The sequence below is a fragment of the Jaculus jaculus genome, chromosome 2 (assembly GCF_020740685.1).
Source record: "Jaculus jaculus isolate mJacJac1 chromosome 2, mJacJac1.mat.Y.cur, whole genome shotgun sequence".
Lineage (NCBI taxonomy): Eukaryota > Metazoa > Chordata > Mammalia > Rodentia > Dipodidae > Jaculus > Jaculus jaculus.
The window spans coordinates 84763527-84835615 of record NC_059103.1 but is presented as its reverse complement, the minus strand read 5'-3'; positions in this window follow the sequence as shown (position 1 = coordinate 84835615).

Genomic DNA, 72089 nt, shown 5'->3' with positions numbered 1-72089 from the left:
AGATCTTCTTTTTTTGTATCCTCGCCAGCATTTATGATCATTTGTTTTCATGATGGTAGCCAATCTGACAGGAGTGAAATGGAATCTCAACATAGTTTTAATCTGCATTTCCCTGATGACTAGGGATGTAGAACATTTTTTAGATGCTTATATCCCATCTGTGTTTCTTCTTTTGAGAACTCAGATTTAACATATAATTATCCTGATATGGAAGGTGCAATTAGCCTATATACCAGGCTTATTTTGTGAGTACTGACCTGGTGTAATCCCAGTTAGCTTTTGGGATGATTTTGGTCTCAGTTATGCTGGGCTCCTATTTAGGTCCCTCTTTGGTGCACTGTGAGTTCAAGTAGGCTGGCTGGGTCATTGGACCGCTGCTCTGGTCACCAGTGCTGGGTGCTGTGAGCTCGCTTCCCCAGGTCTCTGGTGCTTGCTGGTACTTTTGCTGGTGGGGGGGGAGGGGAGGCTGTGCATGGTGGCTCTTTTTCTCCTGCTGGTCCATGTGATCCTGTACCTAGTGATCTGCTCCTCCTTTGGTCACTGTGTTCCTCCCTTCACATCTCTTGAGTTTGCAAGGAGCTCCGATGGGAGTGGAAAATCCCCTCCCTGGCTTTTTCTGCAGCTCAAGCTGAGCCTGGCAGCTGTGGTCTCGTGGACCTGGTGCCACCACTGCTGGAGCTGCTGACCTGGTGCCAGTGTTGCTGGAGCCGCTTCTACCTGCCTATGTGCGCTCTAGATGCTCTGGATCTCTCCTACTTCTCTGCTGCCATTGGCAATTTCTTATACATCTCACTTTTTAGTACACAAGTGTATTTTGCTGTTTTTTTTCCCCTCCCTTGGGCTGCTTTGGTGTGGTTCCTATGCTGCCATCTTAACCAGAAGTCTGTTATCTTAATTTTTAAGTGTTATAGTTATGTTTGCTTTTATCTAAAATTTTTATTTCTATTTTTATTCCAGTCCCTCCCTTTTTTTTTCCTTTTCCATGATTTTCTGATTAAATCATATAAAACAGTTCTTCATTTTCATACTTCCCTCATTTGATATTAAATTTTGTAGAGTGGCTTTATTCTGCCCTCTTCTCTTTTCCGTGTCTCCTCCCCCATATTTTTTTGCTTTATGAGATAAGCTTTCCAATAGAGCACAGTTAAATAAATAAGACAATACAGGATATATAAGATGGGTTTAGTAAAGTGATAGAAACCTTGAAAAAATGTTAAAATTGGAGGCTGAGGAGATGGCTCAGCAGATAAGAACACTTGCTTAAGCATGAGGGCCTTAGATGACATAAGGCCATCCAAATTTGATTTCTGAGCACTTATGTTATAAAGCTGAGCATGAGCACACACACATCTGGACTCCCAGTCTATTGGGGCAGAGACTGGAAAATTGCTGGGATTGCTGAATGAAAAACACGGTAGATCCATATTGAAGAAATGACTCTGTCTCAAGGAAATGCACGGATGAGTAACAGAGCAAAAGTGTAGAGAAGGACTTTGTGAACAAAATGGACTGGAAAGAAAGAAATGCAATTATATAACATATGACAAACTGGATTTCTGTCTTAATTAGTTTCTTCTTACTGTGACAAAATACCCAACCAGAACCAACTTAAGGAAGGAAGGGTTTATTTATTATTCAGTATCTGGGACTTATGAAGGAATTATCTTGATTCCAAAGAGCTTAGGTAGCCCCACCCTTCCAGTTCTGCCACATACAGCACTCTTGGGCTGGCTCCACTTTGAGCCTGAAACTTTCTTGACAGCTGTCATAATCCTGGAATCTCCAAATCCTGGGGTATCCCATGGCACTTTAGGATTTATTTTGAACTTTAATTCTTTTTCAGTACAAAAATTGACATAATGCCTTGTGTATTCTACCAGGTCACAGTGCAATAAAACAGAAGTCAATAACATTAGAAGTTACAAAAAAATACAAAAACTCATAGAACCAAATGAAAATACAACATAACAGAACCTGTGTTATATAATGAAAATCATTTTTATATGGACATTTATAGATATAAAAATGCTTACACTAAAAAATGGTATATCTCAAAAAGAGTTGGTTCTTTGAAAAGATAAACAAGATTGACAAACCTTTAGCCAAACTAACCAGAGGTAGATTACCCAAACTAATAAATAATAAATAAAATAAATAATAATCAAATTAGAGATGAAAAGGGAAGCATAACAATAGATTATTAGGGCATTCTTTGAGAGCCTGTATTCCAATAAATTAGGAAAATCTAAAAGAATGGATAAATTTCTAGACACTGATGACCTACCAAAATTCAACCAAGAGAATATAAACAACTTACACAGATTTATAATGCACAATTATATATAAGCTGCAATAAAATCCTTCCAAGTAAAAATAAAAAATGCCCAATTTCAGGTGGCTTCACTGAACATTTCAAGTTATTTAAAGAACTAAAACCAATGCTCTTCAAAGTTCCATACATTCCATAAAATGGAAAGTAACTTAATACAACCAATTCATTGTATAATGTCAGAATTCTTTTCATACCAAAACCAGGTAAACACAGCACACACACACAGGCAATTTGCCAAATGAGTATAGATTCAACAATTCTCAATGAAATCTTGAAAACCAAATTCAACAACACACTTAGATTTTATACTATGAAGGACAAGGTTTCTTTCCAGGGATACAAAGATGGCTTGATAAAGCAATCTCAACAAATGTAACACAGTACATAAACAGACTCAGGGACAAATATCATATGACATCTCAGTAGATACAGAGAAGACATTTTACTCTAATAGCTTAGGTGGCACTATTGCACTAGTGAACACATCTTGCTTGGCTGACTATGTAGCTTGCATATTAAGACTCTTGATAACTTTTCTAACCTAGCATAACATTTTCTGAATGATGGTGGCAGCTATACAGTAAGGAGGTACCTTTGAGTTTAGTTACAGTTTAGTTTCTCAGTGTCCTGCAACTGTAGCATGTGGTGTCTTTAGAAATAGGGTCGTGTGATTTAGTTCAGGTGGGTAAAAAAAGAGCATTAATGATAGCTTTTATTGTTTTGAGGGCCTCATGGACATCTTTGACGAATAACTCACTGGGGGAAAGACCCATACCTGGAACTGAGATTTTCATACAACAACCTAGAGCTTCAGTGTAAAGCTTTCTCCACTCCACCAGGGTGAATGACTTTAAGTCTTATTTTTAATTAACTAATAAAGAAGTAGGTTTCTATAGGACATAAATTTTAACATCATTATTTTAGGGTATCTCTCCCCCTTCATTTATTCTTTTCCCTCATTTCCCCTGACCCCAATTGGATCTTCCTACCCTCTGTATTCTGCCCTGATACCTACCTGTTTACTATCCCTTACTTTATTTCCTCCACATTTTCTGTTTTTTTGTTTTTTGTTTTCTTTTTGATTGGTGTGGGGACTACTCAGTGGGAGGTGATTCATGCCTTGTACCCAAAACTGAATCAAAATCCTATGGCTTAGAAGGTTTGGGGACCTACAGGGATAGTGGATACTTTGAGCTCATATAATTGCCTTCTAAATGTATAGGCTTATAACCATTGATTAATGCTGTTCTCACTTTTAGTTACAGAAGTTTTTATTTTTAACAGATGGTGGTGAATATCAGGAAGACCCCAAGAAACATTAAAATTAGGAAAAGAAGAGATAAGCCAGTACTCAGAACTGGATGGGCCCAGGGAATATTTCAAAGAAGGTGGTAGAAATCTGAGATGATATTAAATGATTTGTGGGATCATCATCAACACCTAGTAAGGTGGTCTGTGTGGAGAATAGATGTCCTCTGTAGCCTGATGGATGCTGGTTAATCATGATTCTGGATTGTGTCAGAGGGTGAAGTGTAGTAGGAAATGACCATTATTATCGGATTCAATAGAAATGTTAATTATAACCCTAGTTGTTTGGATTAAGTAAATTATACTGCTTCACATTTGAAACATTAAAGTAATCTATCTGAAAATAGTAAGTAAATAAAATCAGTTTTTGAAATCTTTGTCGGGAATGTCATTTGAAACAGTCCCACTGGTGATCATTTTTGATGGATTTATAATTTCTGGTGAGATTGTATTGTCTCAATTCTTTGTGTTTCTTGTATTATAATGTAACAACTTTTGCATCTTGAATTTATTTGATGATTGGGTTTCCTACTTATCTGCAGTGTTCTTAGATGTGGTGATCCACCTTTATATACTTTCAGGATATGAGTTTAAGGTGCCAGGTGTAGCTCTTGCACCCAAAACCAACTGCAGAGGCAATCCTAGGTATTGAGTTTGCTTGCCAAGCAAGTATTCTAGTGGACTGGATTGAACAATTTAATGGAAAATTCTAAACTTCAACTGAGCAATATATATATATATATATATATATATATATATATATATATATATATATATATATTCAATAAAAACCAGCACAGAGTATGCAATTGTGGAGATTAAAACAAACAGATAGTCTTATACAGCCCAAATCCCTAAGAGTGTGTGTTGCTTTAAGCCCTTAGTCCTGTCAGCTGGGAGGTAGAGATTTCTGTTCTGAATTGGGTTCCAGGTCAGCCTGGATCTGAATGAGACCCTGCCCCTGATAATGACAGAAGCAAAAGACAAAAGCACTATAAATGTGAAAGCATTAAAGGCAACAAAATTCAACTTCCAAATACAGCTTATTTGAAAATGGTAAAGCCAACCAAGAATATCTATCCCATAACCTGCCCTAACATGGAAAGAGAGATTAGCTCTTCCAATGCAGGCCTATATACCTGTTTGTTTGTTTGTTTGTTTGTTTTCTGTCAGTTGGCCTCATTACCTTTTGGGATGGCTTCCAATCTCAACAATGCTGAGTGCCCATCTGATCTCTCCACATTGTGCTGTGGAGCTGGAATTCTGGTCAGCTGTGCTGGATGCACTGCCACCCAGTGCTAAATGTTGGAGGTTCTTAGTTCTCATGGTTGGGGGATGGGAGAGTGCAGGAAGCCTGTATTTGCTCATGCAGTCCTGCCTGTATCCCTTTCAGTAGCTCCTTAGTTGATCTAACCTGTCTTTCCTTCAGATTTCTTGTCTTTAGAGGGAGGCTGATGAGGTTAGAAATTCTACTTTTGGGTCTCTGCTGCTGTCAAGAGGTGATTCTGATGGGTGGCGCTGGGCATGTGCACAGATCATGCTGGTCTTATAGGAGGGCCACAAGCACTTCAGTGGGATTCTGGCCATTTCCCCCTTTCTGGTGGACATTGGTCTCTCCTGCTTCTCCATTGTGTCTAAGAATAGCCTATACGCCTTCACTTTTCAGAAGAAGAGTGTATTTTGCTGTGGTTTTGCTTAAATCCCCCTTCCCCCAGGTTTGTCATGGTTCCTATGCTGCCATCTTACCCATAAGTCCTGACTTATTTTTCAATCTGAAAAGGTCAGATGTATCTCCTTAGAGAAAGGAACTACCTATGCCGCCACTTCTCAGGGCCTCCAATTTTCAGAGGCTAGAAATCTGCCTTTCTATCACTGCAGTACTTTTCAGGTTCTTTGATAGATAAGGAGGCACACTTTCACCTTCTTTTCAAGAGGAAAGACTTACAATATCTATTTTCTTTGAGGATTTCCTCATTATTCTCTTAGTACTCATGCTTCATGTGCTCAATGCAGAATATGGACTTCTACTTAAGGGACCTAAGAATCATATAACTTACTATGATAGCATGGATTCTGCAAAGGCAGACTAAGTAATATGTCAGTGCAAGTAGTTTATTTGAAGTGAGCAGAAGGTATAATTAGGGAAGTGGGGAAGTGAGAAAAAGAAACAAAAATGTCTAGAGAACTGTTATGGTATTTAAACAGATACTATGATGGGAGAGTGAACTTAAATCCCACAGTAAGAGTCTGAAACATTCTATAAAATTCATATATTAGAATCTTCCCACAATTGTGGAAAAATGTGTAATATTTATAAACCAAGTTGGTTAGGGAATGTGCCTTTATATCAATAAAGAATAAGAAAAATGGTAATTTCTTGGCAATTCCACATGTGAGACCTGTGCACAGCATTTGGTAGAAATGTGGAAAAAGCCTTCATACACACTAAAACAGGGCCTACCAGTTGAAAGTTCTATGGCTAATATTGTAATAGGAATACTAAACAAATATGGCTAGGGCACTGCCAGTGTTTAGATCTGAAGTTACCCCCAAAGGTTCATATGTGAAAGATTTGACCCCCAATGGGCAATGTTCAAGTGTAGGCCTTGGGGAAATGACTGGATCATGAGGACTTTGACACCATTAATGAACTAATGCATTGACAGAGTCATAATCTGATGGGTTCCTGGGAAGTGATGTAAATTTAGGAGGCAGGATTTTGTTGGAAAGAGTGGGCCCTTTGGTGTGTCCATGCGGACTATATCTTGTCTGTGACCCTTTCTTCTCTCTCTTCTTCCTGGCTGCTATAAAGTAAGCAGCACTGATTTACCATCCTCTTTTTTGCTATCATGTTCTGACACACTATAATCCTAGAAACTATGGACACTAGTGCCTGTGGCCAAATACTTCTGAAATCAAGAGCCAAAGTAAGTCTTTTCTCCTTTCAGTTAACATTCTCAGGTATTTTTACAAATGGAAAGCTAATAAGGGCTATCACCAATCCTTACATAGTCAGATTCTGTTTCCTCCATTCCATCATATCCTTTCACATATTTCTTAATGTTTTATCACTTCCAGTAGTCAACACCTGCATCACCTTGTCACTGGGATATTCTCACACTACTAGAACTTATATTACTTTTATATAGGAGCATAGATTTCACAAAAATTTATAGCATAAGGGGCATTGTTTTTTTTTTTAACCAATGGCTGACAAATGCATAGATATAACTATGTAAGCTGAATGCCCCACAAGAGCTTTCTTGTGGGATGGAAAAATGTTTCTCTCCATGACTCTTTTCTGACATCCTATCTGTTAGATTTTGATATGAAGTAACTCCTAAAAGGTTAATGTATTCAAAGTTTGTTTCCCAATGTATACAATGTTCAAGGATAGGACTTTTAAGAAGTTATTGATCATAAGAGCCAGATTATTAACCATTGATAGATTCAAATTTTGGAATATTAGAACATGACAAAACTCTGGAATGTGGGGCCCTCTTGGGGGAAGTAGGTCATTAGGTGTGTGCTCAGGAACAATACACCTTCCCCTCCCCCATGTCTTACCAATTTCTGCTTCCTGGCATCCATACCCTTCCATGATATTCTGCCTCACCATGGCCAAAATCCAAGACTGCTGACAAGACTGAAAACAGACTGTGAGCCCATATAAATCTTTGTTTTATATTTCTTTTGGCATTATTTTGTCTCAATGATGAAAAGCCTAAATGACACAATGTCTTTGCCTCACCTTCCCAGTTCTGCTTTTCATAGCTACTAGTAGTTTTTTCCTGGGAAAATCTCCCTAATAATTTTTCATAGAGATTCTTGTGTTAGGGTCTGCAGAATGCCAGGCATTAAACATAAACCTTTGCCTTGGGAGGTTGGAAGCTCTGGTTACCATGCCTCATCAGGATATTGTACTTTTGGGGCTTAGAAGCTCCCAAAGAAGCAGTTACTATCCAGAATCCCAGAAACTCTCACTCCTTCAGCTGTGAAGCACTGCTATTATCACCTCATGATAATCAGGTCAATGTTTATTTGTGTATGGTAAATCTGTTTTGATATGCTATTCTCATGGCATAAAACACTCTAAATGACCAGACCACAGTTTAACCTTAACTCCTAAATTTAGTGGATGCCTTACCATGTCTCTGCTGGAGTCATCTCTTCTCTGAAAACAAAGATCTCAGTGAAGCTTAAAGTTGTTAGAAAGGAAACATCTTCCTGGTTGTGGAAACTCTGCTGTGTGACCCATCTATTATCCCTGAATCTCAGGGCCCAGAAGAGCTATCTTGCCTTTGATGTTAATTGTGGTAATTGTCCTTGCCTCCAGGCATATGCTGCCAAATTGACTTCTGCTGTGGAAAAACTATGATGTCCCTTGACCACTGGAATATCTCTTCCATTGAAATTGTTAATTTTTTTTGATTCTGACATTCTTTAAATGGTCTCATGTTTATTTATTTTAAATGGAAGATTTTGCTCTCCAAAAGAAAGCCCTGAATATTTTTCAAATTGAATTTCTATAAACAAGCAAATTAAAATGTTCTCAGAATACCACTTTCTCTTCTAAATCTAGTATAAAGTACTTGAGATTTGTCACCTATTCATTTGTGCAAATGAAAACCAAGAAAACCTAGACCAAATAAAAGTTGACATATAAAGTTTTCAACTCGTTGTTTTCTTTCTTAAAACTCACCAAAATAGTAAGTTTTAATTGTGAGTAGTTTTCCATTGTTTTTTTTTAAGATGTCACTTCTTTTTAGTCTCTTTCGTGTCACTTTTAATCACTGATAATTTCTATTACAAGCCAAAAAATGGTGCTTCTACTTCTTTCTTTATCATTTTATCATTTGTCTATCATGAAAACGTCCCTTCATCTGAAATGAGTGTTCTGTCACTTTCATCTGTCTATGTCCTCTGCAAAACATGTGTCTACTGAGAATAACAAATAAAATGAATAAGTGAGATTCATATAGGCACGAATTTATGTAAACCTTCTTGCTTGTCTGTAAACTTTTGCTTTAGTGATACAGAACAAAATTTGAGAAGCCTGTCTAAAGAGAAGTAATCAGAGATAGCTAGCTGAAGTATGTTCTCACTGGAAGACTCATATGGACATACCTATGAGGTTCATAGGATAAAGGACCAGTAGAAAATGTCCATCACACTCAGTGATGCCAAGACTAGATCATAACCTTACCAATACATGTTTGTACCACTTCTATTTAATTTATTTTTCCTCTGGCCATATGGAAAAGAATACAAAAAGTTAGAATGAGAAGAGAGAATGTATATGAATTAAAACTTATCCCAACTGGTCCAAAACATAACATTTTTGTGGATTATAATATATAATTTTCTTTTGGTAAATAATTAGGACTCATGGTAAAATGCTTAAACTATTTTTATATTTAAAAATGGATGAGTTATTTGGGGAAACAATTCACCCTTTACCATCCTATTTAACTGCCTGTCATTCATGTAGTGGTCTTTATTAATTCTTTTGTATTTTGATCTAGTCAAATCATTTTGAAGCAATGTTCTATTCCCATAAAATGTTCCTGTCAAGCATCAATTAAGGAATTAGTCTGTCAGAGCATTTTACAGCCAAGTTCTAATAAAATTTGGACACCTTTTCTTTTTCTTTTTTTTTTTTCAAATTTATTTATTTATTTATTTGAGAGCGACAGACACAAAGAGAAAGACAGATAGAGGGAGAGAGAGAGAATGGGCACACCAGGGCTTCCAGCCTCTGCAAACGAACTCCAGACCCGTGCGCCCCCTTGTGCATCTGGCTAACGTGGGACCTGGGGAACCGAGCCTCGAACCGGGGTCCTTAGGCTTCACAGGCAAGCGCTTAACCGCTAAGCCATCTCTCCAGCCCTGGACACCTTTTCATACATCTTAAGAAGGCTGTTTTTTTTTTTTTCCTATTGTTATTTTATTTTTGTCCCACATACTTCTTTCCTACTCTTCAGGCTGAGAGCCCTAAGCTATACATGCATTATAATGACATCAGTTTACATTGCTTTCTCTTGGAGTCACAATATTACATTGTATGGCATGGCAAATTTAATTATTGACATGAAATTGTTATTGGGAAGTAGATGTACTATAAAGGGTAAATATCTAAACTGAAAGCCCTATTAAAGAAAAGCTTTGCAGAGGTATGGGTGGGGCAAAGGGAGTAGCTTTTTAATTGTGACCTGTATACCAGTTTATTAACAGTTGCTCATACAAATCCTACCACATAACTGTGAATCCATATGAGGCAATTTCTCATTTGATTGGTTCAGGGGCATGGCTCTTGATTAATTCAGTGCATGCTATAGGTCAGTATATAGTTTTAGATCTATTCACTGTTTTGTGTGTGTGTTTTATTTTATTTTTATTTTTTGATGATAGATGCTTAGTACACAAAATGCAGGAATTTCTTGTGAATTCCTAACAGAAAATTCCAAGTAATACAAAATATGTGAGACCACTAGTATTTTAAATAAAATTTATTGGGATATTCTCACAGCTATTTCTTCTAATCATTTTAATCAATACATCCTTTGTATAATAATTGAACTCGATATTAGTGATACAGGAATTTGGGATTCCTTGTGCACCAATGCACCCATAATTTGGAGTGTTCCTGTATCCTTGACCTATGAATTCAAAGAGTGAAATCCACAGACCAGAGGATAGGGTTCAGAAAGATTTTATTATAGCTTAAAGCTCTAGGAGGATAAAGAGAAGGGGGCTCAAGCCTAGAACATAAGAGAAGGAAGCAAAGTGAAGCTCCTTCCCAGGGAGACAAGAGGTGTTTTAAGAAGCCCCATAGGAAAGAGGGCAGAATTCTTGCCCAGAGAGGCAGGAGGAGGTTTGAGAAGCCCACCCAGAGACTTAGACCTAGATTTTTTTTTTTTTTAATAGGGAGCAGCTACATGAGAAAGACCATGTTGGCACGTTGCTATGGATGAAGACCAGATTCTACAGATTTACCAGTAATCTTAGGTAAGGATCAGAGTTTCTGTCCTCTAGGAAAAGTGCAAGTTAATCTAGAGATCTTTCCTGGAGGGTGTAACATCCAGGTTTCTGCAAGCTTAGTGACAGTTCCTGCTTTTAGTCAAGGAATAAAAATCCATTCACTTTTGGGGTTCTGTTACCCTGACTAGTCAATTTCTATCTCTTATCATTAGGATTTTCTTCTTAAACTTTAGATTTTGTGTGAAAGTTAAGCAGCAGCAAAGTTCTAAGGTGTGCCTTATTGTTTTAGTAGCTGTGCTAATTTGCAAGCCCCTTGTCTTAACAGTAAACAAGAATTCCCTTTTCTCCACAGTTCATGAGACCTTTGTTGGTTTTGTTTTTCTCTTTTTGGTGACAATCAGACTAGAGTGTAATGATATTTCATTGTGTTTTGATTTTCATTTCCACAGTAAGGTCTACTCATGATTTCTGTTAAAAACACACAGCAACTATGAGATATTTCCTCAATTTTATTTTCTAGAACTCTGGTTTAAGCTTTGCTTGTAGCTCAGCCTGGGGGTTTTGCAGTTTGAGCAGTGCTCACATCCACACGTAGTTATTGTATCCAAGTGTCTGCTATTAGCTGCTCTTACATATGTTCTTAGTGCATCCAGATTCTATGTGCATTTCTACACACTTCCTATTTTTAACCCTCATGTTGACAATGATATTCCCTAGCACATTTTACTTACCATTTCATCTGTATTTGCCCAACAAGGCTTAATTTTATAATAATTGCTCACTCACTTCTTCAAATTGCATACCCCTTTCTATGCCAATTCCCAAGTTGTGCTCAAGTTATCTAGACCTCCAGTTCTACTATTATTACTTATTTCATATCATTGCTTCCTAAAACCCTTATTTGTAATTTAAATATCAGTGCATTCTCATCACCATATCCTTAAGTTTGTCTTAAAAACATTTTAAAATTTGTGATTCACCAATATTTTTTTTCTTATTTATTTTTATTATGAACACACTTAGTATGGACACATCATGTGTTGGTACCATCTTTTCCATCCTCCCTGCCCCCATTCCACTGGGGACTTTCTTTAGTGGGATTGCTGGTATTCCCCATAGGATTGTGAGTTATGCATTGTGAAAGTAGCAGTCAGGTATTAGGGAAGGCAATGCCTCTGGGTATGATATCCCAACCTGTGGCTCTTACAATATTTCTACTCCCTCTTTTGCAAAATTCCATGAGCCTTGGTGGCTGCTTTGGTACATGTTGAGTATCCTCAGGATCTGTTTCCATCACTCTGGAGCTGATTTGTCAGATTTACCATGGAAACAGCACTCTTGCTCATCTTGCTAATTCCTCTATGGTTTCATCTGGGCCTTGACTGCAATGCCAGGGGTGCATTATCTCTTCGGCTCTTGCTACCTTCTGATAAAGAAAAACTGATTTTCCAACAGAGAGTGAAGTCAGCATAGGTTAAATGGGATCAGCATTATTTCTTTATTATTTCAGCCAAAGACTAGTGGGAGCTGGACATTGGAGAGCATAATTTTTATCTCTATAGGATCCTTACCTGGTTCACAGTTCCAGATATGGGTTCATTTCCACTGAGCTGATCTTTTAGCCAATCAGACAGCTATTGGTTACCCACCAAGGCTGCATGACACTATTGCACTTGTGTCTACTTCTTGTCAAGGTTTTGCATCTGAATAGCTTAGGCTCCTGGTTGCTCAGACCATTGTTGGCCACTTTTCCCCAATAGCTCATGTAGCACTTTCCAGCACTAGATGGGCTGTTACTTTTACATTCCCTAGCTTGAACTTTTATATTATACTTATATTAGAGAACCTTCTTAAGTAATCTCCATAGATAAGTATCAGGGTTCTCTACTACTGAATTTTGCATGTTATGTTGTCTCATCTCCTCCCATTTTATAGAATGGAATTTTGACAGATGGGTGTGTATCCTCCATTTCTATAACTTTGTTCTTACTGCCTTTAAATCCTGTCAAAATTGTCTAGGGTCTAGAGTTACATATGTCTGATATTTATGAAATTATTCTGCTTATAGGCATGATATTTATTAACATATAACATTAGTTAATAAACTCTATTTTTCAGAACAGTGTCAGGTTCACAACAAAATGGAGTGGAAAGTACAGAGACCTAGCATATGATATACATAGTCTCTACATACATAAAGCCTCCCCTTGTCAGCAATTCCTATCACGTCCCACACCAGAGTCTGATGGATTTGTGTATGTGTTTTGCTTATATATATATATATATAAAGTATCCTCGTTCGCATGTGTATAGGGTGTAGGGTGCATGTATATGACAGTGGGAGCATGTGGTGACTAGAGATTAACATCAGGTGTTTCCCTTGGTTGCTCTCCACCTTATGTACCTAGGCAGAATCACTGTAACCTAGAACTTGCCAATTCTGCTAGTCTAGCTAGCCAGATTTCCCTGGGGATACACTGTCTCCACCTCACAAACTTTAGGATGTGCTGGGATTACAAATGGGCTGCAATATCTGGACAACATTTATGTGGGTACAAGTCTTCAAAACTCCAGCCATCACACTTGCAAACTATGCACTTTATCCAGTGATTCCTCTCTCCAACCCTCATGCATTTTTAAAACTATAAATTTAAACTTGAAGTCCAAACATCTCATCAAAATATATCTAAATATTGAGCCAGGTTTGGTGGTACTCAACTTTAATCCCACACTCGGAAGGCAGAGGTAGGAGGATCACAGTGCATTCAAGGCTACCCTGCGACTACAAAGTAATCAGATCAGCCTGAGCTACAGTGAGACCCTGCCTCAAAAAACTGATATATATGTATATACATATATGTACCAAAAATTAGTTATGTCCAACAACTGATAAGATTCTTATATCAAGGGAGTTTTGACTCATTATTACAACTCATTTTTTAAAAATATTTTATTTTTATTTATTTATTTATTTGACAGAGAAAGAGGGAGAGAGTGAGAGAGAGAATGAGCACACCAGGGCCTCCAGCCACTGTGGATGAACTCCAGATGCGTGCCCCCTCTTGTGCATCTGGCTAACGTGGGTCCTGGGGAATCGAACCTGGGTCCTTTGACTTTGCAGGCAAATGCCTTAACTGCTAAGCCATCCCTTCAGCCCTACAACACAATTTTTAAAATTTCTTTCCTACTTACTATTTTTATGGACACTATCTGACTTTCTCATTGTTTGGACAAAGCACATGACCAAAACCAACTCATGGGAGGAAGTATTTATTTTGGCTTACAGTCTCAAGGGGAAGCTTCATGATGGCAGTGGAAAATATGCAATGAGCAAAAGGTGGACATCATCTCTGCCACAGCAGTTGGGAAATAGCAACAGGAGAATGTGCCAAATTTTAGCAAGGAGGAGCTGGCTATACTGTCCCTAAACTCACCCTCAACACACCTCCTCTAGGAAGGCCTCACTTCCCAAATTGCCATTAGCTGACAACTAAGATTTCAGAACATATGAGTTAAGGGAGAGCTGGATTCTTCTGTGACAGTGTGGGTAAGTGACCAGCTGACAATCTGAGATATTTCTCTTCCATTGTTTTCAGAAGGATTCTGTTGTTAAGTAAAAGTGGGCCGGGCCTTTCCAGATACAACACTGTCATTTGCTGTCCACACTGCCAGGGAGAGAAAAGCCTCTCTGATGTCTGGCCATGAGGACTTATTCAATCAGCCAGCTGGCTCCTGCCTTGATATTGTCCCACTTCTGTCCAGTAGGCATAGCTCTTCATGAGTTCCATAGTCTGGGTTTACTCCTACCCTTGTGCCCACAGTGCATGTATTTCCAGAGATGACAGTGCCAGTGATGTGTGTTAGCTATGTTGAACCATAGCTATTGGAACAAAAAGGCCCACATCACAGTACAATTTTATTTCTTTCTGCTGAGATAAGTGAGCCAGAGCAGCACTGGCCCTGCTTTCTCATGTATCTCAAATGCTTCCTTCCACTATGTGATGGTCTCTAGTTTGAGCAAAGCTGCAGCTCCATGAAATAGATCTGTGGGAATGCCCGGGGATGGACTGTATGTAATGATTTAAAAGTGGGCTGAAGTGACACACCCATCACCATTCTGCACTGCACATCAGTACCTGGCACTGGGGAGTGCAGGGAGCATATGCCCTGGTTCCAGCCTGCCCTTGGGACACCTCTACTGCTATGCAAGAAAAAGAAAATGGATTTGGGGGGGAAATTAGATACCTTGATGACAATATTTAAATTTTGCTATAAAGAAGTCCAATAATTAGCTTGGTATTGGTTTCATTGTCCAGCAAACAAAGTTAAAAAGGAAGGGTGGGTGTCAAGGTCCTCCAATGGTGGTTCTCACTAATGCTGCATGAGCTTACTTTACTCGCATCCTATAGTCATGATACAGTTGATAGGCTTAGGCTTAGAAACATCTTCGACAGCAAAATAAAATGTTATTAATAGTGGCATCTAATCACTGGCAAAACTACAATGTACCATAACACTGTCTATTAAGTTCTTGATTCTGAATCTTGAAAAGTTACTTTCTTATTATTCTATTTCTGTACCATAAATTCAGGCTCAGAATGAGATTATTACCAATGAAACCAGGCCATTTCCTCAGCTTTGATTTCACTTCCTAAAGCATAGTCCTGCTTCTGAGGCTTATATACAATCACAGCAACTAATCTGTATTACAGCTATCAAGGTCTCTCTAATGCTATGCACAACTTCTGATGTATTAGTAATGAAAGGAAGTCCAGGAGAAATAAGACTATCACAGGTTAGACTTGGAACCAGAGCTGATGCCTCATATTGTCATCACCTGTCCTCTTTCACTATTCCTAGCCCCACGCATTCCAGCAACAGCTTTTCTATTGAGTGAATTTGTCAACAAGAATGAGTAGACTCCACATCTTGAGGTATTATCCAGAGAACAAATGCTGAATGCTGCAGTATTGTCTTTGGAGTTGAGAACAGAAAGGATAATGAGGTGCTCATTATTTTTCTTCATCTCAGATTCCATTGTGAAGAAATTCATAGGAGTCATTTCTAAGAAGAAAGCATTAGACTTTTCCATCATTGTCACTCTTCTTTATTAATAGTAACTGAAAATGACTCTGAAATAGAAATTCTTGTTGTTCCTCTTTTTGCTCAGAGTAGTTTCTCAAAAAAATTTAAAGCTCCTGGGAGAATATTTTAAGACTGTCTTACAGCACAATATTTTTCTGAATTATTTTAAACCAACTTGAGTATGTCACAGAACAAATATTCTATGTAAATGTTTGTCCTAGTTACTAATAATTATTAATATTATTTATTTTTAATTTGTTTATAAAATTATAAGACACAACATTAGAAAGAGATTTTATAGATAAGTATTCTGTATCTTAATACCCAAACTTGTAAAAAAAAAAAAAATACAATGTTTAGATGTGAATATCTTCCACACAGAAAAAAAAAGAACATAACAACAGGAAAATGTGACAAAGCAAATTTTTTTAAAATGATATTAAGAAAAAATACATAATTTAAAGACAGTAATTAGTAAATCTTTGTATACCTTATTAAAGTGAACACATATGTATATGTATATGCACAAGCAATGTTATAGCATTCAGCATTTAAAAGCAGGAAACACAGTCACTTGCAATGACACAGCTGAACTAGAAAGCAGAAGCTCCAGTTTTATTTGCTGATGTTGGTGTGGGCTAGGTAGAAAGTGGCTCTAGAAATTTAAATATTCAATTTTACCACTCATATAACACCATTTGTCATTCTCATATTTCTTCCATTCCTTTCAAAAATCTTTATAAATTCTTATAATCCACATTATAACAAAACTCATGCGTTATAAGACTGGTGGCCTTGACACCGTACCTTCTTGGACTCTAAGTAACTCACAGATCCAGGCCTGCTGATGGCTTCCACAAAGGGCAGTATCTGTGTTCTATGGACCTTTCTTTGTTTGCAGAAGTGGGTGTGATCCTTTGAGCAGGGCAAACTAGAAGTGTCAAGTAGTAAATGCTCCTTGGAGCAGATCTAAACTTGTAATGGAGAGACTGAATAAAAGTAACTTCCAGTAGGCATGGCATTGCATGCCTGGAATGCCAGCGTTCAGGAAGTGACTGGGACTTCAGAATGGGCCTGGGCTACATATAAATTGCAGTTCCACACCAGCCTGGGCTACATAGGAAATAAAGCAACAGGTTTATTTGTATGGAGGTCCAGAAAAGTGGTGCTAGCAGACACAAAGTGAATGATAATCTATGACAAGAAATGTACCCCAGAAACTGGGACAGTTCAATGTAATCAACCTACCACAAGATAGTAGCCTGGTCCTGCCAGACATGGACATTTTAGGGCTTAGCATTAGCCTGGCTCCAATGTTGGCAGGACTGGCCATCAGCAGTAACAGGAAATAGATCAGGTCACAGAAATGAAATCACATTTGGCTCCATCCCTAATGCCTGGGTCAACTCATGCATTGGCTCATGAATAAGGGCAGCAAGTATCTGCAGAAGATGTCAGATATCCTTGGAAGCGCTTCTCCTGTGTTCTTGCTGAATGACTACTTTGTTATCGTTGCCCTAGAGGCACTAACATGGGATATGAATGTCTTCACACTAGAAAATCATTCTCTCTGTTCACATTTCATTTGCCACATGTGTACTATTCTGGTTTTGTTCTTTCAAATTCATAATTATCCAGATAACTGGCTATTCTTTACCATTTCTTTTCAGAAATACCCCTGAGAGGGTTTGTAACACAGGGCTCCAAGAGGGGAGGATGGGAGGAAGCAGCAGGGCAGCAGAAGCAGCCTGGAGGAGCCCAGTCTTCTCCTAATCAAGGACTGGGCTCCATCCCCATTAGCATCTACCAGCAGAATCTATGTTTAAAAAATAAAAACAAAAAAAACTGACATGGCTAAAAGGGAATAGTTAACCCCAAACCATGACAGTTTTGAAGTTTTCTGTACAAATAGCCTATTATTTCATTACAATGTATAGATATAAATTTTGTACACTTCGGCACTTCGGAAATACATAGTCAGGCTGGGAGGATGGATCAGTGGATAAAGTGATGACTGTACAAGCATGGGGACCTGAGTTTGAATCCCCAGCACCTGAAAAAATGCCAGGCATGGTGATCCCCATGTGGAATTCAGTACTGGTGAGGCAGAGACAGAAGGACCCCTGGGACTTGTTGGGCCAGATAGTCTAGGCATTGAGTGAGTCTCAGGTTCAGTGAAAGACTGGTCTTAAAAAGTAAGATGAAAGTAGGGTGTAGTGGCTCAACCTTTACTTCCAACACTCGGGAAGCAGACGTAGAAGGATTGCTATGAGTTTGAGACCAGCCTGAGACTACATAGTGAATTCCACATCAGCCTGAGCTACAGTGAGACCCTACCTAAAAAAAAAAGTAAGATAGAGTGTGATTCAGGAAGTCACCCAACATCCTCTTCTTCACATCCATATGTACATATATGCTCATTCACTCACCTGGACAAACACATACACTCATGCGTCTATGCATATATACATTATACACGTATGTATACCGCATGCATACCTACACATGCAAGAAAAAAAAATCAAAACACAACAAAATATGATCCTTTCTCCCTTAAGAGAGAGCATTTGCCTCAGTTGAACAAATACGATGTTGTTATACTGTCATGGTTTTGATCACTACTGTTCATTAGCAACCTTCTGTAGAGATGGTATTGTTTTATGACTGCCCAGTCCAATAGGTAACCACTGGCTACATATAACTGTGAAGCACATGAATGTGAATATTTATGATTTAGTAGTACATTTAAGTCTAAAATTTGGGGTGAGATGTGATTAGTGCACATTATGTTGCAGAGTGTAACAATAAATGAATGGTTTGAAACATTCTGATGGTATATTCTATAAATTTGAAATTTATTCCCATATGTATTTTGAAATTAATATGAAAACATTATATTTAAACAATTAAAAATAAAATTCTATTAAAATAAATAAATTTTTCAAACACCTAAATGAAATTTCTAATGGCCCCAATCCTACCCATAGATATAAACTGCCAAGTACAGACCCTGACATGTGATTTTAGACATGATTTTCAACTTATCAATGCTGTAAAAAGCATATGCATTCAGTAGAAGCTGTACTATAATTTTTTATCTTTTTTCATATTAGCAATATACACAGTGATATACACAATGAGATTCTTTCTTCATGTTGGGCAGTGTCCACAAGCTGTAGGCTCCAGTTATCCATACAGTTATGAGGGTAAACAACCAACACACTACATTATGCTATCTTGTTAAGCAAGGATACGAGTAGCTGTGTCGAATGTTTTTTTAAATCATAACATTTTCAACTTATAATAGGTTTATTTGGACTCATTATAAGCCAAGGAGCCTCCATAATTTATAGAATAAAAAATATATATGACACACACTGTGTGTGTGTGTGAACTATGAGCTATAACAAAATTGGGGATCTTGGGAAACAGGCTAGTAAGAAGAAAAAAAGAAGGCAACTCTATAAAATGAAATTATAGCAGATAAAATGAATATATCCTATCTCTAGAGCTAAAGTATGCCAGAGGTGTGATTCATTAATGCCTTAGGTCAGAATGATGTCCAACACAAGACCTCTCAGTTCGTACCCACCTCAGTATAATTACAAATGCAGTAATACAAAAATATAAAATTACTTACAACATTATAATTTTTTGTAACTCAGATGATTCTCATATGTGAACTTTGGAGATGACATCATGCCATAATTCCCCACAATATAAATGTATGTATGCTTTCTCTATTTAAACACATGCACTGTTTCTGTTTTACAGTAGTGTGCAGCTTCCAGGTTGTATCTTCCAAGGACAGACAAATTGGCACCATGAAATATTACATGTCCTTGTGGTTATTAGGCAAGTAGAATGCAGTAATCTTGGCATTCAATTCTACTCATAAGGCGGAGGCATTCTTGTTTAATTACTTAGGATATGTTCCCACCTCTGCCTGGCCTCATACATCACCTGTTATGCTGCAAATGCACACTAGATGCATGTACCACTTTGGGTCTGGCTTTACGTGGGTACCAGGAAATCAAACTAGGACAGCAGGCCATTTTCTAACTCTTCACCTGCCACTGATTACAATTTGCCCTCTGCTTCCAACTGCATTTAAAAAAAGGCCCAAACCTTTACATTTTTCTGTCAATTAATTCTCATAATAAAAGTAAAGATAGTTCTTTATACATGAATTTTAGCATGGCTTCTACAGTGTCTTAAAAGAAAACAGAAACAAAAAGATAAAAATGTAAACTTATGTGTAGAAGAAGATTGTTCAATGAAAAGTGGACAGGTGAATAATTAGCAAGGCAAATGGTTACTCTGCTTAGTTTCTAGGGAATTTGTGAAAATTTTCTAAGACTGTAATTTCAAAGGGAATAATCTATGAAAACGTGCTAATAAATTTGGTATATATTGAGAAATGTGTCATAAGGACAACAGTGGAAGTTTGTCTCCTCAACAAGAATTTTTTGAAGATACAACTCAGATGGATTCTACTGTAAAAGCTAGTTATGTGGTAGCGTATTTAATAGTGAAAAATCAAAACCATATGCTGATGGTGAATATATTAAACAGTGTATAGAGACCATGGTAGACATAACTTGCCCTGATAAAAGGGGAGGATCTTTCTAAAATAGGTTGGACTATACCCAGGAAAATTGACAAAACCAGAAAATCTATTTAGAGAAATTTATTTTTATTTTTATTTATTTGAGAGGGAGAAAGACAGAATGGACATGACAGGGCCTACAGCTGCTACAAATGAACTCTAGGCACATGTGCCACCTTGTGCATCTGGCTCATGAGGATGCTGGAGAATTTAACCTGGGTTCTTTGGCTTTGCCAGCAAGTGCCATAACCACTAAGCAATCTCTCCAGCCCAAGAAAATTAAATTTTTAGTGTTAGACTTTGGCAGAGGATAGTATCCGATCATTTTTACAGAGGTATTTATGATGAACATAATGTCAGTGAAAAATGGTTTCATTGGTATGATTAAAAGACACAACAAATTGACATATTTATATAAAGCAGTAAAAATATAACAAAGTCATTTTCTTTGCTCACTGTCAACATATCAGGCATAGTTACGGATGGTGCCTGTGGTGGTTTGATTCAGGTGTCTCCAATAAACTTAGGTGTTCTGAATGCTGGTTGCCAGTTCATGGAGATTTAGGAATTAACACCTCCTGGAGGTGGTGTATTGTTGGAGGTGGTCTTATGGGTATTATAGTCAGTTTCCCCATGCCAGTGTTTGGCACACTCTCCTCTTGCTATGGTCCACCTTATGTTGGCCAGGGGATGATGTCCACCCTCTGCTCATGCCATCATTTTCCTCTCCCCTCAGGTCTGTAAGCCAAAATAAACCTCTGTTTCCCACAAGCTGCTCTTGGTCAGGTGATTTCTACCCACAATGTGAACCTGGCTGCAACAATGCCCTGTGGGTGACAGGTAAAAGAAAGTGATTCGTAGCATTAATAAAATGATGCAATTGCTGCTTAAAACTCATGTTCAATGAAGTATCACTGCACATTACCTCATGAAATGTAGTGCAAGCATGTTAAAATGGACATAAAGTGCTAAGGGATTAATTATTGCCAATTCCAGGAAGGAATTTAAAGTTTTCATACTGACAATGGTGACATCATTCACTTTTCAGAAGATGGCTAAGTCAAGGACAAATGGTGAAGAGATTTTATGGTTTTCAATATGATATCAAGTTATTTATGGTATAAAAATGAAATTTGTGGGTAATGGAAGGATGGCTTAGCTGTTAAGGAGATTGCCCACAAAGCCAAAGGACCTGGGTTCAATTCCGCAGGAGTATACCAAAGGACCCAAGTTTGATTCCCCAGGACCAACTATGCCAAATGCACAAGGTAGCACATGCATTTGGAGTTTGTTTGCAGTCACTGGAGGTACTGGCATGGCCATTCTCTATGTCTCCCCCCACACACACCTCTCTCTCTCTCTCTCAAATAAACAAATAAAAAATTAAGAAATGAAATTTGTGGGCTGGAAAATGGATGGCTTAGTGGTAAGGTACTTTCGTGTGAAACCTAAAGGCCCAGGTTCAACTCCCCAGAACCACATAAGCCAGATGCAAAAAGTGTTGCATGTGCACAAGGTCACCCAAGCACACAAGGTGATACACTGATTGCAGTAGCTCCAGATCTTGATGCACCAATTCTCTCTCTCTCTCTCTCTCATAAAAAAGGCTGCTTAAAAATTTAAAAATACAACTTATGCAAAAACTTTAAAATTATAACTGTCCCACAGATATAGAAATTTAGTGAATTTAAAGACTCATGTAAATAGGTTAAACATGCAATGCATTTTCAAGGTGAAAACTAATTCATCAATACAATGTTTCAACTCATAACACATTCCAGATGAAACTGAAGTTACAGCAAGCTTAAATTAAAGCAGATAATGTTATGCATGTTAACACATTGATTAAACACATTCTTGTGAACAGTGAGATATATGTACCTGTGCTTTTTTTTAGATGTGATACATGAATTTTGAAACCAGTTCCAAGATTGCTGAGAAAATAATATTTTGCATATGAGACTCTATTTTCAGTTGATAACTTATTTGCCAATTTTCAAGTGAAATGCATGTAATCTACTTCCATCTGACATTCCACTTAAAGAAAGAAATAATTGATCATGTCTCTTTAGTAGACTTTTATAAGTCCTATCTTTCCAAATAAAAATATGTCTTGCTTCCAAACCATGCCTTATTCTTGTCATTGCTTTCTGGAAGCACCTACACTTGTGAGCAACTATTTCCAAAAGTGAAGCACACTGATTGAAATATTAGAACCAAAATATCTGGTGAGCACCTGCGGAATTCAGAGAATTGCATCAACTTCCATCAAACCAGACACTGATATATTAGTTTCTCAAGTCCAATGTCAAATATACCATTAGTTTTATGCTACCTTCTTTTACTTTTATAATAAATATACCAAAAATCATTGAAGTTAATTACTTACATATGTTCGTTTTCTTTATTATTGGTTATCTACTTGAGACTTGTTCAGCAATGTTCAAAGATTCTCTGAATGTGATGCCACAAAATTAAAATTATTATATGGAGATTTGTTTCCCTTATTGGTTCAGTACTAGTGGAAATCACAAAAATTATACACTGACCTTTTCTTCTCATCAGCTTTCTTTAGTGTTTATGTATTTAATGCGTGTCCCTAGACAATTCTTCATCCAATGTGGCCCAGAGAAGCCAAAAGTTTGGGTGCTTTTGCCTTGGGTTTTTCTTAATCGAGTCCAGTTGAAAATCAGAATCAACCATCACACTGCTGGTGAGCTTGGCACTACTGGTCACTGCACACTGTTGGTTTCTGGCTAGAAGGGTCAGGTTTAGTGGGAGTCACCTCTCTCAGACCTTTGTTGCCTGAGAAATGATGCCCTGTAGGAATGCAACACTAGAAATTGGAGTTGTATAGGGGTGAGATGCAGAGAGAGCTGTAACCCACAGGAGCCCAACAACAAAGAAACCATGCTCTTTGCCCAGTCTGAGCATTGGTGTGTGTATGTGTGTAGGTAGTAGTGATGGCAAAACCTGAGGATCATGAGCTAACAGACTGCTCATGCTCATGCAGAATGTCCTTCATGTAAGTCCTTGTATTAACTATAAAGCTGGAGTGAGGAAACCCAAACTGCAGTTTACTGAAAACAGAAAGAAGTGTCTTCCTTTTGCACTACCTTTCCTGCTCCCTCTCACAAAACAAGCTCAATGTCATGCCAGCAACAGAGAGAAATGGAGGTGCCCATTGTACACATCTGTTGACATATCACAATATACTACATGAATATGCACTGTCATTACAGGTTAATCAAGCATTTATAAATGTGTAAGCTACCCTAAAATCATCATTACAAATTGTATAGCTGTGTGAGTTGCCATATATCATCTCATATATATTTAGTAATTCGATTAATAATATTTTTAAAAGGTGCTTAGAAGGTATGTTTGTTATTCTTACATGGATAATCACATATGACTTTGGAACTGAGAGAGAAAACATTATAAAGTAGCATACAGGTGTGTTGTAACTTTATCATCTATAACCTCAGATTTGAAGCATGTCTAATATCCAAATTGTATAGTTACTTATTCTATTTTCATTCATTTTTAAGTCATGAGTCCTCTTCAATAGTAAGAAAAGTAATCATTCTTTTTACTTTTTATTTGAAGTAATATTTCCATCTCACTTCTGAATAAAATCACATTTTAGTTGTCATACTTTTGTACTTCTTGAACACAAAACTGAATTGAAATTAAACATTTATATTTCTTATTACCACAAGGTAAACATGGAAACTTAAGGAATCTGTACTATCAATGTCACTCCATTCTTTCTATCTCCTCTTAGATGGATATAATAAATTATGCAGCTGTATATAGACTACTTCTAATATCTTCTTACCTGACAACTTGATTAGTTAGCATTACTTAAAATTTTGTTGAAACAAAGAACAGTAAATCGTTAGTTTTTCAAGATAATTTTTAACTTAGCCATCAAATCAGTTATTTTATAGAAACTTTAAATGTATACTAAAACGAATTTACAACAGAAAACAAGAAGCACTGCTTTTGTTATTTCCTTCCTTTGAAACATTAGAATTGTATCATGTCTGTTCATGAACTCTAAACAAAGACATATAGTTATGCTAAATTTAAATTTTTACAAACCTCTAAAACTGGACATACCAGATGAGTAAAAAGACCCTTGAATTTTTGTAAATGTAAAACTTGATAAATTTATTTTTAAATGACCAAAATAATAATTATGTACTTAAAATGAATAGAACAGAAAACTTATTGTTATTATAGCTATGCTACTTAAAGGTCTTATTCACATTGAAGCCATGCTAATTTTCTACAATGCAAGTCATTAAATCTCAGAATAAAGCTTGAACCAGTTATATCCTGAAATAGTACATAATTAAATGTTTTAACACCCACGGAATTATACATGTTTTTTCATTCAGAACATTGATTTTGTAGCTACCAGAGTTAAATGTTTCTTTTAGAAATTGATGAAGGTATTCTAGTCCCATTTCCAGTTTGGAGAGACCAGAAGAAAGTCAACTTGACTTGATAGCAGATTAAAAATATATATATCTAGTTGGAAAAACACAGAGGAAATGATTTAACAAAATTGAACAGAGTGAGTGCCTTAGGGATCTAACATATTAAAAATCCAGTGTATTTATAACTAATATACCAAAAAATGAAAAAATATTTGAAAATCCATAGCATATATTTTCCTAAAATTGAAATTCTTTAAAGCGCCAACTTACAAACCCAAGTTTTTCCTCAAAATCTAAACAGCATGGGAATATCATATTAAAATTCAATACAGTATAGTAGGGTAATACACGGGGAATGGGACCAATACATAATTTCACCATACAGCAAAGTTTCTAATTATAAAAATAAACAAAGCACGCCCATTTTTTAAAATCAATTTTGAAAACCAGATCCAAAGTTTTGAAGAAAAAACCAAGAAATATTACAATGTTATCAATGAGGACCAAATTCCCTGTGAAAATAATGAAACAATATATTTAGAATGTTAAAAATGAGCTGGGCATGGTGACACATGCCTTTAATCCCAGCACTCACGAGGCAGTGGTAGGAGGATCGCCATGAGTTCGAGGCCACCCTGAGACTACACAGTGAATTCCAGGTCAGCCTGAGCTAGAATGATACCCTACCTTGAAAAAAAAAAAAAAAGAATATTAAAAATGACCTCTGGTTGAATGGTCCATGGGTCCCCAACTCCTAGATCCCATGCTCAGGAGGGTGTGCACACAGAGTGAGTAGGCCAGAGCTTCCATTTCCTTCCCTTCTTCTCAGTTCCCTGGTGCCAGTTTAACAGCTGCTGGCTTGGGGCTGCCTGATGGAAGCAAGCTTGCTATGGAAGCAGGCCCCTTGCTCTGCCTTCTTGAGTAAATGGCCCCTTGGTCCCCAACTCTCCAAACCCCTGCTTCAGGTGCTGAGTAAGCCAGAACTCCTGGTTTATTCCCCACCTCCCAGTTCCCCGGTCCTGGTAATCCTTCGGCTGGTTTGGGGCAGCCTGGTCCCTCCATGTGTACTTCAAAAGAAGCCTTTTGTTCTCGTTTCCTGACTGATTGGCCCCTGAGTACTCAGATCACTACTTCACTGCTCTGAATGGTGTGAACTGAGTGAGTAGGGCAGAGATCCCTGTTTGTTTCCCACCTTCCAGTTCCTTGGTCTTGACTTGGGGCAGCCTGCTTCCTGTGTATGTGCTGTGGAAGCATGCCTTTTGCTCAGATTTCCTGATTGACTGGATCCTGAGTCCCAAAATTCCTATTTCCTGAACCAGAGAGAACACTGGCCACTGTAGGAGATGGCCTCTTGCCCTGGTTCTCCAACTTCCAAGCTCCTGGTTCTACAGCCCCTGATTCCTTTGTGCTGAAGAGTCCTTGCAAGTGGAGTGATTAGGCCAGAGCTCACAATTACCCCCCTCCTAGTTCCCCAGGAACCTTTGATGCACTTGCAATCTCCACAATCTGTCCATATGTAGTTATAACCCAATCATATACCAATCACATTTAAAGTAGAACACTCACTGAAGATCCTACAAGGAAAAAAATACTACTTCTTTCCCTCACAATAAAATAAAACACCCTAGATGGATAGACCACAATGCCAAAAAAAGAAAGAAAAAAAGAGAGAGAGAGAGAGAGAAAGGAAGGAAGGAAGGGAGGGAGGGAGGGAGGGAGGGAGGGAGGAAGGAAGGAAGGAAGGAAGGAAGGGAGGAAGAAAGAAGACAAAAGTCAGAACACTGAGAGATCAACACTAAGGATGACCCACAATAAATGGAAGCCTCCACTGAAATCATAGAGAAAACAACAGAAATTGAATCCCAAACTGAAAACACAGCAAGCTATGTGACCTGATCAAAAAAATTGCCAAACTTGAAGAAAACCATCAAAAGCCAAAAATTACATTGTGGGAAAAGAAGAAAAAAATTGCATTAATGAAATTGAGCTGAATTGTCTCTTAGAACCTCAGCATTTATTACTATGCTTAACTTAAATGAAGAAAACCACAGAAACCACAAAAGTGATATAAATGAATTGAAGGTGAGTCAAAAAATAGAGGACCTCAATAACAAATTGATTAAGCTTAATGAAGACATGATCAAGTGCAATAGTAATTTCCAGGAATCATCAAGAACATCAGAACTTGAACTGAAATCATACCTCAAAAATAGATGGACACAATACAAAATAACAGAACACAAAACAAAAATTAAATAGAACTTTTGGAAACCTTTCTAGAACCCATAACTGTGTCACACATGTGGAAGACAGAACCTCTGAGCTGGAAAACAAAACAGAACAAATTGATGAGGAGTTCAAAAACTTTGCTAAATTCAAAATATCATGTAAATGAATATGAGGGATATATGGGATATCCTAAAACAACCAAACATCTGAATCATGGGTATACCAGAATGAGAGGAAATCCACATCAGAGGCATAGAGAACATATTCAAGAAAATTGTTGAGGAAAATTTTACAAATCTATCAAAATAGAGGCCTATCCAGATACAAGAAGCTCACAGAACACTAAACAGTCAAGACCAAAGAAGAAATTCTCCAAGGCACATCATAGTTAAAACTCTTAACAACACAAAGAGAGAGTGCTAAAAGCGGCAAGAGAGAAACAACTCATTACATGAAAATGCAATCCCATCAGAATTACCACAGATTTGTCAATGGAAACCCTTAAAACCAGAAGCACCTGGTATGGAACACTTAAAAGTCTAAAAAACTATGGCTTCCTAACCAAAATACTATATCTAGTGAAAGTATCCCTTATAATAGATAGTGATAGGAAAATTTTCCATGACAAAAGTCAACTCTATGATTATATGAACACAAAGCCAGACCTACAAGAATACTTCAGGGAAAATTCCACACACAAGAGTCAGACACTGAATCTCAAGAGCCTACAAGAAGAAGATCACAAAAACCAAAATTATAGCAGGCTCAAAAAGTACAAAGCACAAGAAAGCACCAAACCACATAAAACACCCCACCATGGCAGGGATTAAATTGAACCTCACAGTTATAAACTTAAATATTAATGGTCTTAACTCACCCATTAAAAACACAAGTTAACATAGTGGATCAGAAAACTGGTTCCTTCTATCTGCTGTTTTCAAGAAACCCACCACACCACTAAAGACAGACACCTCCTCTGGGTAAAAAATGGAAAATGATATTTCAAGAAAATGCAAATAAGAAACAACCAAGTGTTGCTATATTAATATCTAATAAAATTGAATTCAAACCAAAAGTAATCAAAAAGGACACAAAGTCTACTCCTTACTCTTCTAGGGAATAATACAACATGAGCACATTTCAATTATAAGTTTATATTCACCAAAAAGAGGTGTACTACATTTTATTAAACAAAAGCAACTTCACAACAAAACAGAAATAAACACCAACATTACCAAACTTGGAGACTTCAATATTCCACTGTTTTCAATAGACAGATCATCCAAACAGAAAATCAACAAAGAAATAATAGAGCTCAATAATACCATAGATCAACTAGACCTAATGGAGATGTACAGAACTTTCCAGTTATTCAGAATACACATACTTCTCATCAGCCCATGGAAACTTCTCCAAAAATAAACCACATATTAGACCATAAATATGCTCCGTAATTTCAGGAAAATTGAAGTAACTTCCTGCATCATGCCAGATCACAATGATTTAAAGGTAGAAATCAACAACAAGAGACACATCAGGAACTCCACCAGCTCCTGGAGACTGAACACCACACTTTTAAGCAATGAGTGGATTGTGGAAGAAATCAATAAAGAAATTGTAAAATTGAGAATTTAATGATAATGAAAATACAATTTACCAAAACTTATGAGACTTAATGAAGGCAATTCTAAGAAGAAAATTCACAGAGCTAAATGCTTTCATAAAAAAGACAGAAAGATCCCAAATTCGTAACCTAACTGTCCACCTAAAGGTTTCAACAACAAGAAAAATCCAACCCTAAGAGCTTCAGATGGAAATAAATAATCCAGATCAGAGAACAAATTAATGAATTGGAAGCTAAGGAAACAATTAAGAAAATTGATGAAACGAAGAGCTGGTTCTTTGAAAAATAAGCAAAATTGATAAACCCCTGGCCAATTTGATCAAGCAAAAAAAAAAAAAAATAAGGACAAATTAACAAAATCAGAAATGAGGGCTGGGCTGGAGAGATGGCTTGGAGGTTAAGGCATTTCTATGCAAATAATTTTATTCTCCAGGTCCCCCATAAGCAAGATGCATATAGTAGCACATGTGTCTGGAGTTCATTTGTAGTGGCAAGAGTACCTGGCATACCCATTCTCGCTCTCCCCCCCCACCTCCCTCTCTATACGTCAACTAACTAACTAACTGAGAAATTTAAAAAAAAAGTAAAAGGTCACAACATATGTCAATGAAACTAGAAAAATCATAAGGACTTCTAAAACATCTAATCCAAAAACTGGATAATCTGGAAGAAATGTGTGAGTTCCTAGTTACATACCACCTACCCAAACTAAACTCAGAGCAGATTAATCTCCTAAGTATGCTATAGTTTCCATCTATATTGAAAATGTAATGAAAAACTTCCCCAAAGATAAAAGTCCAGGGCCAGATGGCTTCTCAGCCAAATTCTATCAAACCTTCATTGAAGAACTGAAACTAATTTTTCTCAAATAGTTTCACATAATTGTAGAGCAGGAAATGCTCCCCAACTTCTTTTATGATGCTATCATCACATTAATATCAAAACTAGGCAGAGGTACAACAAGAAAATAAAACTATAGGCCTATATCCCTGATGAATTTAGGTGCAAAGATGCTGAACATAGTCCTCACAAACCAAATTATAAAGCATATCAACATATCTAAAAGCTTTATCTACCTTGATTAAGTAGGCTTCATCCCAGGGATAGGTAAAATTAATATTGATAAAATGGCAATTATACTAAAGCAATATATAGATTTAATGCAATACCAATAAAAATTCCAGCATCATTCTTCACAGAGATAGAAAAAATAATCTCAAAATTCATATGGAATAGCAGGAGGCCTCAGATACTCAAGCATGTCCTCAGCTAAAGAAACACCTCTGCGGGTATCACCATACCTGATCTAAAGCTATATTACAAAGCCATAGTAACAAAAACAGCATGGCATGACATAAAAACAGAAATACAGATCAACTGAACAGAATTAAAAACCTGGGATCTTAAGTCAAGTTATTGCAGCTACTTGAGCTTTGACACAGGTGCCCATCATGTAGACTAGAGAAAAGACAGCATCTTCAAAAAATGGTACTGGACTAAATGGATGACCATATGTAGAAAAATGAAACTAGACCCACTCATCTCACCATGGACAAAAATCAAGTCCAAATGAATTAAAGACCTCAATATAAGATGTGAAAATCTTCTCCTACTTGAAAAAAAAAAAAGGAGGAACTCTCCATGACACAGGAGTGAAGAAATACTTCCTGAATAGAACCCCAGTAACCCAGGAAATTAGATAATTACTCATCCAGTGGGAACCCATGCAACTAAAAAGCTTTTGCACAAACATACCATAATCAGAGCCAAAAGATTACCCACAGAATGGAAGAAAATTTTTTGCCAGCTATACTACTGACAGAAGTCTAATATCTAGAATCTACAAATAATTCTAAAAACTAAACAATAAGAAGTCAAACAGCCCACTCCAAAAATGGAGCAGACAACTGAATAGGAAGGATAGCAATCATTAAAAAATCAACAAATGTTGGCAAGGATGTGGTGGGCATGTAAACTTATAGAACCACTATGGAAATCAACATTGAGATTCCTGAATAGGATGAACATAGAGCTACCAACAGATATAGTTATTCCTTTACTGAGTATCAATTCTAAATGCCCTATGATTTAGTAGAGAGATAGTTGCTCAACCATGTTTATGGCTCTCAATTCATTATAGCTAAGAATTGGAATCAACCCAGTTGCCCATCATTGGATTAATGGATAACAAAGTTGTGGTACATTTACCCAATGGTATTTTACACAGCAGTAAGCAAAGTTGATACAATGAAATTTGTAGAAAAGTGGACAAACTTGGAACAGATTATACTCAGCAAATTCACATAATCACAGAAAGACAAATACTACATGGTTTCACTTATCTGCAGGTCCTAACCTGGACCAGCTTGAGTTCCTGACACACTTGACAGGCAACTGAAGACCCAGACAACAGGGATGGAAGAGTTTTGGGGGAGGGGAAGAGTAGGGTAGGGAAACAAACACAAAACTAAATCCAAAATGTACTGGTACCCATATAAACCTTTATCCTTGAAGATAGACTAATCAAAAAACCTTCAACAGAAGTAAGGGGGGAGCACCTGAAAAGAAGAGCCTTGGAGATGGTGAGATGAGGTCAAATCTTATTTATGTATTTATTTATTTATTTATTTATTTATTTATTTAATATCTGGCCTGTACCACAAATCACTTGCTACCCACAATGACTTGTTGATCAGAGATTCTTAAGAGGTCCCCAAAACAAGACAGGTTCCTGCCAAAGCATTTGATTACCCTTCTGAGGTAAAAGGTAAAACACAATTGCAAGATAGAATATTCTGCCAACACAGAGAATGGAGAGACCTGGCTGGAATATGGAAGAGAGCCAGTCCCCAGACAGTTAACTCATCTACTGCTGGGGAAGCACTACATAGACTCCTGGGGGAAAGTGGCCAACACTGCTCTGAGCAACCTGAGGTCAAAACTACCCAGAAGCAAACTGCCTGAAAAGGTGTACATGGCATTCCAATAGTGGCACAATAGCTTTCTAATGGGCTAAGAGATCCACTCAGTGTAAACTAACCCATATCTGGTACTGGGAACCAGATCAGAATCCTATGGCAACAAATTTTATGCTCTAGTGTTAAGCTTACACTAGTCTTTCAGTTAAAAAGGGGCTACATACATAAAAGTCTCCTTAAATTAATAGTGCTTATCCCATTTACATTATGCTGACTCTTCATTGGAGAATCTGTTGTTCTTTTTCAGAAGGCAGCAAGATCCAAGGAGATAAACTACCCCTTGCACTTTAGCCAAGCCACAGCTGAAGCCACAGAGGAATGGGGGAGATGAGCAAGAGTGCTGCTTCAATGGTGAACCTGACAATAATCACCAGGGCAATGCAGACAGACCCTGAGGATACTCATCATTTACCAAAGCAGAAATCCAGGGGCTCCTAAGACCTCATCACTGAAGTAGACTTAAAACACACCCACCATAGCCCAAGGAATTTTGCAGAAGAGGGGTGGAATGATTGTAAGAGCTACAATTTGAGATATCATGCCCAGAGGCATTGCCCCCCCCCCAAAATCCTGCTGCTCCCACAATTCATAACCCACAATCTCATGGGGAATACCTGTAATCCCACTGAGGAAGGCCCCCAGCAGAATGGGGACAGGGACCAGGGCAAAGAGGGTACTAACATATGATGTATCCATTCAAAATATGTTGTTAATAGTAATAAATTAAAATAAGAAAGTATATAAATTATCTGTCAATCTACATTTTCATAGCTCATAAAAATGTATGTTAAAGCTGAGGGAAACACAGCTTTTAACTACTGCTCATAAAATTCAATTTCATTGAAACTTAAGAACTATAAGGAAGCTAGTCAATCATGCAGTTGAAGGAGACGACATCAGAGCACAGATCAGATTACAAACAGAAAGAACATCAAAATATAAATATGTGAGTTTTTAAGATGCCTATAGTTTTCTTCTTAGCAGCTTAAAGCAATAACAAAAAACTACATTGCATAGAATGGTTTACAATATACGTGGAAGTAAATGCTAATAATATAAAATAGATATGAGGAAGCAGATATGTAGAATACTGTGTATGAGGTTTTAAACTATTTAATTTATTCAACTGGGTTATACCATACCATTTTCATAAATAAATAAAATGTATTATGAGCATATTCCATCATTCCCTACTATCCTGACCATTTTCGTCTCTCACCACATTCTCTTCATCCCTTTTAGTCCCCTATATAGTTTTGCTTTTACTTTCATATTGTCCCCACATATATAAATTTTAATAAAACCTAGCATACTCAATTGAGACACAACATGATATTCATCTTTCTGAGATTATATAAACTGACTCTGGCTACAAACTCACTATGTAGTCATGAATGAACTTGAAATTTTTATCTATTTTACTTGTTGGGATTACAGGTATGTTCCATACCTGATTTTATGCAATTCTAGGCACAAAATCTAGGGCTTTGTACATGCTAGGCAAGCATTGTACCGAGTTACCGCCTCTGCCCAAAAGGCCTCATTTGTAAAAGAAGACTGCAAAGTCGTAAAGAAATAGAACTAAGAGTGTGTGATCTGGGCTGGGGAAATGACTTAGTGGTTAAAGCATTTGTCTGCAAAGCCAAAGAACCCTGGTTCAATTCCCCAGACCCATGTAAGCCAGGTAAACAAGCCGGTGTATGTGTCTGGAGTTCATTTGCAGTGGCTGGAGGACCTAGTGTACCCCCACCCTCTCTCCCTCCATTCTTTCTCTCTAAAATCAATAAATAAAATATATTTAAAAGGGTATGTGATCTATATTAAATAGAGGAAATCAAAATAGTAAAAATATCTATGACTAAAATATCTTACTATTTGATAATCCTCAAAGTTAGCAAAGATGGAACAGAGAAAACAATTAGAGAAAAGTGTAAAACAACTTTCAAAGAAACTTAAATGCACATAAATCAATAGTTATATTTCTTTGGCTTAGACTTTCCACTTAAAATTATAAAATATTTTCTACATAAGGGGCATTTTATATAAAGTGATTAAGTAGATTAAAAGCAAAAGAGATATACTATGCAATGCAAACAGTATTATACAATATAATGTAACTGAATTTGTTTCAAAGTAGCTTTCACTATGAGGAAAATATGGTAATCATGTTGATATATTCTTAATTAGAGAGTTTTGAAACACATGCAGAAAAAATTGATAGTTAATGGGGTTTATAAATGATTTAGTAATCATAGCTTAGAATTTTCAATCTCTTTCTCTCAGTAGATGACAAAATATATAGAAAATCAAGTAACGGTACAAAAAAGTCTTAGGGCTCTAAAGATGGCTTAGCAGTTAAATCACTTGCCTGAGAAGCCTAGGGACCCATGTTCGACTCTTCAGATCCCACATAAACCAGTTGCACAATATGATGCAAGTGTGAAAGGTTACACATGCACACGAGGTGGTACATGTGTCTGGAGTTAGATTACACAGGCTGGAGGCCCTGACATGCCAATTCTCTCTCTGTCTCTTTCTTTCTTTCTCTCTCTCTCTCTCTCCCTCTCTCTCTCTCTCTCTCTCTCTCTCTCATCTTCTTTCTCTTGCACTCTCTCCACTCTCTCACATTAGAAAAAAAAGGGCTAATCAGTTGGACTTGCTCCAAAAAATTTCTTAAAAAATTATCACAAAACTACTCAAGTTGATATTTATGAAACAATATATCCAATAACTATGATTATAATTTTTACAAGTACAAAAGTTATATCATATAGTTGAATATAAAATCAGCCAATAAAATAAAAATTTCTATCAAATATGCTCTCCACCTACTATGAGACTGAAATAAAAACTTATATTTTTAGCTTTTTGGTCATCAAGCATTTATTTCTTTTGTTTTTAGCCTTTCAATTTATTTATTATCATTATTATTATTACTAACAACATATGTTGTATGGATACATCATGTGTTGTCCTTGTTCTCTGGGTATGTCTCCTTCACCCTGGCACTGATTAAAAGGTTCACCTTGGAAGCAGAACTCTTGATCATTTCTCCAGTTCCTCTGAGATTTTAGCTGTTACTTGGCTGAAGTGCAAGCAAGGGGTAGTTTATCTCCTCGGATCTTGCTGCCTTCTGGAAAAGCACAGATACCAATGGAGAGTAAAGTCAGCATAGTTTAAATGGGATAAACATTAGTAACCTAGGGAGAATTTGATGGATGTAACCCCTCTTATGAGCTTGACACTGGAGAGCATAATCTTTCTCTCCATAGAATTTTGGTCTGGTTACCAATTCCAGATATGGATTCATTAACACTGAGCATATCTCTTAACCAATCAGAAAGCTATTGGTTGCTAAAGCTGTGTGACACTATATCACTGGCATGTACATCATGTCAGGGGGTTGCTTCTGATTAGCTTAGACATCTGGTAGTTCAGACCATTGTTGGCCACCTCTCCCCCTCCCCCCGCCTCCCCGGTAACTCTTTTAAGTACTTCTCAGCAGTAGATCGGCTAACTGGGGACAAGGTCTCTTCCAGATTCCAGCAATGTCTTACCATGCTCTTTGTTGGCAGCATTTGGTGTCTTCAGAAATAAGGTCTCACCTTTGGCCTCAGGCAGGTAATCAAGTGCTTTGACAGAAACCTGTCTTGTTTTGTGTACCACATAGGTCTCTGATCAACAGCTCACTGTGGGTAGCAACCAATTTCACTGAGAGCACCATTAATTGAAGATGCTATCTTTTCTCTAATCTATTTTGTTGGTACCTTTGTCAAATATCAAGTAGCTGTAGTTACTTGACCTAAGGTCTGGCTCTTTAGTTCCATTCCACTGGTTTCTGTTTCTGTTTATGTGAGTCCCATGCTGTTTTTGTTACTGTGCCTTGGTGATATATAGCCTTAGATTGGGTATAGCAATACCTCCAGAGGTGTTTCTTTGAAGATATGTTTGGATGACTGAGGCCTGCTACCATTCCATATGAATTTTGAGATGATTTTTTCTATCTCTGGAAAGAATGATGCTGGAAATTTTATTGCTATTGCATTAAATCTGTATATTGCTTTTGATAGAATTGCCATGTTTATAATGGTAATTCTGCCTATACAGGAGCATGGGAGGTCTTTCCATCTTCTCAATCCTCCTCGGTGTCTTTCTTGAGTTATTTTTTATGTTTTAATTATATAGGTCTTTCACATCATTGGTTAGTGTTATTATAAGTTTTTTTTTTTTTGGTTGCTATTGAAAATGAGACAGTCTCAGTGATATCTTTTTCTGTATTTTTTGTCCTTTGCATATAGAAAGCTTACTGACTTTTGTGTGTTGATTTTTTATCTTGCCACTTTAGTGAAGGAATTAAATCATCATTGTAAGTTTTCAGATGGAGACTTTTGGGTCACTTATGTATAGGATTATGTCATCAGAAAAATAGAGTTAACTTGACTTCTTCTTTTCCAAATTATATTCATTTTATTTCTCCTATCTTATTGCTTGTGCTAGTACTTCTAGTACTATGATGAAGAGCAGTGGTGACAGTGGGCAACCTGACTTGTTCCTGGTCTCAATAGAAACTTGTTGAGTTTTTCCATAAGTACTATTTGGGCTTTAGGTGACTGAAAACTTAGTCTCAGTTTCTTTTTTAATTTTTTTTTTTTTAAATAAGGAAGGATTTTGCTCTAGCCCAGGCCAGCCTGGAAATAACTATGTAGTTTCAGGGAGTGATCAAACTCATGGTAATCCTCCTACCTTAGTCTCAGTTCCTTTTATAAAAATAAATTCATTTATTTGAGAGAGAGAGAGAGACAGAGAGAGACAGAGAGAGAAAGGGCATGCCAAGGCCTCCAACCACTGCAAAAGAACTCCAGATGCTTGAGCCCCTTGTGCATTTGGCTAAGGTGGGTCTTGGAGAATTAGACCTGGGTCTTTTGGCTTTGTAGGCAAATGCCTTAACCATTAAACCATCCCTCCAGCCCTGGCCTCAGTTTGTGAGTGAATATTTGATAGCCTTCAGCTAAGAAGCCATTCAGTCCTGGACTTTTCCTTTTGGGAAGGTTTTTGATTACTTTCCAGTCTTGATGGATGTGGGAGGTTTGCTTAGAAGATTAAACTGCTCTGAATTTAGTTTTGGTAGGTTGTATGTGGATAGGAATTCACTCATTTCTTCCATATTATCCAATTTTGTGTTGTAGAGGTGTTGAAAGTATGTCCTCATTATTCTTCCATTAATTTTCCATCAATTTCATTGATGTCTTTTGTGATCTTTCCTTTTTCATTTCTGATTTTGTTAATTTGAGATGTCTCTTTTTTTGCCGATCAAATTGCCCGTGGGTTTATCAATCTCATTCATTTTTTTCAAACAACCAGATCTTTGTTTCACCTATTTTTTAAAAGTTTTTTCTTAGTTTCCAATTCATTAATTTCTGCTTTAATCTCAATTATTTCTTTCCATCTGGAACTATTAAGGTTAGAATCTTCTTGTTTTAAAAAGGTCTTTAGGTACACAGTTAGCTTATTGATTTGGGTTCTCTCTGTCTTTGTTATGAAGGCATTTTACAATTATGAATTGTCCCCTTAGGACTGCCTTCATTGTGTCCCATAAGTTTTGGTAAATTGTGTTTTTATTATTCAATTCTAGGAATTTTACAATTTCTTTTTTATTTCCTCCAGAACACATTCGTCGTTTAAAAGTGTGCTATTCGGTCTCTAGGAGCTGGTGGAACTCCTAATGTGTCTCTTGCTATTAATTTCTAGCTTTAAAGTATTGTGATCTGATATGATGTAGGAAGTTACTTTAATTTTCCTCAAATTATGGAGGCATGTTTTATGGCATAATATGTCGTCTATTTTGGAGAAGGTACCATAGACTGCTGGAAGCATGTATCTTCTGTATACTTGCAGAGGAAAATTATGCAGATGTCCATTAAATCTAGTGGATCTATGATGTTGTTAAGCTTTACTATTTCCTGGTTGATTTTCTGATTAGATGATCTTTCATTTTTTATTTCCTTTTTTAAAATTAGTTTTCTATTCAGCAAATACAGGCAGTTTGGTACCATTATTAGGCTCATCCATGAACTACCACCTCCCCATTAGCCCCTCCTTTTTGAAGTATATGGGTCATGCATTGTGGAATTAGCCCACAGTTATTGGTACCATAAATGTCTCTGCATATCTTGACCCAACATGTGGCTCTGACATTCTTTCCGCCCCCTCTTCAGCAAAATTTCCCTGAGTCATGTTGGGCTCATTTTTGGTTTGCTTCAGTGATGAGGTGTTGGGGGCCTCTGAGGCTCTGGCTCTCTGATTTTGTAGGTGTTGATTTTTCTCTATGTTGATCTCCTTTACCCTTGTGCTAGTATCTAGTTCATCAGGAAAACAGCTCCCTTGCTTGTTTCGCCAATTTTTCTTAGTTTCAGCCGGGGTCCTTTTAAGGAAAGATGGGGTGGCTCTCTACTTAGGATCTACATCTATGTGAAAAAGAGAAGCAGATTCTCCAACAGAGAGTAAGTTAGCACCAGAACAAATGAGATAGCCCTTACCTTTTTTTACAGAGAGTTTAATAGGTGTAGGCCCTCTTGTAGCCCATGAATGATGATAGCTTGATATTGGAGAGTGGGCTTATGTTTGGATATGGTTCTGACTTGTTTCCCAGGTTCAGCTATGGGTCTTGTACCACTGAGGGGATCAGTTAGCCTAATCAAGAGCAGCTGGTTCCCCATCATGGCTGTGTTCCACTATTGCATTTGTGTAGGCATCACAACAGGTTATTTGCTGCTAAATAGGTTTGACCATGAGTTGCTTGGACAGATATTGGTCATTTCCCCCAGTCACCCATGTAGCACCTTCTGGCACTAGACATGCTGACTGTCTGGGGACTGACTCTCTCCTGGCTTCCAGCTATGCCGTTCCATTTTAAATGTCACCTGCATATGGTGTCTTCAGCAATAGGGTCTTACCACTAACCTTTGGTGGGTCATCAAGTACTCTGACAGAAATCTGTCATTCTTTTAGAAAACCTTGTAGATTTCTCTGATGAAAAGCTCATTGTGGATGATAGACCCATGCTGGTACTGGGAGTTACAGGTCAGTGCCCACTAAGAAAATGAGGACAATAGGTAACTAATATATAGGAGTTAGAGAGGAGAGAGGGAGAGTGGGAGGGAGGGTGGGAAGATGTAGACGAATTAGGTTAGACTTGATCCTACCCTCTCCAGTGTCTTATGGTTCAGGTGTTTTGTGTAAGGGCCTGGTGGAGGTTCAGCCATTTGATCTGCCTTTTAGGGAGTAGAATTTTATGGTACCATTGCCGTTTAGGTCTAGATTAGTGTTTCCCACTACTTCGCTCCCCTTCCATCCTAGTGTCTAGTCCATGAGGTGCTTGCTGGGTATTTAAGGTATCTTAGGTAGATTCAGGTTAGGTGCTGTAGATGAGTGAGATTATGTGGCGATTTTTTTTCTGTGATTGGGTAAGTTCACGAAGGATGATCTGTTCCAGGTTCAACTATTTTTCCTCAAATTTCTTTGTGTCATTTTTTCTTACTGCTGTGTAGAATTCCATTGTGTAGATACACCACATCTTAGTTATCCATTCTTCTAGTGATGGACATCTGGGTTGATTCCAGCTCTTAGCTATTATGAATTGGGCCACTACAAACATGGTTGAGCAAATCTCTCTGGCCCATGGTTTGAAGGTTTACGGTAGATGCCCAGTAAGGGAATAACTGAGTCTGTTGGTATCTATAGTCAGCTTTTTCAGGAGTCTCCATATTGCTTTCCAAATTGGTTGTACCATCCTACATGCCCACCAACAGTGTATTAGTGTTTCTACTTCTCCAAATCTTCACCAGCATTTATTTTCGTTTGATTTTTTGATGTTTGCTATCCTTATCAGGGTAAGGTGGAATCTCATAGTTGTTTTAATTTGCATTTTTCTGATGATTATGGATGATGAATATTTTCTTAAGTGTGTGTTTGCCATTTGTGTTTCTTCCTCTGTGAACTGCCTGTTCAGCAATTCGCCCCATTTTGTGAGTGGGGTGTTTGACTTCTTACTATTTAGATTTTTGAGTTCTTTGTAGATTCTAAAGATTAGGCCTCTATCAGTTGGATATCCCACAAATATTTTCTCCCATTCAGTGGGTAATCTATTGGCTTTGCTTATTGTATGCTTGTCTGTAAAGAAACTCACAGGTTCATGTCATCCCATTGGTTGAGTGACTGTTTAAGATCTTGAGCTACTGGGGTTTTGTTCAGGAAGTCTTTTTTTCATTCCTATATCATGGAAAGTATTTCATAAATTTTCTTTTGGTAGTATTTGAGTTTCTGGTCTTATATTGAGGTCCTTGATCCATTTGGATTTGAGTGTAGTGTATGGGGAAATGTGTGGATCAAGTTTCAGTTTTCTGCATATGGTTATCCAGTTTGTCCAGCACCATTTGTTAAAGATGCTATCTTTTTTCCAGCCTATATTGTTCGGGCCTTTGTCGAATATCAAGTAGCTATAGTTGCTTGACCCAAATCCAGGTCATCAAGTCTATTCCATTGGTCTATACTCCTGTTTTTATGCCAGTATCATGCTGTTTTTATTCCTATGGCTTTGTAATATAGCTTTAGATCAGGTATGGTGATGTCATCAGAGGTATTTCTTTTGCTTAGGATATGTTTGGATATGTGAGGCCTTCTGCCTTTACATAAGAAATTTGAGATCATTTGTTCTATCTCTGTGTAGAACACTGTAGGGATTTTAATTGGGATTGTGTTAAATCTATATATTGCCTTTGGTAGAATTGTCATCTTCACAATGTTAATTCTGCCTACCCAGGAGCATCGGAGGTCTTTCTATTTTCTCAAGTCTTCCTCAATTTCTTTTTTGAGTGTTTTTATGTTTTCATTGTATAGATCTTTCACTTCCTTGGTTAACATTATTCCAAGGTATTTTATTTTTTTGTTACTATTGAAAATGTGGCTATGTCCCTTATTTCTTTCTCTGTATCTTTGTCATTTGAACATAGAAATGCTACTGATTTTTGTGCATTGATTTTGTACCCTGCTACTTTGCTATAGGAGTTAATCCCCTTCAGGAGTTTTGGGATGGAGTCTCTTGGGTCTCTTACATATACAATCATGTCATTAGTCAATAGAGCTAATTTAATTTCTTCCTTTCCAAATAGTATCCCTTTTATTTCCTTCTCCTGTTTTATTGCTTGAGCTAATACTTCCAGAAATATATTGAAAAGCAGAGGTGAGAGAGGACATCCCTGTCTTGTTCCTGATCTTAATGGGGATTCCTCCAGTCTCTTTCCATTAAGTATTATCTGGGCCTTCGCAGTTTTGTATATTGCCTTTATTATGTTAAGATATGAACCAACCATGCCAATTCTGTCTAATGTTTTGATCATGAAGTGATGTTGAATCTTGGCAAAGGCCTTTTCTGCATCTATTGAAATGATCATGTGGTTTTAATGTTTAACCTTGTTTATGTGGTGTATTACATTGGCAGATTTCTGTATGTTGAACCACCCTTGTGTTCCTGGGATGAACCCCACTTGGTCAAGGTGGATAATGCTTTTGATATGTTGTTGGATTCGGTTTGCCAGGTTTTGTTCAGAATCTTTGCATCTAAGTTCATTAGGGAAATAGGCCAGTAGTTTTCTTTTCTTGTGGCATTTCTGTCTGGTTTTGGATTTAGGGTAATACTAGCTTCATAAAAGGAGTTGGGTAGCTTTCCCTGTTCTCCAATTGTGTGGCACAGTTTTAGGAAGATTTGCTTGAGTTCTTCCATGAAGGTTTGATAGAATTTGGCTGAGAATCCATCTGGTCCTGGACTCTTCTTTTTAGGGAGGCTTTTCTATTGATGATAGTGGAATATTGAAGTCCCTAATCTTCTTTGTCCTTTTTGTTTACTTTTGATTTGAAGCCTATCACATATTAATGTAGAATACCTGCTTGTTTCTTATTTCCATTTGATTGGAATATCCTTTTCCATCCTTTTATCCAGATGATGTGTCCATATCTAATGGTGAGATGGGTTTCATGAAGACAGCAGATAGAAGGATCCATATTTCTGATCCACCCTGTTAACTTGTATCTTTTTTTAATTTTTATTTATTTATTTATTTATTTGAGAGCGACAGACCCAGAGAGAAAGACAGATAGAGGGAGAGAGAGGGTATGGGCGCGCCAGGGCTTCCAGCCTCTGCAAATGAACTCCAGATGCATGCACCCCCTTGTGAATCTGGGTAACGTGGGACCTGGGGAACCAAGCCTCAAACCGGGGTCCTTAGGCTTCATAGGCAAGTGCTTAACTGCTAAGCCATCTCTCCAGCCCTACCTTGTATCTTTTAATGGGTGAACTAAGACCATTAATGTTTAAGGTTATAACTATGAGGTTTTATTTAATCCCTGGTATGATTTATGGGGTTTGGTGCTTTCTTGTGCTTTGTTCTTTTTGAGCCTGCTCTAGTTTTGGTTATTATGATCTTTTTCTGGGCTCTTGAGATTGGTTGTTTGACTCCTGTGTATGGAATATTCCATGAAGTAGTCTTTATAGGTTTGGCTTTGTGTTCATATGATCATAGAGTTGACTCTTTTGCATGGAAAGTTCTTCTTTCACCATCTATGATGAGGGATACTTTCACTTGGCATAGGAGTTTGGAATGGAAGCCATAATTTTTCAGACTTTGAAGTGTTCCATTCTAGACCCTTCTCTCATTCCATGTTTCCACTGAGAAATCTGAGTTAATTCTGATGAAATTGCCTTTGTATGTAGTGAGTAGTTTCTTTCTTGCTGCCCTTAGAGCTCTCTTTCTCTGTCTCTTTCTCTTTCTCTCTCTCTTTCTCTCTCTCTCTCTTTCTCTCTCTGGGTGTGTGTTTTTTCATTTTAAGACTTTTAAATATGATGTGCCATGGCAAATTTCTTCTTTGGTTCTGTCTTTTTGGTGTTCTGCGAGCTTCTTGTGCCTGTATGGGCCTCTCTTTTGAGAGATTAGGAAATTTCTCCTAAATAATTTGTTAAATATGTCCTCTATACCACTGGTCTGGATTTCCTCTCTTCTGGTATACCCATGATCTGGATGTTTTATCATTTTATGGTATCCCACTGTTTCCTTATAATCTTTTGGACTCCTGTTGTGGTTTGATACAGCTGTCCCCAATAACTTAAGTGTTCTGAATGCTAGGTTACTAGATGATGGAGATTTGACAATTAACATCTCCTGGAGGGAGTGTATTGTTGGGTGTGGGCTTATGAGTATTATAGCCAGTTTCCTCTTGCCAGTGTTTGACACACTCTCCAGTTTCTATGGTCCACCTTATGTTGTCTAGGGGGTGATGTCCACCCTCTGCTCATTCCATCATTTTCCAGTGCCATCATGGAGCTTCCCCTTGAGGTTGTAAGCCAAAATAAACCTCTTTTTTCCACAAGCCGTTCTTGGTTGGGTGATTTCTATTAGTAATATGAACCTAGATGCAACAGTAAAGTGGTACTGAGGAATGGGATTGCTGCTACACATCTGACTATGTAGCCATTTGAAGCTGATTTTCAAGAGGAATGTGGAAGGATTTGAAACCTTGGCCTAAGAGATGACTTGCAGTGCTGTGATTACATCTTAATGGACTATTCTGGTTAGAGTTAAAAGGCCTGAATGCAGTAAGAAATATGGAATGTGAGGTTTGACTTATGAGAGTGAGAAAGAGCTTTGCCTGGACTGGGCTAGAGGCACTTTGTGTGGGAAGCTTGCTGTTATGCCCATGTACTAAGAAATTGTGCAGGGTTGCTTTGCATAGAAATGAACTGGTATGAGCAGAGGGAGATGGTACAGAAAAAATGAAATTTTGGGGCCTAAATTGCTGCTTGTTCACCTGAAAATTGTTTTGAGAGATTACAAACTTTGAGATTAGGTCAGCTGACCTGCACTGGGGCAACAGGAAGAATGTAGACTCTTTTGGCGGGGCATGAGTGCTCAAGAAGTATCCTGATCTTGAATGTCAGTTTTATTCCCGTCCTGGATTAACAAATTGGCACCCTACCTGGTATTGTGGAGTATAAGAAATGCAGGAAATAGAGGGTTATTGAGTTTGCAACATGGTCTTTTATTTTGGAAATGGTCATAGGCAATGTGAGGCAGGTTTGCTGGTTGCCTGCATGAAGACCCCATGGGGCCATGAGGGTGAACCGTGGATTGCAGTGGAGAACCTGTGGAGGTACTGGGACCATGAGATGACTGCTAAGGAAAGCTACTGGCCTAATGAAGTTTTCCAAGATTGTGAATAGCCTAGCTGGAGGGGCAGAAATGGAACTCCAGAGACTTGATGCTGTTTATAATTATCAGACTTAGAGCTACAGAGTTTAATGTTTACCCTGCTTGTTTTAAAACATGTATTGCTTGTGTATTTCTTTGTTATGCTCAATAATATCATTTGCAGTGTGAATGTTTATTCTGTGCCATTATGGGGTTTTTGAGGATTTTTTGGTATTATGGCTCAGTTAAAAGATCTTGAACTATTGGAATGTTTGAACATCATTGGGATTGATAAAAACTGTGAGGACTTTTAAAGTCAGATGAATCCATTGCATTTTAAGTCATGGATGGTTATCAGTTTACAGGGGCCAGGGGAGGAATGTGGTGGTTTTATTCAGGTATCCCCAATAAACTTCAGTGTTCTGAATGCTAGGTCCCTAGCTGATGGACATTTATGAATTAATGCCTGCCAGACACAGTGTATTTTGGGGGGTAGGCTTATGGGTATTATGGCCAGTTTCCCCTTGCCAGTGTTTGGCACACCCTTCTGTTGCTGTGGTTCATCTTATGTTGTCCAGGGGGTGATATCCACCCTCTGCTCATGCCATCACTCTTCCCTGCCATCATGGAGCTTCCCTTTGAGCCTATAAGCCAAGATAAACCTCTTTTTCCCAGATGCTGCTCTTAGTTGTGTGATTTCTACCAGCAACGTGAAGCTGACTGTAGCAACTCCCAATCAAATTCTTCTGTCTTGTCTCTCCTCTTCCATCTCAGAGGTTCTGTCTTCCACTTGAGTAACTATGTTAGTGAAGGGTTCAAGAGAGTCTTTTAAAGCTCTATTTGACCAACAGAACAGAACTGAAAGCCCAGAACTTAGTTCAAGTAACTATAGCTGCTTGATCTTTGATAAAGATGTCAATAATGTAGACTGGAGAAAAGACAGCTTCTTCCACAAATGGTGTTGGGCAAATTGGGTAACCATATGCAGAAAATGAAATCAGAACCATCCATTTTGCCATATATGAAAATCAAGTCCAAGGGAATTGAAGATCTCAATATAAGACCAGAAACTCTTCAACTACTGTAAGAAAAAATGGAGGCACTCTCCATGATATAGAACTTGGAAAAGACTTCCTGAATAAAACCCCAGTGGCCCAGGACATTAAACAAGCACTCCACCAATGTGATCTCATGAGATTAAAAATCTTTTGCACAGACAAACATACCATAGGCAGAGCCAATAGATTGCCCACTGAATGGGAGAAAATATTTACCAGCACTACCACTGCCAGAAGTGTAATATCTACATAGAAATCATAAAACTAAACAATAAAAAATCAAACCATGCACTCCAAAAGTGGGACAGAGAACTGAGTAGGAAGTTCTCAGAGGAATAATTACAAATGGTTAACACACTTTTAAGAAAATTTTCAACATTCCTAACAATTAGGGAAGTGCAAATTAAAACTATGAGATTCTACCTTACCCCAGTAAGGATAGCAAACATTAAAAAAATCAAATAAAAACAAATGTTGGCAAGGATATGGAGAAATAGGAACACTCATTAATTGTTGGTGGGAATGTAAGTTGGTACAACCACTATGGAAATCGATATGAAGACCCCTGAAAAGAATGGATATAGAGTTATCAACAGACCCTGTTATTCCCTTACTGAACATTTATCCTAATGGCTCTACATCTCAGTTCAGAGATATTTTTCAGCCATATTTATAGCTGCTCAATTCATAATAGCTAAAAACTGAAATCAACCCATCACTAGATGAATGGATAACCAAGATATGGTATATTTACCCAGTGGAATTCTACTCAGCAATAAGAAAAAAATGACACTTTGAAATTTGTAAAGAAATGGTCGGCCTTCATACAGATCATTCTAAGTAAACTCATACAAACACAGAAAGACAACCATAGCATGGTCTCTCTCATCTGCAGTTCCTAACCTGGATCAGCCCAAGTTGCTGACACACCTGAATGGCAGAGGCTTGGACAATAGGGAGGGTAGGGCTTGGGGGAAGGGAAAGAGAGGACACAAAACTGAACCCAAATTGACCTAGTACCATAGAATCTTATATCCTGGAAGTTAGACTAAAAGGTGGAACCCTTAAGAGGACTTTAGGGAGAGCACCTGATTTGAAGGGCCCTAGAGAGGGTGAGACCAAACCTAACTTTAAATTTCTCCTGTTTCTCTTTCTTCTCTTTTTATTTTTTTTTTTCTTTTCCCTTTGTGCTGGACTGTAATTCTCTGTACCAGGATATGGTCTACATCCACAAGGAGCTATTGATCAGAGATACCTACTAGATCTTCCAAAACAAACAAGACAGACTTCTGTCAGAGCACTTGTTTAGCCACCAGAAGTTAATGGTAAGACTCTACTGCTGAGGAAACCATATGCTGTCAGCATAGACCATGGAGAGACCTGGTTGGAGTCCAGAGGAAAGCCAGTCCCAAGACAATTAGCCCACCTAGTGCTGGAAGGCACTACATGAGCTACTGGGAGAAAGTGGCCAACATCTGTCCAAGCAACTCAAAGTCTAAGAGACTCAGAAGCAAGCAACCTGATGTGATGCTCACACAAGTGCAATAGTGGCACACAGCCATGGTGGGTAACTAATTGCTCTTGGATTGGCTAACAGGTCTACTCAGTGGAAGGAAAACCATATCTGGAACTAAGAAACAAGTCAGAATCATATCCACATAATGATTCTGCTTTCTGTTATCAAGTTCACACTAACCTTGGGCTATAAGAGTGTGTATACACTTCAAATTCCATCTAAATTAATAATGGTTACCCATTTAACCAGCGGTGACTTCATTCTCTGTTGGAGAATATTCTTCTCTGACTTGAGGACCTGAGAAGCTAAATGACACTGTGCACGCCACCCTGGAGCCAGCTGAAGCCATAGAGGAATTGGGGAAATAAGCAACAGTGCTGCTTTCTTAGAGAATCTGATATCAGTACAAGGGTGATGGAGACAGACACTGAGGACACTTAACACCTACAAACCAAAGATCTATTCTCTCTCTCTCCCTCTATCTGTCTTTCTCTCTGTGTTTGTCGCTCTCAAATAAATAAATAAATAAATGACCAAAAAAAATTTTTAAAGGGCTGGAGAGATGGCTTAGCAGTTAAGCACTTGCCTGTGAAGCCTAAGGACCCCGGTTCAAGGCTCAGTTCCCCAGGTTCCACGTTAGCCAGATGCACAAGGGGCCGCACGCGTCTGGAGTTCGTTTGCAGTGGCTGGAAGCCCTGGGGCGCCCATTCTCTCTCTCTCCCTCTATCTGTCTTTCTCTCTATGTCTGTCGCTCTCAAATAAATAAATAAAAAATGACCAAAGATCTAGAGGCTCCTAAGTGCCCATCACTGTAGTAGACTTTAAAATGGTTTAGAAATTCAGGGATGGGGAGATGGATCTTCAGTAAAATGTTTGCAATGCAAGCATTAGGACCTAAGTTTGAATCACCCAGAACCCATGTAAAACTCTTTGTAGCAACACACACATGTAATCATTGCACTGGTGAGACAGAGACAAGGAATCTTTGAGGTTTGCTTGCCAGCTAGTCTAGCCTAATCTGTGAGTTCTAGGCTAAGTAAGAGACTGTTCCCAAAAATAAGATGTAGAGGGATTGAGGATTACACCCAACATCAACATGCATGTGCATATGCACACATACACACCCACACATGTGGCCACACATACACTAATGCACACACACCTTATATACAGGTATCAACAAAAAATTTTTAAAAATGTAAAGTATTTATAAATTTAATAGCACACTTCTATTTAATGAGTCAAATGAAAGCATGAAGAGAAATGATAAAGTACATTAAATTAATCAGCAATCAATAATTACATTGAAATAACAACACAGTATATCAACACTTGTGTCACATAGATAATGTCTTAAAATATTTCAGAAAAATAGAATCACTCAGAAACACACATACACATGATTTATCATAAGTATTAACCAATACATCATATATGAGTTATCTTGTATAATTTGTGGGTGTGTATGTGTGCACGCATGTGCACATGAGCACACTTTGGCCTATATGATTATCAATTTAAGATGTCCTAATATCAGGTAAAGCTGAAAGCACAGAAATAGCTTTAAAATAATTCAATCCCTATGAGAAGTCCTTAGAAATTAGGAAGGTAGCATTGAAGGTATGACATCTCAAGTGTGGGAGTCTGAGATCCAGGAGCTCTGATGTCCAGGGATAAATTCTGGATGTGCCAGATCAAAGAGAGGAAAAATTGTCCTTTCTCTGCCTTGCTGTTCTATTTAGGCATTCACTTGTATGACATAAGTCCTGACCATATGGGTGAAGAGGACCTTTTTCTACTGATTCAAAATGTAAATTGTTCCTGAGATACCTTCTTAGACATGCCTCAAAAAAGATTTATTTGTTATCTGAATAAGCCTCAGAGGAAAATATATGGTTTAAATACCAATATCATGAAACAAGGATAATTTTAAATAAACTATTTAAATTTCCATACAGAAGAGGAACTTAAACTTCCTATAAAAAGAAAATAAATTAGAAGTAATCAATAAAATGAACAAAGAAAATTAATAAAGCTACTGAAGATTTTGTAAAGAATAATTTAATCTCACAAATATTTTAAGATAATTTAGTGTGTGTGTGTGCATGCACAGATGCACACACATATATGTGAATGTGGGTGGTTCACACATGCCATGGGACACATGTGGGGGTCAAACACAACTTTTTCAGTTGGTCCTCATTTTCCACCTACTTTTGAAGCAGGCTTCCAGGAAATGTTGTTTTTACTTCGTTCTGACATTTGGTACTCTGGGATTAGCACAGCCTACCACAGCTTCCAGATTTTATATGGGGTCTCAGGATCCAAACTCAAAAATGTGCAGAAGTGCTTTACCTGGTAAACCATCTCTTTAGACTTGAAATTTCTTTTTATGCTTTGATTTCAATTGAAAATTCTTTTCCAAAAGAAAATAATAATAAGAGCAAGGTATAATTTACAAATCAGTTGAAACTTTTATAAAATATCACTGTATTATAAATATTTGAAATAAGAGGCTAACACAAACAATTACCAATAACTCAGAAAGTCTAAATCAAATAGAAGAATACCATGAAAAACATAATTCGCCAAAAGTTCATCAGAAAGAATATTACATCAGAAGTTCCCTATTTTTATTAAAGAAACTTAATTTATAACCAAAAGTGTTCATGCAAAAAAAATTTTTGATGATAATGGCTTTACTATTAAATGCTATAAAACATTCATTTCCACCCAGAGTCTATCTAAGGGTTTGAGGGCCTCACAATGAATACCAATAACCCCACAGCTGAGGGCTATCAGTACAATGGTGGCAGCAAAGAAGTGATATAAAAGTACAATCTTGTTATAAAATTATGAGAGGAAAAAGAAAAATTTATACAAGAATTGGTTGGGAATAGCCAAATCCTGTCTTTAAGGTTAGTTATAAATCCTGCCATGAAGCATGTGTGGCTAAAACTCAATATTGGATATCTTATTTTCTGAATAAATATTAGTTTCTTTCATAGTGAATAAAAATATATGTAGAAAAACTTGAAATATTAAATCAGGCAAAGATGGTTTTTGAGGTGATATAAAAACAAGCCACGAAATAATAAAAATTGATACATTGGACCTCACCAATATGAAAACTATTGATCTTCAAAAGATTATTAATTATTATTATCAATAAAATTAAAAGATATACAACACAGACAAAGTAACTATGTATAATAAACAAATCTAAAAAAGAACTTAGATCCAAAACTAAAAGAATATTCATCCACTCGGTGTGGTTGTTTAACTTTGAATGTATGTCCCCATACCCTTAGGTATTTTTGATTAAGGTTAAGTTTCCTGCTTATTTCTCCAGCATCCTGCTTGAGGAGGTGTCAATGGAAGGCAGATATTAGGGTCCAGCCTTCAGGTGTGTTTAAGGGTGGATCGTGATTCCAGCCTAAAGGTGTGAAGAAAGCAAGATAAGCTAATTTGGTTGTGCTTGCTTTTTGTGTGTTTTCTGACTGTTTGGTGGTTTCTCTCTGCTGGGATCTATGAAAGGGAGAAAGCTTCTTCGATCATTGATGGAATTTCCCTTGGATCCGTAAGCTTGAAATAAATCCCTTCCTCCGATGATCTTTGTCTGGTTGGATATTTTTTGCAGCAGCAGTTGTTGCAGTTGACTTTAACATTCTATGTGAACTGAATGTTCCACACTTATGTGTTTACTTGCCTGTGTGAACACATGACCACAAAGACAGAAAATGTATGCAATGGCTTAGTTGTAAACCTGAAAACTGGAAACATGCCAAATGCATATCAATAGATGAATGGTTAAAAAAATGTGGTGCATTCCTCTAATTAACTACTGCTTACAGTAAAAGGAATGAAATACTGAATACAATGACTGTATATCTCATACTGAGAAGTGAAGTCAACCACAGGAATGCATTTAGTATATGTAAGCAATTATACAGAGTGCTCTATGCCAAATGAAATTGGACAGAAAAATGTCATTTATACATAAAAGAGACCAGTGGGTTTCTGGGTGTAATGATGTAGGATATTGATTATTGGGGAGACTCTCTAAGGTGAGAGAAATATCTTGCATCTCATTTAAAAGGTGATTCAATGCATATGTATAAATATTTGTATACAACTATTTAATGAGTTGTCAAAACCCATCATATACTTTAGAATGTGCACATTTGAGTTATATCTTAATAAAAATGCACTAGGAATATCACTTCTGTAGGACCACACAGTTTCAGGGTGGTCTAGGGACATTTTAGGTGGCAGCTAAGAAAAGAAGCTGGATAAGAAGTATGGGAGAGGAACTTTATAACCAGGGGAAATTTTGCCCCTTTTACTCATTGCATATAAATGTAACACCTACAGGATCAACAACTGCCTCTCTAATTCTGGGTACATACAATTTCCCCTAGTGCAGAACCCTGAAGGAAATTGTGAGAACATGGATTTAGTACTAATCATATAGATACAGTGCAAAACAACTCAGCAAATGCGAATTCCTTTAATGCTATTTCTAAGTGTGTAAACCCGAATCTGACACATTCACTCACCAACCTTGAAGTCAGGGGTGTGGGATATAAAGTTATCCAAAGGGTAAATTTTCACCTGATATTCTTAGCTATCCAATTAACTTCTTTTATATACATAAAATTTATCCATAAATAACTGTGCCCTGAGCAGCAGGGCATTTTAAAACTCTGCATGCACTACTCCAGAAGGCACTATTTTTACCTTCTAGTGTTTACCATGCAGCTACTATTATGAAAGTCTGATAAATGTGTAATAACACATCAGATTTGCATCTAGCTGAACAGCTCTTTTCAGTAGAATGGAGACAGTCATAAGACAGCTGTTGCTAGTACTGGGCTACTCTCAGGCTTGCCATCTAGGGATCAGAGTAAAAGAATAGAAAGGCACAAATATTATTCTTCTAGTGCTGCTCAATGAATTAATGAACAAAGGTCACAATTATTTTCACCCAGGTTTGGAAGCTGGATGTGACTTTTCTTACGCACCTCAACAGCAGCTCTGGCACACGTAGGTGAGCTGCTTAAGCACAGCATTTTTCTAACCCTGGTGTCTTGAAACTTTCATCCTTTCTAAACTGTTTTTTCTCATTCTGCTTTTTCATTTTGTCATTAACACTGACAGGTGAGTGAAAAAAATTTTAACAGAAAAATTATTTTAATTAGTTCCTATTGGGTTCATCCTAAAATCCTATTAATATTTAATTTTCTACTTGAACTTATTAATAATCAACAAGGTATTGGCAAAAAAAAAAGTGCTGAGAGGTTTTGAGGGCAAAGGTGAAAAATAAAATGATCACAGAACCTCCTCTCCATTCATTCCCATGATGCTGACCTCCTCTTTGGGTGTGAGGCACATGTATGTTATACCTATGCAGAACTTACCAGGTCATTGGTACCAAGTCAGGCTGTTAAGCTTCATGGTATGAATCTCATGACATTTCCTACAAAACTCCAACACCCAACACTTCTTTAGAATTCTGTGCCCCTCCTGAATTTACTTCTAGAAGACTTCTATTAATTCAATCCCCCCTTCCTCAGCACACCCTCCACACTCTTCCTCCAAGCATGGAGGGGGAGGAGGAAGGGGAGAAAAATGAGAGGAAAACATTGGGGAACCCATATATAGCTTCTGTTCCTATCAACAGGGGTATTTTTCTTTCTTCGGATCCTGTGTATGCTTCAAAAAATTGATTCTACAAAGTACTTATTACATACATATGTATGTATATATATATATTATATATATATAATCGTTATTCATTGTGTATTAATATAATCATATTACTTATCATATATATCACTTATATACCAGTGTTGTCATACTTGTTTCATAAACATATGTTCTCCTAACCAACTTGCTACTGAAGCTTTACCTACTTTACATGTTGTGTATAAACAGACACTTTGATTTCAGATAATTATAGTATTGTGATTATGAGCCCAAATTCTGAAATTCCAGACTGGATTTATAACTTAACTACTTACTGTCTAATCTTGGGCAAGCTATTTAACTTCTTTCCATTTCAGTGCTCTCATCTGAAAATCATTGAGAGTAATACTACCTCTCATAAGGTAGGTATGAAGATTAAATGAATAGAATATTGGCAAAAAGTGTTTAGTACTCTAAATTCCAAGTAAATATTGGCTATGGTCATTATAGCTAAGAAAATACTTGCTAATTGGAAACAAAGAAGAATATACACTACAATAAGCATAATACCAACCAAAAGCACAGAGAATATACTGATGCAATTGATAATGAGAAGCTACTACTTCTGCATGTGGCAGAAATATATCATTTTTAAAGTTTGTCAATTTCTCATACTTGCCTGGCAAACTTCCTGTTCCTATCAAGAAATTCTCCTCTGGCTGTTTGCATCTACAAAGTTAAGAATATCAGGAGAAAATGCAATGATAGTCATGCTGCCTAGTCACAGTTTAAATTCATGGACACTTACAGTTACTGAACAAGCCTATGTTTACCTCATCCATCACTCTTTCATTGTCCTTGTCCAACTATTTTTCACTTTCAATTGTTAAACTTTTGTATTTATTCCTTCTTTTTATAGCTTATTGTTCATATGTATTCATTGTACATACTGATACACAATAGCATTCTCATTTTTATTTATATTAGGTATTTTAATCATATTCACCCCCCATGACCCTCCAGTTCTCCCCTTCTCCCTCTCTATATCCCTTCTTCTTTTTCCTGAGAATACCTTTTATTTTCATATTAGGTAGATATTTCGATATATATATGTGATTTTATTTATATAAATATCTATAATCCACATATGAGAGAAAACATATGATATTTATCTTTCCAAATCTGGCTTATTTTATTTAATATGATAAAATCTAGTTGCATTTCACTTTTCTGAAAAATGACATGTTTCATTCTCCACTATGACTTAGTGAAGACTCATTGTGTACATGTATCATGTTCCTTTAGTCTACTCATCTTTCAATGAACAGCAAGGCTGATTCCCCAAGTTAGCTGTTGTGAATAATACTGCAATGGCCAAGGCTGGGCTAATTTATGTTCCCACCAGCAACATCTAAGGGTTCCTTTGGCCCACAACCTCAGCATCATTCATTATTTATTGTTGCTTTAAAAAAAAATATTAGCCATTCTTATTGGGGGACTGGTAAATAATCACACTGCAGTTTAATGCATATTTCACTGAAGGCTAAGGATGTCAGGCATTTTCAAATGTTCCAGATGGCATTTCTATCTCAACTTTTGAGATTGTTCATTTCATTTGTTCATTAATTGATGAATAGTTTGGGGTTTTGGTATTTAGTTTTTTGGGTTCTTCATATATTCTAGATACTAATTCTGTATAGTCAGTAAAGAATTTCTTCCCTGGTATGGACTATCCCTCCACTTGGTTTTTATATTTTATATGCAAAAGATTTTTAATTTTACACACTCTCATTTGTACATTATATTATATTCTAAGTTATTAGAGTTCTTTTCAGAAAGTTTTCTTTCCTGTGGCTGTACCTCAAAGCATATTCCCAAGTTTTCCTTTAACAGCAAATACTAAGGTCTTTGATCCACTTGGGGTTTGTTTTTCCATGGGATAAGAGAGAGATCTTGTTTCATTCTTCAACATGAGGGTATGATGGTGTTTTTCCTTTTTTTTCACTGTGTATTTTTTGTGTCTTTGTAACAAATCATGTAGCTATAACACCATGGTTTTATATTTGGACTATTTTATTCCATTGATCTGTGTCTGTTATTACCAGTTTCATTGTGTTTTACTTATTATAACTTGTTTTATATTATTAAATAGATATGGTGATATTTCCAGCATTAATTTTTTGCTCAGGATTGCTTTGGTTATCTGGGGTCATTTTTGCATTCATATGAACTTAAGTATTGTTTTGTTTTAGTTATTGAAGTTTTACTGGACATTGCATTGAATCTTTGAACTACTACTTTTGGTAATCTAGTTATTTTCACAATAGTAATTCTGCTGATCCATGAGTATGAATGGTCCGTCCATCTCCTAATGGAGACACTATTTCGTCATTGTTTTAAAATTTTCATTGCAGAAGTCTATCAGTTCCATTGCTAGGTTTCTGAATTCGTAATTTTTGGAAAGATTGTGATTTTGATATAGTTTATGATTTCTTACCCAGAGTGTTCATTATTAATATGTAGGATTTTGTATCCTGGTACAGTGTTTTTCAGTTCACTTGTGTGATGGACTCTTTCGGATCTTTTCTATAAAGAATCATATTGCCTGGATATGAGATTAATTTCACTTCTTTTTAATTTTTTTTTTGTTCATTTGTATTTATTTATTTGAGAGTGACAGAGAGAGGGGGAGGGAAGATAGGGGGAGAGAGAGAAGGGGCATGCCAGGGCCTTCAGCCACTGCAAACAAACTCCAGATGCATGTGCCCCCTTGTGCATCTGGCTAACGTGGGTCCTGGAAAATTGAGCCTCAAACCAGGGTCCTTAGGCTTCACAGGCAAGAGCTTAACTGCTAAGCCATCTCTCCAACCCTAATTTCACTTCTTATTTTCTTATGTGTATTCCTTTTATTTCTACCTCTTGTCTTATTGTCCTAGCTAACACTTCAAGACTATATTGAATAAGAGTAGAGAGTGTACATCTTTGTCTCATTCTAACTTCAGAGGAACTACTTGGGGCTTTTCCCCATTTAATATAATGTTGGCTATAGTTTTGATGAATATAGCATTTATCTTGTTAATATATGTTCCTCCTATTTCTAATTTCTTTAATAAATTTGTCACCAAGGGACCTTATATTTTTCAAAGGACTTTCTGTATCTACTGAGATCACATGTTTTCTATCACTGATTCTGATTATTCTCACTATTCATTGATGTGCATACTTTTAACCATCTTTACATCCCTGAAATGAAATCAACCTGGTTGTGTTGAGAGATGAAAAAGTAGATATTACAAGAGCTATCAATAATATGCAGGGATCTTTAGAGAGTATTTTGAAAGGTTATCTTTTTTTAAAGAGGCTGTTGAAGTTACTTAATAAGAATTACATTGAGAATTTTAGCATCTCTGCTAATCATGGAGCATGGCCTTATTTTTTTTTTTTCCTTTTCTTGCTGTGTCTTTATCCAGCTGTTGTATTAGTATAATACTGGCTTCTAAAATTGAATTTGGTGGCCTTCACTTCCTTTTTATTTTATGGATTGAGGAGTGAATAAAGTCAGGTAAAATCTGACAGTGAATCTTGCTTGTCCTGTGGTCTTCTTTGTTGGTAGACTAGTATTATTGCTTCAAATTTGTAGCATTTTATAAATCTATTTTGTTTATAGCCTCTAGAATTAATTTTGGTAGACATATGTGTCTCAGAATTTGTCCTTTTCTTCTAGATTTTCTAGGCCTTTTCTTTTTTTGAGATAACATTTCAACATTTTCCCTAAAGATCCTCTGGATCTCAGATCTTTTTCTCTTTTATGGTTAATTCAGCTAAGGGCTTATTTGTTTAATTTTTCATTTCAAAGAACCATTGATTATTCAAGAGTGTTTCAATATATATATGGTGTACATAGTTTCTTGATATTAATTTGTATTTCATTTCATTGTCTAAAAAGATACAGGAAATATTCTGTTCTTTGTGAAAATTTGCTTTGTAACCTAAAATTTAATGCATTTTAAAGAGACTCCCATGATACGAAGTAAGTATGTATTTCACAGCAGGATGCAAAGTTCTGTAGATGCCTGTTAAATCCATTTTTACATGTGACTATTTAATTCTGTAGCTTCTTTCTTGATTTTGTTCCTCTAGATAATCTTCCTATTCATAATATTGTTGTATCGAAGCCACCAACTATTACTGTATCTGAACATATCTGACCGTTTATATCCAGTAGTATTTGAGTGTCTTGTGAATTAGGTGCACCATTATTCAGAATATATATGTAGTTTTGATATCTAAATGTATTTATTTCCTTACTGCATTCATCTTTTTTGTATCCCTTTTGAAGTCATGGGTCATTTTTCAAGTAGACTTGTGAATACTTTTATCCATTATTTCAACCATTTTAGTATCTTTGAACATGGTTGTGATCTCTTGGGGAAGCCATAGACCCTTGTCTTTTGATGTTTTCCTTATTAGGTGTTTCTGTGTTGTGATCTGTACATCTTGAGGTAGTCAATGGTGAGTTATCTAACAGGGATTCATTTACTTTAGTTTTCATTCTTACCTACCTAACAGAAACAATAGTTAACTTCACTTAGATTTTGTTGCCAGAGGGCTAGGAAGATTGTTTTTAACTCATGACTGACATTCCCAGGTGTGGCTCGTGTCAAAACTAAGGGATTTCTCCACAGTACATTAAAGAGAAAGGAAGTGAACTGGCTACTAAAATATGTCTGAAAGACCAGTTCGCTGCTTTCACATACCACCCAGATCAATATGTCCCTCCTGCCCCCACAGGAAGGAGTCTGTGGAAATAGAGTGCTCTGATGAACTTGAGCTTTAGTGTGCTTAGTCCTATTGGTGATAAATGATGTGGCAGAAAGGTGACTCCAGAAATTGTTAGCTGAGAGTTCAGTGCTGTTTCAATAATCATCTTCAGGTGATGGGGTTTGCTCCTTGACCAGGATGCCACTCACAGACCTAGTCCCCTGCTACTTGAATTGCTCAGTGTGTGCACTTCCAGCACGCCTCTCCATGACTACTTTCCACGACCAGGCTCCCACTCAGAGAAGCTCACCATGCCTCTTGCTTCTCTGCCTTGTGATTACTTCTTGTTTACAGAGCAATTCAGTTTCAAAAAATCAGAACTTTCTCAAGGTTCTACCTGAATTTAACCCTCTAAAATATAGGAGTGACAGAACAGATTTCTCCTACAATACTGACTTGTCATGCAGGAGGTGTTACTGTCATGCTAAATCCGTCAAATAAACAGGGCTTATGACAACAGTACCCTCCTCCCATGGTGAGCCCTGACCCCCAGTATTTTTTCTTTAGGGCCACTTGGCTTGCTTTGTGAGTTGGGCTTCCCCTCCTCTCCCAGACAGCTGAAGGTAGAACCAAGAATGCTTGTTTTTTTTTGGTGGGGGGGGGTCTACTTTTTCTATTTCTCTTTGCTTTCTAGTTGTTCTATCATCTCTTTTGTGATTTGTCTACACTCTTCCTTCAGAACATGGTCTATTTTATTTCTCTGCTGACTCTTCTCATTCTCAGCATCACATGGAGGCAGTGTGTCATGATCATCATTGTTACTGTTGTTATTGTTATTATATTTAATACTTGAGGGTTTGTGGTAACCCTCGAACAACTAAGTTGACCAGTGTAATTCTTTTTTTTTTAAATTTTCATTTTTTTATTTAAGAGCGACAGAGAGAAGGAGACAGAGAGAGAGAGAGAGAGAGAATAGGAGCACCAGAGCTTCCAGCCATTGCAAACGAACTCCAGATGCATGCGCCCCCTTGTGCATCTGGCTAACATGGGTCCTGGGGAATTGAGCCTCGAACTGGGGTCCTTAGGCTTCACAGGCAAGCGCTTTACCACTAAGCCATCTCTTCAGCCCCAATGTAATTCTTTAACATGATCTCACTTTGTTTCTTTGTGCTACATTTTTATAATTCTCACAGCATTTCAAGTCCTTTCATTGTTATTACATGCTGATCTATGTTCAGTGATCTTTTAAAAAATATTTTTCTTGTTTATTTATTTGAGAGTGACAGACAGACAGAGAAAAAGAGAGAGAGAGAATGGGCACACCAGGGACTCCAGCCATTGCAAAGGAACTCCAGATGCGTGCGCCCACTTGTGCATCTGGCTAACGTGGGTCCTGGGGAATCGAGCCTCGAACCAGGGTCCTTAGGCTTCACACGCAAGCGCTTAACCACTAAGCCATCTCTACAGCCCTGCTCAGTGATCTTTAATGCCACTATCACAATTGTTTTGGAGATGTCACGGAGCATAGCAATAAAAGATGGCCAACAGTCAATAATGATGAGTGTATTCTGCTGCTCCATTGTTTCTTATGTCTCCCTCCCTATGACTGTCCCTATTTCCCGAAATATAGTAATATTTAAATTAGTCCAATTAGTTACCTAACAATGGCCTCTAAGTGTTAAAGTAAAGGAATAGTACATCTCTCACTTTAAAGAAAAAAATAGAAATGATTCCATTTAGTGAGTAAGTCATTTTGAATGTCAAGATAGGCTGAAAGTTTGGCATATTGAGCCAATTAGACAAGTTGTGAATGCAAAGAAAAAATTGTTAGCCAGGTTTGGTGGACCACACCTTTAATCCTAGCACTCGAGAGACAGAGGTAAGAGGATCACCATGAGTTCGAGGCCACCCTGAGACTACAGGCTGAATTCCAGGTCAGCCTGAGCTACAGTGAGACCCTACCTTGAAAAAACAAAAAAAAGTTGAAAAAAATTAAAGGTGTTATGAGTACATGAACAATATTATTGCTGATATATAAGAAATTTTAGTGTTGTGAACATCTAAAACCAGTCACAATAGTCTCTTAAACTAAAATCTAATCCATAACAAGGCTCTACGTCCTTTAAGTGCTGTGACAGGTTACAAATATGTGGAAGATGCATACAACAGATTTTGGAGCTGTGGTAGCTTGAATCAGATGTCCCCCATAACCCATGTTTTCTGAATGCTAGGTCCCCAGTGGTGGTAATTTGGAAGGTGAAGCCTTGCTGGAGGAGGTGTGTTGTTGGGGCAGGCTTAAGGATATTATAAACACTCCTCCTTGTCAGAACTTGGCTCACTTTCCTGCTTCTGTTGTCCAGCCTCTGCTCTACAATCTTTCCACTGCCCTCCTGGAGATTCTCCTCAAGTCTGAAAGCCGAAATAAGTAACTTTCCTCCCATCGGTGCTTTTGGTGCTTTGTCCCAGCAACAAGAAGGCAACTACAGAAGAAGCTTAGCAGAAGTTGGCTCATGAGACTGGAGACACCATATCTCCATAACATAAAAATTCACAGTAAGTTCTGAGTGCTGATGTCAATACTGATACATACTACCCAGACTTGTCTGTGGTAACTCATGAATATTTCATAGCTAGAAAAGAGAAGTCAGCATGATTCAAAAACTTCAAAAGACATGCCAATCTCTTATTAGGGGTGAAAATAGGTGATGATTTTAAATTGCAGCCAAGATTCATTTACTAACATCAGAACTGGAGGGCCCTTAAGAATAATACTTAATGCACTCTACAAGTGCTCTATAAATACAAAAACAAAGCCTGGATAATGTCATATCTTTTATTTCTAAAAATGCGTATTTTCAAAAATATGTATTATTTATTTTTTTATTCAGTGTGGGGGGAGGGGGCTTATGCAAGGCATGGCACACATGTATAGCAGTCAGAAGACACTTTTTAGGTCATTCCTTGCCTCTCACCTTGTTTGAGGCAGGGCTTCTCATTTTTCACCTCTAATTTTGCAAGCTTCTAGGAAATTCTCCTAATACAGGCATAATACCAAAACCTGCCGCAGCTCCTCACTTTTACATGGAGTTTGAGGATCGGAACTTGGGTACTCAGACTAGCACCACAAGTGTGTTATCCAATGAGCTATCTGCCCAACCTCTAGAACATGTTTTACTGAATATTTTAAGTCCACTTCAGACCTACTGTTCAGTAAGAAAGAAGATTCTTTTGAACATGTTATTGTGCATCGACAACACACCTTGTCATCCAGGAGTCTGATAGATATAAGCAAGGAAATTAACGTGCTCATATTAGCTATCACAATATTCAGGCTAGGCTGTAGCCAGTGGACCAAAGAGTGAATTCAACTTTTGAGTCTTATTTTAAATATACATTTTAGCTGGGTGTGGTGGCACACACTTTTAATCCCAGCACTGACAAGGCAGAGATAGGAGAATCGCTGTGAGTTCGAGGCCAGCGTGGGGCTACAGAATGAGTTCCTTATTAGCCTGGGCTAAAATGAGACCCTAACGTGAAAAAATAAATAAATAAAAATAAAACAAATATTTTAAGAAATAAAAATAAAATATACCTTTTATAAAACTACAACTCCCATTGCTAGTGATTCCTTTGATGGTTATGAGCAAAGCAAATTAAAACATTCTGGAAAGGAGATGCCTTTGGATGTGCCATTAAAAATATTCATGCAGCCAGGTGTGATGGGGCACACCCATGATCCATCTACTCAGGAAGATGGTGAGTTTGGGGGCTAACCTGGGCTCCTTAATAAGACTCCTTCTGAAATAAAAGAAGACAGGAAGAAAAGAAGAGAAGGAAGGAAGTAAAGCAAAGAAAGAGAAAGGAGGCAAGTGGAGTTTAGGGTAGAGAAGGAGGAGGAGGGGAAAGAAAGAAAGAAAAAGAGAATTTATGATTCATAGAAGACAGTCAATACTTAAACATTAATATGAATGTGGAACTTGATTTTTGGGTCTTGTTTTTAGGTAGGGTCTCACTCTAGCCCAGGATGACCTAAAATTCACAATGTAGTCCCAGGGTGGCCTTGAACTCACAACAATCCTTCTACCTCTGCCTCCTGAGTGCTGGGAATAAAGGCATGTGACACCATGCCTGGCTTGATTTTTTAAATATTCATTTGCAAGGGGAGAGAGAGAGAGAGAGAGAGAGAGAGAGAGAGAGAGAGAGAGAGGCCTGATTATGCCTATACTTATATACAGTGATCACTACTTCAACCTGCCCATCATAAGAAAAGAAAAAAAGTATAACATTTTACAGAATTCCGAGACACAGTAGCTCTGAGAGAAAGTGTTGTTAGTAGGAACAAAGAATAAACAGCCTAGACAGCAGAGCACCCTGGAGAGTATTTCAAGTGCTCTGGCTAAGCTAGTAAAAGAACATCAAGTGAAAATAAAAAAAAAAAAGAAACAACAGGTTAAAAACATACACAGAGAAAAGAAATGCCTAGTAGTGGCTGAAGAGATGGCTTAGTGATTAAGAGCTCTTATTATACAAACATGGGGACCTGAAAGGGCCTGAGACTATCTGAGTTCAATCCCCAATACCCACATAGGCATCTGGGCATAACTACACAGGCCTGTAACTGTGGTCCTAGGGGGAGCAGAGATGAAGAATTTCTCATAAACCAGCAGCTTGAAGTTAAGAGACCCCCCTCTTTAGGAAAAAATATGCAGAAGAGTGGTAAAGGAGGACATCCAATGTTCCCCTCTGGCCTCCACACACATGCACATGGGCACTTGCATGTACATACCACACACATACCATGCCATAAATACTAGACATGCATATAGAACAAATTAAGAAAGAAAGAAAAACTAAAGAAATGCCTAAGAGGCATTATGTATCAACAGGGCACAAACTACCAACCTGACTTTTAGGCTTAACACAAAAGTGAGGCTCTCAATCACCAAGTAATTTGGAAATTATCAACCCTTTTCATGATGTTCATTAATGTTAGTCCAAGAAAGTTAGCTTTAATGATGTCAGGGGAAAAAAGCCAATGAATAAGAGTAAAACTGTATTCAAAAGGAAACAGGAGAATTTAAATCTCAGTGATGATTTAAATGTTTATTAAAGACTGTAAAAGCAAAAATATGGCCTAAAATTAACATGCTAATATGAAAAGCAAAAGCACAAAGCTCCAAGAATATGAAGTAAGAAGATAAAAATATAAGCAAGAAATTTAGAGCCAGAAATCTTAGATGTTTAAATAAAAAGCAATATTTTAGATACAATATACTGAATATTTTTCCACACAAAGGAAGGAGAGATGCTTCAATCCATAATACCCACTAGGTCCCAAGATGTGTTAGTGAAATAAAAAGGCTCAAACTTGACCTAACCTTACACTGTTTTATTTAAACATCAATCTTATTACAATGTGGTCATCATCCTGCAAGAGGAAAGCTTTAAAAAGATTGCTAGTCAGGCATGATGACACACAAGTGTATGTAGTCCCAGCAATTGAGAGAATGAGGCAGACAGGTAAGAAATGCCAGGCCAGCCTGGACTAAATAGGAAGTTTCATGCCAGCCTTGTCATCACAAGACCCCACCTTTAGAAAACAAAAAAATCTCTCTTATCTCTCTCTCTCACTCTCACTCTCACTCTAATAAATAAATAAATAAAACATTAAAAAATTTTAAAGTAGCCAGGCGTGGTAGAGCACGCCTTTAATCCCAGCACTCAGGAGGCAGAGGTAGGAGGATTGCCATGAGTTCAAGGCTACCCTGAGACTGCATAGTGAATCTCAGGTCAGCCTGGGCTAGAATGAGACCCTACCTTAAACCCTCCCAAAAAAATTAAAGTAAATAGAAGATAAAAATGAAAGCTTGGTTTCATTGAAGATTTTTATGAAATGCCAAATTACATAATTAAAAACTTCAAAGTTCCAATGTAATGGATATTTTGCTACAGAAAAATAAAATTTCAAAATCCAACATAAATTTGAATCACAAGTAGATAAAAACTGGGTAAAGTGAATTATAATATTATATATTAAAGTTTAATTTTAAAAAGTTCTTAAATAAATCAGTTCTATCTTTGAGTAGTAAAAATTCTTTTAAAAATATAATCATGGGCTGGAGAGATGGCTTAGAGGTTAAGCGCTTGCCTGTGGAGCCTAAGGACCATGGTTCAAGGCTCAATTCCTCAGGACCCACGTTAGCCAGATGCACAAGGGGGCGCATGCATCTGGAGTTCAGTTGCAGTGGCTGGAAGCCCTGGCCTGCCCATTCTCTCTTTCTCTCTGCTTCTTTCTCTCTCTGTCTGTTGCTCTCAAGTAAAAATTAAAACAAAATATTTTAAAAATATAATCATTCCTTTATTCTGCAAAACTATGTAAAATTGCTTAATTCATTTAATTCCTGATGTATCAAACTGATATTGACATACATAATAATATTAGATTAACTTCACTGTGAACAACTGACATTTTTCCATTTCAAATTGTCCTAGAAGATCTGCTAAAACAATAAAAGAGAAAAATGAAAAACAATAGGCAATTGGCAAAAAAGATATAACTGCTGTAAGTAAAGGAGAAATGTGCATGTTAATGTGCTTATTGTATTATTACTTAACAATATACAAAAAAATGGGACAAATGTAAGTATCTAATAATTAACATTGTTATCTTTACTTTTTAAAGATTTTATTATAGGATATTCCATGTGTTTCTTTTTTTTTTCCTTTGAGGCAAGCCCAACAACTAGCCTTTTTAGGAGCAAAAGAGAGAGACAGAGAGGGAGAAAATTGGTGAGCTGGGGGTTCCAGCCACTGCAATTAAACTCCAGATGTGTTCAGCACCTTGTGCATGTGTGTGACCTTGCACTTGCATCACATTGTGCATCTGGTTTGCATGGGATCTGGGAGAGTCAAACATGGGTCCTTAGGTTTTGTAGGCAAGCAAATTAACCACTAAGCCGTCTCTCCAGTCCTCCATGTGTATTTCTTTTATCAACACACAAAAATCTAATTTTTGGAAAAATTTTATAGGCATTAAAATGTCCCCAAAGGCACATAGACAAACAGCCCTCTGTCTCTTCAGTTGCCACATCCATAGCTTCAACCAATCATGGATGGAAAATATTTTTTTAAAAATCTAATATTTGTACCAAACTTTCACAGACATTTTCTTGCCTTTATTCCTTAAACAATGCATATAGCAATGACTTACATGCCACTTTTCATTGTATGAAGTATGTTGGTGATATAGAGGTAATTCAAAATATGCACATTATATGAAAGCATAATGCCAGGAGTTTGAATGGACATTTTTCTCCACAGGGTCCTGGAAACAGTCACCCACAGAGAGGGACAACTGTGCATACAACTGAAGATGATTTACATTTTATGATCACACTCACTGAAAGTAATGTAAGTCAACTACATTCTTTTCTAAATTAAAATATGAACAGTACTGTGACAGGGATAAGGGAATATTCATCCCATTTCAGCCTTGGACTTCTTGTCTGTAAGGCATAGATAATGAATCATGAACCTAACTTCTCTATTTCTTCCAAGCTATATTTAGAAAACATTTTTGCTTCACTTATGACTAATTAGAGATACAAAAACTGGCCTTGATTAATTACATGTAATAGTACTTCTGTGGAATTCAATAAAATAGGGTTAAAAAACTACAAATTGATGTATGATGCTATCACTACTATGCCCATAGTTTCAAATAACTACATACAGGACTGCAAAATCCCAAAGCAATAAGCCTTACTGCTGCTATTATCACACCCTGCTTTCATCCGTCTGACTGACAACGTGCCTATTTCATTATATTTCATGCCCACACCTTAAGTGCAAACAAATCTTTCTTATATTTCATTCAAATCTACCTCCTTGAACTGAATTTATTAGACCAGTAATCTATTAACTAACACAAAGATAAGAAGACATGCTTGTATTTCTGGCATGATACTTGTCTCAAAGTGCCAACATTGTGAACAGTGATGAGTTCACTTGCACATAGAATAAAATTACACATCACCAACTACTGTAAGTGCTCTCTTCTAATGGTCCATAGTTCCAACTTCCCCTATTGAATTGTCCCCAGGGGAATTGAGATAAGGGAAGTTTATGGTTCCTTTTCTAACCATCCAACTGCACAATTACACAGCAGTGAGCAATTTACGTTCTAGCCCTTGCTTCAAGGAGACCGAGTCAATAGTTGCAAATCAGAATTGTGTTACAGCTTTGCTCCTCAGCCCTCTCCTGTGACCAGGCCAGTAACTGACTTTACCTGAGCCAACACACATCCTTACTGTGATCTCTCTCCTCTATCCTACCCATCCTTTTGGGATTTTCTTGAGCATTGCCACACCCTCATCAAAACACATTTAAGATGAGCACAAGTCTGTCATCTTAGGCTCTGCCTACAGCTAAACCAGGTGAAATAGCATACCAGCTTCTTTACCCTTGGATATCTTGATATTTAATTTCACCAACTTTATGTTGACTCACTGAGAAATATTATATCCATTTGCCAATAAAAAGCAAAGAATAAATGGGTGGAATATAGAAGGAGGTGTGTGAAATGAATGTATCAGTTTCTGAGTACTTTTTTCTTTAAATAAATATATCCATTACTGAGTCATACATGAGGCAAGCCTAGAATAGCTTCCCTCAAGCTCAATACTATTCATAATGCTTATGCCCTTTTTCAAGAATCGTGTCCATCCAAAAGCCTGTTTTCACCAAACTGAATACTTACTGTCATCTGTACATGTAGCTAAATCCATGGTTTTTTATCAAGGGCTTACAGAAATAAATATATCAAATTCATATTGATATATCTACATAGACCTCACAAATCCATTTCATAACAGGCACTAAGACAACCAAAATAAAATATTTGCTTAGAAAATATTAGTGGAAGCAGAGAATCTATGTGTATTTATAATGTATTCATGGAAAAAATTTCAAGCATTTCTATTTTCTAGAAATGCTTGTGCAAGCTTCAATATTTCAGAAATAGTTTCCTCTGTTTTCATCTTCTTTGTTAATGAGAAAATAAACCATCCTGCCACCTAAAATATAAAGGTAAGAGATGTGAAAACAAGGCATGCAGCGTGAGCACTTTCTTTCTTCGCAGTCCTATAGTCGAATCTACAGAGAAGAAAGAAGGCTTGTAATGAGGCATAAGTAGTTGTGAGAAAAGACATCAGAGGCAGTTTCCTGACGGAGAGACAGGTTTAATCACCCCTAGCTGCTGCTGCAGCCCCTGTTGAGGCATGTTAGCTTCGCTGTCAGGAAGCAGGCTGCCTGTCAAGGCCGCACTAAAGCAGAGGAACGGCTGCCAACGCGCTGCCTGCAGACAACAGATGAGCCTCCGCCGCCATTTATTTCACTTCGGCACATTTTGATCTTGTGTTGTGTTATCTATAGAAAACACTATGTCTGTATATCACTACAAAGGGGCAGTGAGGGGGGAAAGATTTCTATTAAATCTATGAAAAGGGAGAGAGGAGAAAAAGCATCTTCAGTGCTTGCCTCAGATTCTCCACAGAGCCCTGCTGCTCAGCAAAGCAGAGATTCATTTTAATCATCACTTCAAAAGCTATTACATCTTAGAGGCACATAATTAAAACTTCTGGCTTCGATCTAGTGATGGGATGATGAACATTACATATTCTGTGTACTATAGTAATCCTTCCATATGGAGGCATATCCTTTAAGTCAACAGAGTCACTCACTCTCCCTGTTTATGTGACCTTGAAAAAATGATGAAAATCATTGTTTGTTTGTGGAAAGTAATATAACAGGTAATTCTTAATTTCAAATAAAAAATGAATTCATATATACACACATATATATATATACATATATATATATATATATAGAGAGAGAGAGAGAGAGAGAGCAACCATAAATGGATTAACTTCTTTCCCTTCCAGAATGAACTTCCTGATTATCAAATTTTACACTAGACTTCTTGCTTCTTGTCATTCAATAAATATTTGGTATAATATTATGTAAAATGAAAATAATGATTGTGTCATTGAATAGTTCCTGGGAAAACATGAGGCCTTATAGATGATTAAAAGAAGGCAAAAGAGGAGCATCATAATAGTGGGAAAGGGACTAATATATAATTTTCATTCATTTTAGCCCTTAGGAAATTATAAAATAAAATCATGATGAAGATAATAGTCACTGGCTACTGAGTTATTTCATGAGGTGATGATAGCTCAACCCAGATAGACATACCTGGAAACATGCACGTGGATATTTTGGGAAAGGGTAAAGACATAATTAATGATCTTGAGATGAGCTCACTCTGAATCTGAGAGGGCCTGATAAACAAAGAAAGTCATCCTTATGAGAAAAAAAAGCAGAGGCAGTATGGACAGAACAGAGGCAGGTCCACAAAGACAAGGGGGAATGACAGAGCACAAGAAGTCCTGTCACCATGATTCACTCTTAGAGCCTCCACAGCACATGGGGCCCTTGTTGGGAGATTTGGGACTAGAGAAATTGAGAAGTTTTGTTTTTTTTTATTTTTATTTTTGTCTCCACGCTTATTACATTTTCTTGTTTTAAAATATATTTTACATTTATTTATTTATTTATTAGAGAGAGACTGGGAGAAGGAGAAGGAGAGAGGGAGAATGGACATGCCAAGGCCTCTAGTCACCACAAACAAACTCTAGATGCATGAGCCATCTTGTGCATCTGGCTTATGTGGGTCCTAGAGAACTGAAGGTCCTTTGCCTTTGTAGGCAAGTGTCAACCACTAAGCCATTTCTCCAGCCCCTATTTTCATATAGTAGCCACCTAAAAGTAGTACAGTTTTCTTTGTACTTTATAAATATCTTTTAATTAGGCATTTGACTTCAAAGACATGTGGCAGTATCTCAAATATCACACTAATCAACAGCTACATTGACATTTTGAAAATAAGCACATTTCATGTAAAACACAAAACTTCTAACTCCCATATCAACTTATATTTTCAAAAAATTATCTAATAAAGATACAGGAGAAGTCATGTTATATTCATTTAATTGCAATTATGAAAGTATGCTAAAGTACACAAAAGAATATTTTGTCTAATCAAATCTGAATGGGTCACACAAATATACTCTTGAAGACAAGTGTATACAATCATTATAATCAGTGTATCTTCTTTTATTAATTATGGATATACTCAGTATGTAAACAGTACATGTTGCTACCATCCTTTCCCTCATTTCTGCCCCCCACAAAAGCGTCCTCTTTGTTGGGGATGCTGGTCATCCCCATGTGAATTATGGATTTTGAATTGTGGGGGCAGCCAACAGTCATGGATAAGAGCCAATGCCTCTGTGTGTAATGTCCCCACTTGTGACTCTAACAATCTTTCCAGCCCCTCTTCTGTGAAATTCCTGGAGCCATGTTGGGTTCATTTTAGGTCTACTTCAGTGATGAGTTCTTAGGTACTTCTGGATCCCTGGTTTGGTAGGTATTGAGTGTTCTCAGAGTCTATCACCTTCACCCTTGTGCTGGTATCAAGTTCACCTAGAAATCATCACTCTTGCTCATTTCCCCAATTCCTCTATGTTTTCAACTGGGGCTCTGGTGAAGTCTCCTAATGACTATAAGAAATAGAGACTACTGTCCCTTTCTCCAAGAGCAAAGTTACTGTCCCAGCCATTGAGTCAGATGATGACTGAGCCTGTGTGTGCGCACACGTGTGCACACCCAGGTCTCCAAGCACAAGACCTTCTTCAAAGTCAATTTTAAAGTTTTTCTTAAAATCCTCCTACCTCCATCCAACCTATAGTTTCTTTCTTACCATTTGCTTGAAAAACTCAGTTTACAGTACCCCAGGTAAAGCCATATTCACAAAGTGGCACATGCATCTAGAGGTGCAGAGGCAAAAGGCCCTGGTGTACCCATTCTTTCTCCTGATCCCTCACTCTGATAATAAATAAATAAATAGCAAATAAATAAATAAAATATTTACTAGGCTGGAGAGATGGCTTGGTTGTTAAGGAGCTTGTCTGCTAAGCCAAAGGCCCAGGTTTGGTTTCCCAGTACCCACATAAATCCAGATGCATAGGGTGGCTCATGCATCTGAAGTTTGTTTGCAGTGGCTAGAGGCCCTGGCACAGACATCCTCATCCTCTCTTTCATAAATAAATAAATAAATATTTTTAAAAATCAGTTTACATTAAACATGCATTGTGGTCATTTAATTCATATTTCCTTAAGCAGAGGCATCTCTCCAACAAGGTTGAGGAGACATTGGAGCTCAGTGCTTGCCAGCCACTCAGCGTTAATCTCTGCTGTCTTATTTCATACTGGGTGCTGACTGGAAGATATGGAGCCTCCACTCTTACTTATTCCTACTTTCTGAAAGGGCCTTAGGGCTCCCAGATGAGAGTTGCCAAGGATCTTGGAGTTGCCAAATCATTTATGCGACAATTCTGATGGGCCCCAAGAAGAGCGAGCAGCTGCATAAAAATAGTGACTGCCAGGGGATATCCCAAGACAAAGTCAGAGCTGCCAATCAACTGTAGCCCTAGGCATCCATGCCCATTTCCACAAGATCAACTGTCATAGGATATTTATGTAAAGGGTTTACACTTCTCATCCTATCCTCTGTATTATTATCTCTTCCTATGCCTTCACATATGTTTTTAACAGCTTTTAGGAGGTATCATTCAAATGTAATAGAATTAATCCACTTGAGTGTATATTTCATGCAACTTGGCAAAGTGCAGTCATAACTACAATCTTTGCATTAATAACAATGACATGCAGAACACTATGCTTACAGAACTGCTGTAGAGGACATTTTCATAACCATAAATATTTTATGTCTACAATCAAGCTTTTCTCATACCTGCCTCAAGTATCTATCATCTGTGTTTTCCTCTCTATAATTCTTTCTCTGCACTTCATGTGAATAGAATCATAGAGTATGTGCCCTTTTTTCTGATTTCTTTTGTTGAGAATTGTTTTGAAATTCCTTTGAAATGTCAAATGTTTTTCCAATGTTTAGTAGTTCAATCCTATTTACTGCTGAATCTCTGCTGTGCCACATTTTATCATTTACAAACTGATGGGCACATGGACTATTTCCAATAATTATTTTCAGTAATGATTCATTCACATCTAATTTTACTTGCATGCCTCTTTTTTTGTACCTACCCTTCTCTTATGACTTCAAGACCACGGTTCACATTTTTTATCCCAAACTGATAAAATGTAAACTCAAACTACTAACTAGGACCATGGTTCTCAACTAGGGTTGATTGTAGGCCAGAGGAGATATGGAATGATAACTGAAAATATATGTTCTCTCTGTGTGTGCATGCTAATGAGGATGCAGGTGGAGATATGTATGGTTACACTTGCACATGTAGGTGCATGCATGTAGGGACCAGAGAACAACCTTGAGTGTCATTCCTCAGGCACCACCAGCCATTATTGAGACAAAGCCGCTCAACTGGCCTAGAACTTGCAATTAGTCTAGACTGGCTGGTTTCCAGGGATCTGTCTATCACTGCTTCCCCAGTACTGAGATTGCAATTATGTGCCACCACACATGGCTTTTTTTTTTTTTTTTTTGATTTTTTGAATTTTTTTTTGAGGTAGGGTCTCGCTCTAGCCCAGGCTGACCTGTAATTCACTATGGAGTCTCAGGGTGGCCTCGAACTCACGGCGATCCTCCTTACCTCTGCCTCCCAAGTGCTGGGATTAAAGGCGTGCGCCACCACGCCCGGCCACACATGGCTTTTTAAAATGAGGGTTTTGAGGCTCCTCATGTGTACAAGCAAACACTGTAATGACTGAGCTATCTCTTTTGCCCCTGAAAACACTTTTGATTGTTGTGACTTAGCATGGGGGATGGGAAGCGCTCCTACCATTTAGTACCACGAGACCCCAGTAAGAATATTTAATACTCTACAATAAACAGGACAGCCTCCTATACTTAGGAAGTCTAAAATCCAATGTGTTAGTAGACCAAGATTATAAATGAAAGAATTTGAACAGAACCTATTGTTATGGTCCAAATGTTAGCATCCCTTCAAAACAACTATGTTTGAATATAACAACCAATGTGACAGTATTATCCTTTTATGAAGTAATTGCCAATATGCCTTTGTACTCATAAAACCTTGTAAAAGAGGTTTCAAGTAGCTGCCTTTCCTCTTTCCACCATATGAGAACACACTAAGAAATGTCTATCTTTCAAAGACACTCAATCTGCTGATACTTGGATCTTGAGCTTGTCAGCCTCCAGAACTGGGTGGTGCAACAGATTTCTTTATCAATCTCTCAGTCCATGATAATTTTAATAGCAGACATAACAGACAAAGGTAGGATTTTAAATAAAATTATTATCATATTTTTGAGATAAAATTCCTGGAACTCAAAAAATAACTTTACATTTTTCAAGTGTAGGCTACAGATATGTGCCTACACAGATATGTGCATTGATCTCATGTTAAAATGGGTTGATAATTTTGCTTAAGGAAATCATACACAAAGTCACATGGTTCTCAGTTGAAACCTTTAGTTAGACAGTGTTTGATCAAACAGAAATCTGAAACTGAAAGACAGGTAGATCAGAATTTACTAGGGGTGAGATGACTGTTCATTACTCCCCCTACTGCCACAGCTAGCACAAGGGGAAACTTCAATTGTCCTTCACTGGAGTTTACGCAGATACTGTGAATTCTCCATCAGAAATTCCTGGGTGTCTACCAATCTGCATTCTCAGAAAGGTGAGGACTAGCCAGTGAGAACACCCTTGAAACCTCAAAGAAATGACCACTGAAAGGGCTGTAGCCTGCTAAAGTTATAGCTATTAAAAAGAAAAGAAAAGAAACCTAACTTGTGATACAGAGATAGTTCATTAGTACTTTATTATTGAACACATTCATAATTTACACTGTGCTTTATAACCAGAGTAAGTTACAAAATGAATTAATGATGCTGCTTCACAGATATATAGCTTATTTTTCTCATGCAGTATTCTTTGTACCTCTATACATGATTTTTGTACTTTGATTAAGACTCTCTTTTGATCTATAGAACCATTTGAGACACATTATGCTTCAAAGATATTGTAGGAAAAAATTACATCATATTCTAGTTTATGATGTAAATTCACACTTAAACAGAAATAGAATACCTCTTCTTTTTACTAATTTTGTACAAAAATGAAGGAGAGAAAGAGAGGAAAGGAGGGGTGGAGA